The 72089-nt window shown below is 36.1% G+C and overlaps 3 protein-coding genes across 5 annotated transcripts in view; 1 reads left to right on the forward strand and 2 right to left on the reverse strand.

Moving 5' to 3' along the window:
- The first annotated feature begins 4044 nt into the window (after positions 1-4044).
- On the forward strand, positions 4045-36416 carry LOC137959787 (ATP-dependent Clp protease proteolytic subunit-related protein 3, chloroplastic-like). Its single transcript, XM_068807141.1, has 9 exons — positions 4045-4403; positions 4951-5052; positions 5884-6006; positions 26000-26059; positions 34481-34577; positions 34686-34759; positions 35511-35564; positions 35648-35731; positions 36050-36416. Exons 1-9 carry the CDS (start codon positions 4161-4163, stop codon positions 36140-36142), a joined length of 930 nt encoding a protein of 309 aa, XP_068663242.1. The 5' UTR covers positions 4045-4160; the 3' UTR covers positions 36143-36416.
- A 613-nt stretch (positions 36417-37029) lies between these two features.
- Positions 37030-42054, reverse strand: LOC137958846 (translocase of chloroplast 101, chloroplastic-like). Its single transcript, XM_068806023.1, has 3 exons — positions 40370-42054; positions 40134-40280; positions 37030-40013 (listed from the first exon to the last, which is right to left on the reverse strand). Exons 1-3 carry the CDS (start codon positions 41908-41910, stop codon positions 37277-37279), a joined length of 4425 nt encoding a protein of 1474 aa, XP_068662124.1. The 5' UTR covers positions 41911-42054; the 3' UTR covers positions 37030-37276.
- Positions 42055-60984: 18930 nt separating this feature from the next.
- The window catches only part of LOC137960519 (uncharacterized), a 21501-nt gene continuing 10396 nt past the window's right edge, over positions 60985-72089 (reverse strand). For all 3 annotated transcript variants that reach the window (XM_068808166.1, XM_068808164.1, XM_068808165.1), the window contains exons 12-26: positions 68046-68219; positions 67799-67870; positions 67557-67658; positions 67341-67430; positions 67191-67266; positions 66992-67091; positions 66812-66881; positions 65103-65282; positions 64709-64831; positions 64528-64611; positions 64242-64426; positions 64000-64138; positions 63852-63911; positions 62419-62523; positions 60985-61343 (exon numbers count right to left, since the gene is read on the reverse strand). In XM_068808166.1, the coding sequence (XP_068664267.1) occupies positions 61230-61343; positions 62419-62523; positions 63852-63911; positions 64000-64138; positions 64242-64426; positions 64528-64611; positions 64709-64831; positions 65103-65282; positions 66812-66881; positions 66992-67091; positions 67191-67266; positions 67341-67430; positions 67557-67658; positions 67799-67870; positions 68046-68219 (1674 nt within the window). In that variant the 3' untranslated portion in view covers positions 60985-61229. The remainder of the gene's footprint in view (positions 61344-62418; positions 62524-63851; positions 63912-63999; positions 64139-64241; positions 64427-64527; positions 64612-64708; positions 64832-65102; positions 65283-66811; positions 66882-66991; positions 67092-67190; positions 67267-67340; positions 67431-67556; positions 67659-67798; positions 67871-68045; positions 68220-72089) is intronic.

Here is a 72089-nt window from a genome sequence, read left to right on the forward strand (position 1 = left end):
TCAAGAGACATTAGCCCCAATTGCCAAGTTGGTTACTGTACGTGTTCTACTGAGTGTTTCTACTATTCAAGGATGGCATCTTCATCAAATCGATGTCAACAATGCATTTTTACATGGTGATCTTGATGAATTCATATCCCTACCTCAGGGTTTTGGACAAAAGGAGGATACTTGAGTGTGCAAACTCAACAAGTCACTATACGGCTTGAAACAAGCTTCTAAACAGTGGTTTTTGAAGTTTTCCACAACCCTAAAGATTGTTGGGTTTCATCAGTTAAAGGCATATTATTCTTTATTCGTCCAATCCCACAATGGACTTTTAGAATATACTTGTATATGTTGATGACGTGGTTTTGATAGGTAACAATCTGCAACAAATTGAAGACGTAAAAATGTTATTATCCAAACAGTTCAAACCTAAGGATCTTGGTCAGCTTAAATACTTCTTGGGCATAGAAGTAGCAAGGTCTTCAAAGGGGATTTTCCTTTCTCAAAAGAAATATGCCTTGGAGATATTATAAGATGTTAGATTTCTAGGAGAAAAACCTACAAGATTCTCAGTGGATCAAAACTTGGCTCTTACACAATCTGATGGAGAACTCCTAAATGTTCCTTCATTATACATACGTCTTGTGGGAAGATTGATCTATTTGACCATTATTAAACCAATCTGGTCTACATCGTCCATGTTCTAAGACAATTTATGGAAAAACCACTTACACCACTCTTTAAGGCAACACATAGAGTCCTTCGATACTTGAAACAAATTTCAGAACATGGTATTCTATTATTATCCACAAGTACACTCTAATTAAATGCATTTTGTGATGTAGATTGGGCTCGCTACAGGGACACAAGAAGGTCAAGGTATTGTATATTTTTTGGACAATCACCCATTTCTTGAAAAACAAAGATGCAAACAATGGTGGCTCGATCAACTGCTGAGGCAGAGTATCATTCTATGGCTACTACATATTGCGAAATTATCATGTTGTATTGTGACAACCAAACTGATCTACACATCGCCTCAAATCAGATCTTTTATAAGCGAACTAAGCACATCGGAATTGATTGTCACTTAGTTCGTGAAAAGATTCAAGCAGGGATGATTAAGATAACCCATATACAAACCAATGACCAAATTGCAGACTTATTCACTAAGGTGTTGAGTTAGTCCCAATTTGAGGAATTACTCGTCAAGTTGGGTATTATTAACATACACTCCAACTTGAGGGGGAGTGTTAAAGATAAGATTTGAAGAAATCTGAAGATAAGGAGATAAGATTAGATTTGTAATTTGAACAGGATAAACTCCCTTACAAATATGTAACATGACTTGTATCAAACTTTCAATGAATAAAAGTTTTAATAGTATGAGAAGCCTTTTAGATTGATGGGTTACCTCCATTGCAAATACTTAAATATCACTGTTCAACTGCTTTTGATCCCTGATTTCAAGGAGGTACTTTTAAGAAGCCATTCAGTGAGTTAGAAGTTCTTCATAGACATGTCTTTGAAGGATATGATATCGCATAACATTTCATTTGAAAAATATTTTTGTAGCTTGAAGGCATATGATGTGTTTGACTTTGACTAGGTGATCACCCTATTATTTAGAATGATTTTAATTAGTGCAGGCAATAAGTTGGACTCTACAACTAACCAAAGAGTGAGTTTAGACCATGGAAATGAGATGTGGATGCGATGTAGTCATTGTAGGGAACACGACAATAACTTCTCCTATAATGCCTAAAAAACATTAGAACCAATAATAGTGGATTTCCTTGAATCTAGACAGGCCATAATGGTCATTCCAAGTTTCTTCTTTTGTTATCCTCCAAGATAATTTATCAGATCTATATGTTGTTTTTAATGTTATTTGAAGTTTTTTACACAATAAAATGTTAAATATAGCATTAAAACCTATCCAGGATCTTGATTCTAATTAGTCATCAATTAGTGGTTCTTACTGCCACCTCATATTTAGAGAAGGGACAAAATGAAGCAATTTTTTTGTTCATAATAATGAGTCTTTCTAGTTGCAATTCTGATACATGAGTGTGCTAAATGTGATTTAGGGTCTCCTTGTGTGAGAATACATCAAATTACCAGACCAATCATCCTTGACCAGTTTCTCTGGTGGGGAGGATTCTATGGTTGTTTGTTCAAGTAGCTGCTTATCAATAGGAAGAGAAGCAAAAAGAGGAGCTGCAAAATGCCTTTCCTGAGTGAATGACTAGAGTGATCATCATATAATTCCAAGACTGGGTGGTCATATTTGGTGGGTTTTCAAGACTAGGGAATCTTTCTCTACATTTGTTTGGAGACTCAGATCAAAACAAGAGTTGAAGAAGATTTCCCTCCAATTTGGATTCTCCAGTGGCCAGTTGTAAAATAGTCTGGTTCAGAGCCAAATCAGCAAAAGACCATGCATGATTTTGGGAGATGATTGAAGTGGCCACCTAGTCGTATGAGCTGCAGAAGTTATAAAGCTTTCTGCCATGATTGGAATTTGTTGAAGCTTGGGAGACTGTTCAAAGGCAACAGTCTTGACAAGAGTTCCCTTTTAATTTATGGTTTTAAGAAAAGGGCTTCTCGGTCGACATGATATGTAGTAAAATAGTTGTAAAAGAAGGTATTGTTGTTATTTTATGTTATATGGTGTTCGATAAGAATTAAAGAGGAAAGACTATTCTCATTAATTTAAAATAATGAAGGTGCGTACTTTTAATTCTCAAGAGTTCGAATACGTTAACTGGATCAGGGCCATCTTAAACTTTAAAGCCACTTATGTGGACCCATCCTATAATGATTAGCCAAGTTAAGAAACTTCTTTTCCAACTAATAAATTTAAAATATTTGTACTCAGTAATCTATGTGAGACTATTCTTTAACACTCCCCCTCACATGCAAGCTTCTTTTGTGGCTCCATATATAGATTATTTGGGTGAAGGTCTATGCATGAGTACCTACTTCGATACCATGTGAAGTTGGGTCCAAGGACTATCCCGAATTAATTAGTAAAATTAGAAAATCTTTTTCCTAAGTAATAAACATAAAATCTTTGTACTCACCAATCCATGTAGGACATGTACATAGTTTACTCTTCTTTATCTTCAGTTTCTTGCATGATCACACATTTTATTGTTAATATATAATGATAATTATCAATGGGTAATAGTTATATTTTGCTATGCAACACATATCAACCAAATTAGGCTATTATTATACTTGTTACCTAATTTTTTTTAATCAAATTTAAAAAAAAACATTATACTTGTTTTTGGTTTGGATTAATAACTAAATAATTTAAAAAAATATAAAACACCCTTTTATAATTTTTTTATATCTAAAAATCATTTATTGAATCTCATTTGAATAAATCCCACTAATGGTACACTCTATTTCTTTTAGGCCCTTCTTTAACTAAATCCACTACCATATCTTTAGCTAGTAATTAAAACACATAAAATGACCAATTAATTAAAATATCTAGATACTAATGAATTGACTATATTGACCAATTTTATCATATGATCCCTCTAATGAATGAAAATATTCATTATCCACTTTCTTCTAACTTTTATTGATAACTTTATATTTTTTTTTCGTTGATGTTAAAGATTGTCATAAAATTTATGTTTAATTAAATCAAAAAATTATTTAAAAAGATTTAAATCTATAAATTATAGTTAACAACAATCTTGTTTTTCATATGTATGTATAAAGGCTATTTCAGTATTTAGTTATTTATTAGATGATTATTTATTACAAGTGAGAAAGAAATACACATTATGTATTCAAGTCTAGCTTGATACTCCAACCCCACCTCTCACCCCTCCTTAAAATCTAAGATGGCGAGTATTTAGGATTTACTTAGCAATGAACCTGAAATTTGTCAAAAGATAGACTTGGATATACTTTGTAATGGTCAAGATTGACGGGTGGGACGTGCCGTGACCAGACGACTCAGATTTGGGCACCCCAGATGTGATACCAAATTCGAGTTGGACAACCATGTCGCGAAATACCCGTTTTATCCATTCAAGCTAGCTGATGCTATTGCAGGTATCTGAGCTTGGTTTCCTCTGGCTATCAGGAAACAAGAGAAACAAGAAAGGGGAGGGAGAAGAGAAAGAAGAGGAGGAAAGAGGAGAAGCATGGCTTCTATTCGCAGTCCTTGCATGAGAATGCCAATTGCCTCTTCTACTTCGTCCCCTAGAAGGACGGTTTCTGCTTCAATCCCTATGCCTCCTATCGATCCTCGCGACCCTTTTCTTCGGAAGCTTGCCTCTGTAGCCGCCTCGTCACCAGAAACTCTTCTTCAACCTTCTAAGAATTCGGACATTCCCCCGTATCTTGACCTCTTCGACACTCCGAAGCTCATGGCAACCCCCGCTCAGGTCTGTTATGTATTTATAGATGATTGAAGTTGGCTATGTTTTTCTTGGGAGTGGAAGTTTCACTTTTCAAAATGAAGACGAAAGTCTCCTTCTATTTCGTTTAATCATTTGTGGAATTTCTTGTCTGTTCATCTGTTTGTCTGTAAACACGTTGGACCGCTGATGTATGTTCAACAGGAACCGTACGCTAATTATGTTTTCCGTTCTTCGCACAGTCTACGGTAATGATTTTTACTTTTTTCTAATGTAATCAGTAAGCTGTTGCATCCTGTCGTGGGTTGCTTTCCTTGCTGATTGAGAGTTGTCTACGTCATTTTAGTAACTGGAAGTCTCTCTTTCACTACTACTTTTTTTTTTTTTAACCCGCTTTTTCTATTGGTGTACGTTTTCTACAAGTCAATATTATAAGCTTTGCCTTTTTTTTCTTCCCGAAAACATTTAGAGCTGCCTGTGTCTTGGATTGTCCGGAGCAATGTACTGTTAGGATTTATGTTGTGAGTTTTTTTTTTTTTTTTTGTGTGTTAGTTGATTATTTTCTCTGAAACAGGTGGAACGTTCAGTTTCCTACAGTGAACATAGGCCACGAAAACCTCCTCCAGATTTGCCCTCGCTACTTCTCCATGGTCGGATTGTCTATATTGGCATGCCAGTAAGTGATGTAACTCCATTGTTGTTTAGAAAGAGAGACAAGAAAGATGAAGAAGATCTAAAGTTGCTTTGTGCTTGAAATGGGATCATAAAAATCCTAATAGATATCCAATAAATGGAGTTAGTGTTGGTTTACTTTGAAAAGAAAAAAAAATGTGCGACTTGACTACCAATATTTTAGAAAATTATAAGAAGTTGGACCAAGATAAAGTTGTATTAAGGAGAAAAACTATAAACAACTAGATGCATGCCATTTAAAGAGCCAAAACTTGGTCATAGTCTTGGTGAAAGCACATTATAAGCTCATTTTACCTTCTTAGTTGTCTGTGATAAATTTCTGAATTAGACTTTAGCAAAATTGTTCTTTAAGGAGAAAGGTGTTAGTGTATCAGAACTTCACTATGAAAGATATGCTCTGGAATTCTACAATCAAAATGTGGATTTATAGTCTTCTTCTCCAGAACGTAGAATCCCACACCTGCTTACTGGTGTTGTTATTCAGACTTGTAGAGAAGAAAAAAAGAGAGAAATGCAGGTAAAACAGGGAGTCAGGAGAGAAGAGTTTGTTCAGTCTTCCAGTCTCCCGAAATGGAAATTGGATAGTCCAAGATTGGTAAAAATGTTTCCCTTAAACTGCTATCTAATTCTACCCACACTAACACTGAAATTAACCTTTGACAGATATTAGTAATCTAAGATTTCCATTTCTAAATATATGCCTTGAAAACTGTCCACTTTTTGCTGTCTGTAACTCTTTATAGCATCACTAGCATCTTATGTTACTTTTTTTGTTTAATAACAACTCTCTACCTAATGCTTTCTGCTTGATTAGTTGGTTCCAGCTGTCACAGAGCTAGTAATTGCAGAATTGATGTACTTGCAATGGATGGATCCAAAAGATACAATTTATCTCTATATCAACTCTACAGGAACCACCCGTGATGATGGAGAAACGGTATTGTCTATCTTGCCTTCTTTTAGATCACCGAAATTGTTCTTAACTGGCATTCAATTGGATCTCCCCTGAATGTTACTCACTAAATGTCGAACTTATTGTTCTCTATTGCTTTCTCTGGCTTGCTGTTTGATCTTAAATTAGATGTAGAAAATATAAATGGAATTAAGGGCCTTAACTCCTTGGGTTGTTCACTTATCCTGTTCTAGTTGAGTAATTGTATTGATATTCTTATCAAGGCCTCTCAAATTACAAGAGGGTTATTGTTACCATGACATGTAATAGGACTTATATCTCTTAGCTTGCCAGTCAGGTTTTTTCCCTTTGAAGACAAAGTTGATTGTTGCTTGATTATAGAATAATTATGACAACAAAAGTAGGTCGGAAAGGGAGGAAAATAGGAGAATAGGCTCTCTGTTACAAGGAGGACCTACTGGAGTCATGGACCTCAACTGGGATTACATTCTTATTTACCCATAGAATATCCTTCCTCTAAGCAAAACATGCATGCATGTACCTTAACACAACATATATGGTTTGGTAAATAGGGACTAATTCATTACTGAACTCAATCTCGTTTCTTTTCTTTCTCTCTCTCTCTCCCTCTTTTTTTTTTTTTTGTTGAGAAAGAATTAAATCTCTTTTCTTAAACCATCTTTGAGATAAAATAAATCTTTAAGCTGTGCAAGCTATCTAATCGACTCTGGAACTTAATTTGCTGCCTGTTCCATGGAAGAAAAGAAAATATAATTATGAATATCTGGTATCCCTGCCCAGAAGTTCAGGGATATGAATGGAATAAGATGAAAAGGGAAGGGCATTTTAGTAATTGTACAAAAAAGAAAACAAAGAAATGAGAAAGGAAGAGGAGTTTTAGGAATGTTGAGGAAAAGAGAGAGATACTGAGCAGTGAAGAGGGAGGAGCAACGAAGAGAAAGGGGAAATAAGAGAGAGAGGGAGCGGCGAAGGGAAGGGATAGCGAAGAAGAGAAGAGAGAAGCTTAGATGGTAAGGGAGGAAGAAGAAAAGGAAAAGAGGTAAGTTTGAAACTGTGTCATCCCCCCTCTCCCTCCTCTTCAACCCCTTTTGATTTCGTGTTCCTCCTTTTTTTATTTTCGGAATGAAAAGCCTTAGCTTTCCTTAGGTTAGATGATACTTGGTTCTTTTGCTGGATTTGAAGTTTTGAAATTTTGTATTTGGTAAGTTCGAAGCCTAGTTCCCGTTCTCATTTATTCATCTCTCTTGTTGATTTTCCTAATTTAGGTTATATTTTCCCTTCTCATAGCTCATCACATAATCGTTTTTAGTTTTAACTTGAGCCAAAGTGTTTTGTATTTGGATTTTAGACCGTTAGGATTCTGGAATTGTGTTTTGTTCGATTTGAGGGTGTTCAGTGGTGTGTCAAGTTTTGGATATCTGAATTGATGATTTTGATTTGGAATAAAACTAATTGGGTTCTTAAATTTTGTATTTTGGATTTGATAAAGCATGAAAAGAAGCGTAAATTGCGTTAAGCATCTGAAATTGATGTTTTTGATTCAGATTTAGGGTAAATGAGTTCTGAAATTTCGTGTTTATCTCGATTTAAGCTTGATTAGAGGTAGATTAAGTTGAGAGTTTCGAAGTTGAAGTTCCTGAATTGGTTTAGGGTTAAAATTGGTTCTGAAATGTCATGTTTCGTTTGATTTAAGCATGATTAGAAATAGGATGGGTTTTAAAAATTCTTAAATTGAGATTCATGAGTTGGATTAGGGTTAATTTGGGTTCTGAGATGCCATAGTCTGTTTGGTTCAAATGTGATTAGAACTAGATTGAGTTCGGAACTATGAAATTGAAGTTCCTAAATTTGGATTAAGGTTGAATTGGTTAATATCATGCTCTGATTTGATTGAAGTATGATGAGAAATATATAAAGTTTACAATCCTGAAATTGATATTCTTGAAGTGGATTAGGGGTAATTGGGTTCTGAACCTTCATATTATTTCATATTATATTTTGATCCAAGCATTCCGGAAGGTATAATTGGCTTAAGATCTGAAATTGAAGTCCTAATTTTGGATTTAGACTAATAGGTTTCTGAAATTTCATGTCTTGTCTTGTTATAAGTATGGTTAGAAGTGTATTGATTTGGATTTCTGAAACTGATATCTCTGATTTGAATTAAGGCTAAATTGTGTTTTTTTCGAAATTTTCATATTGTGTTTTGGGGAAAAGCATGACTAGGGCAGCGATTGGAATAGGGTCTGGAATTTAATGTCTTAAATCTGATTTTAGGCCAATAGGACTCTGAAGTTTCATAGCTTGTTTCAATTAAGCATGCTTAGAGGAATATTGGAATTTAAGTTTCAAAATTGAGTGTGTGTGATTTGGATTCAAGGATATTAAGATTTGCAACTTCATTTATCATAACTGTAGCTCTATATTGTTTCAAACTGGAGATAAAATAGAGGAGTGATGGGATTTTCTATATGAGGGATGGAAAGACTCTTCGTGAGGTTAAATTTTGTCTGTTCCACTCTTATATACTTGCTGATGATCATAACCTTCAGTAAGCAAATTTTATTTGCATACATGATTAGACTTAACCTTTCAGACATTGTTAGTCTAAGGGTGGATTTGAGATTGTGGGAATTTTCTGTTAATGCTTAATCCTATTTTGAATTCTTGATAAGTTCATCTTTTAATTTATCATGAACCAGTGAGAATTCTACAGCCATTTGATATGCAGATATGAATTAAGATTTGAATTAAATTAGAAGCATTTCAAGTTCTGAAATTGTGTGTTTCCTCACAATTTATGTATGATTAGTTGAAGGTAAACTTGGGATATTGAAATTGAAGATTCTGATTTAGGTTGGAGTTGTTTAAGTTCCTGAAATTCCATATACTCCTTCAGTTCAGGCATAATTAATTGGGTATTGAGCAGGATTATTGAAATTGAGGGCTTGCAATAAATTATACATGGTTAAGTTTTGTGAAATTTCAGGTTCTATTTAGTGTATTGCTTGGTTAGCTGGGCACTAACTTTAGGTTGCTGAAAATCTAGAGTTTGAAATTGGTTTAGGATTCTTAGGGTTCAAAAATCTCATGTCTTGTTCATTTTAGGCATAAGTGGGTGTATATTGAGTTTAAAACTTAGAAATTAACGGTTTGATTTTTTATTAGGGTTAATAAGTTCTAAAACTGAAAAAAAAAAAAGTTCTAAAACTCATGTTTCATTTTGTTCCAAGCATGATTAAAGTATACCGAATCAAATTCCTGAAATTGATAGTTCTGATTTAAACTAGGAATGGTTGAGCTCTGTAAATCCATGTTTCATTTTGGGTGAGGAGTAGAAGTATAATAGTTCAGGGTTTTGAAAATGTTGTTTTATAGGATAATGAGTTGGAGAATCCATCAGGAACACCTCGAGGGCTTGATATCATACCAAGGCAGTATGTTGCAAAGCCAAGCTGCCTTCTTGTGAAATAACCTTTTTAGGATGAGTCCAAAAGGTTTCGTTGACATGGGCAGTGTGTGTTAGAGTGCAAGGGTTTATTCTATCTTCAGATTTTCCCAAGGGGGGTTTATCATTTAAAATTGATGTCTCAACCATTATGATAGTCAAACCAGGCCTACTGTGGACTTTCTTATTGACAACCAGAAAGTGGACCATCTTAATCTTATGGATTAAACTAAAGGCCAAGAAATGCTGAAAAATCTTAAGGTGAAGATTTTTTATATAAATACTAAATTGCAAGATTGTGGGATTGAGTGAAGGACTCTATAATGAGCAATTGTGAGTTTCTTGTTTTCTCATTTTAACAATATGGTCTTCCTTTTCTGTTTGCTACCTTCCTCGTTCATATATATGGTCTTCCTTCCTCGTTCATATATAAACATATTTGAGAGATGGTTGTTCTATTGTCAAAATTGTTACTTGTGTACAATCTACAAATCTAAGTATCCGGTTATTCATGTTGATTTACCTTAAAAGAGAGAAATGGGAATGGGGATGGTGAGCCTGTAACTCGTGAAGTGACTGTATGTGAGTATTTTACAAGGCAGATAATTTGCCTTGTATTAACATGGGGAAGTCTAAGAAGCAAACTTATATCCTAAATGAGCCATGCTTCCTGGTATCTTGTATTAATACAAGGGTGTTGATGAAATCTCAGAGTTTTCTTTTGTTGAAAAATCTCGGCAAAAGCCTCAAGAAAGAATGTATGTTTTGAAAGGTTATGAATGAAGTCCTAGAGAATTAGCTTTTATGCCTTCTCTAGATATGAGACCTTACTTGGTAGAAATAATGCTCATCCAAAAGGGAGTTTTATGGTTGTGTGGATCTCAATACGGTTATACTAAATTTATTAGCTTGTTCTGATAGGCCATTGAAAATCTTGCAAATCGACCTCCTAGATTTTTATTTTAGGTTACTGTTCATGTGAGTCAACAAATGATGGAGTGAGTAATTTTAGTGGATGGATAAGTTGCGGAAATAGCCTATGCCATATACTATTAGGAGGCCTCCCAACGGAGATGGAAATTAAGCCTATTGCACACTGGTTGTTTGTGAATCATGTGGTTTATGTGTTTTTCAGTACTGCCCTTAATTTCAGGTGTATGCTTGAAATAGAGCTAAAGTGAATGTTGCTACTGTAATTTACTTTATTGAGTTAGAGATTACTTTGGAAACTGATAAAATGATTTTTTTTTTTATGCTGTTAAAATTATGCATATATCCCTTGTGGTAGACCACTCCTTAAGAGGGGTTAAATGTGACATAGTAATGCTAATAGTCTTACTTTGATATTCTTGTATTTATGATAGTCAGATAAATGAGTTGGTCCCATCGATGTTAAATGTATGTGCAGTTACATGGCCAAATTGATGAGTGCCATCATTGAGGTCCTTTACATGTTATAATTACTATAATGAGTTCCTTCTGTAGTAGGTTTGGTTAAGAATGATTGAATTTTTTTAATTAGGATGAGAATGAATAATTAGACAAAAACTGGTTTCTTCCAATTGCTGTTGTTAAATCAATTATTATCTATTGCAGTTATGAGTTTCTTTATATACTATTCCTTTATCAAGAAAGATTATCGAGTCCTGGTTATAATCTCCATATTAGGAGAATATGTATGTATACCCAAAAGTGTTAATGATAGTGTGTAAAAGAAATTGGAAATGTGGAATGATTAGGTTGTTCTTCTTGTGTTGGATGACCTTTGACGAATGTTTTATAATAAGAATTGAGAGCCATGGACTAGTAGTAACTTTTATGTCGCTGAATATATGTCTCAGGTAACTGTTATCTGCAATATTGCAAACTATGTGTATACATGTAATGCTCTCTTTTAGTATATTTAATAATAGTCAGTAAAACATTTGGGACTTGGACTAAGAGTCTTATAATAGACTTGTGTGAATTGTCATAATTAGGTCTAAAACCCATCCCAAAATTACTAGCCAACTTAGGAAGCCTCTTTCCCAACTAATAAACTTAAGATCTTTGTACTCATTAATCCATGTGGGACTATTCCTTAACACTCTCCCTCACGTGTAGGCCCTCTTTTGTAACTCTACAAGTGGATAATTGAGGTGTAGGCCCTCTCTTGTGGCTCTACAAGTGGATAATTTAGGTGTAGGCCCACATATGAGTACCTACTCTGATACCATGTTAAGTTGGGTTTAAAGGCCATCCCAAAATGACTAGCCAACGTAGGAAACCTCTTTCCCAACTAGTAAACTCAAGATCTTTGTACTCACTAATCCATGTGGGACTATTCCTTAACAATAAGAGTGTGGAACAGTGGACTCCTTTTAAAAAAAAAAAAACAAATCTAGCTTTAAAATTTTGACCCTTGGCATATGGTGTTAAATATGCTTATAAGAAAATGTGTGCCCCAACTACAGTGGCGAATCTGGGCCTTAGCTGGATGACCAAGAGAGGAAAAATATTATGCCTTTGGGCCTCAACTAGGTGACTAGAGGAAGAAAAATAATTGTGCTTCATTTGTAGTGGGGAGTCTGGGCTTCGCCTGATTGTCCAAAGGAGGATTATATGGACCTTGTCAGGATACTGACAAGATGATGTGGACTTCACTTGGGACACCAAGTGGGGAATCAGGACCTCTTTCGGGACGCTGATTGAGGGTTGTAGATTGGCCAATATTATGATTATGGACATTGAAAGTTTATCTTTGGAAATGTTGTGCTTCATCTGCAATGAGAAATAAGGACCTTGTTGGGAGGCCAACAAGGGTATGTGTATTTGTAAGGCAATAATAATGACCTTGTTAGGGAGACCAACAAGGGTATGTGTATGTGTTAGGCAACTATAAGGACCTTGTTGAGAGACCAACAAGGGTATGTGTATGTGTAAGACAACCATAAGGACCTTGTTGGGAGACCAATAAGGGTATGTGCATGTTTAAGGAAACCATAAGGACCTCGTTGGTTGACCAACAAGGGCATGTGTATAAGTAAGGTAGCCATAAAGGCCTTGTTGGAAAATTAATAGGGATATGTGTGTGAGTAGAACAACTACAATATAAACTTTAAAAATATTGCACCTCATCTATATTGAGGAGTAAGGACCTTGTTGGGAAGTCAACAAGGATATGTGTGTGAGTAGAGCAACTGCAATATAAACTCGGGGAGGGGAGGGGGAGTTAGTCAACAAACTAGAAATTTGATCTTCATCTTCATATCATGCATCTACATGATCTTCATCTTCGAAATGGGTGTTAGTGTGGACAAGTTCATGTTCGAAAATGGTGTTAGTGTGGACAAGTTCATCTTCATCTTTGAAATTTAAAACCATTGATTTTATTAATTATAAAAATGAGTTAATTAAACCAAATGCTTGAGTTAACAATATTTTAATTACCACTATTAAATCACTAATACAATAGAGTAAATAAAAAATAAATATGATTAATAAATAAAAAAGTATTATGTTAATAACAGAAGATATATTTTTTACATGGTATTAATTACTAATATATTTTCACAAAATTAAAAGTAATTAATTAATCAAATTCATACTTTAATTATATTTTATTTCCCGGAACAATAAATATGAAGTTTAATATAGTAATAAAATTAAAAAAATAATAAATAAATACATATACAACTTTATTAATAACCCAAAAGAAAGATTATTCAAATAACGAGTTCGTGCCTTTAATATTAAAATCATCAAGTTACAAGTTTAGTACATATGAACGACACATGTTCAAAAGTAATAAGATACATCATTTATTGTTCCACATGGAAGTCGATATGGCATCTTGAAATTGTGCGGCTCTTGTGGATTCTAATGCACTCTGCCTCCGAAAGCATGTTACTTGGCTACCCACATCCTCAAGACCATCGCAATCGTCATTGTCTGTATCATCCATTGCACCTAATTGGACCGCATCACCTCCTCTACCGAGCTCGCCACCCGAATCATGCTTCCAAACCCCGTTAGGCAACTTGTTCCCTAGATTGACCTACTCGACCAAGAGATTGAGCATTTTGCTATCATCATCGAATGTCCAAATGTCATATGGTCGACCAGTTGGTTGTCTTCTTGCAGCCATGTATAATCTAAATCCGAGACGGTCTTCTTGAAAAAAACTTTATCAGACAACCTTTACCCGTCACGGAAACACAAACCATAAAAAATAGAATACCATGTGGTGGATATGTATAACACCCAAATCTCTTCTCCACATGGCAAAAACATTCCATAACACTTCAAAATTTTTTAACAACATTCTAAAATAGAATACCATGTGGTGGATATGTATAACACCCGAATCTCCTCACCACATGGCAAAAACATTCCATAGCACTTAAAAAATGAGAAAACACACACATCAAGTCCAAATTCACTGAACACCCCTAGTAGAGCCCCATATAACTTCGTAGTCACTACGAACTGTACCACGTCAGTGATGGGGGTCGGGTTTCGTTGGCTAATGGACGCCCGTGTAGGCGACTCAGCCTTGTTTGAATTGGACTAAACCCTAGACTCCTTAAACCTTAAAAGCACTAAACCCTAAACCCTACACCATAATTCTAGACCCTAAACCCAAAACCCAAAACCCCCAAAACCTTAAAAACCCTAAACCCTATCACCTACTAAACTCTAAACCCTAAACACTAATTCCTGAACTTAATACCTTAAAAGCCCTAAACCCTAAACCCTACAGACCCTAAACCCAAAAAACCCTAGAGCTTAAAAACACAAAACCCCCAAAACCTTAAAAACCCTAATCCCTAAAATACCCTATATCCTTAACCATAAACCCTAAATCCTAATTCCAGGTCCCTTTTAAATACCGAGCACCAAACCCTAAAAATAATCCCTAACACAAATCAAGAATTTAGACCCTAAACCGTAACCCTAAATCCCACAATTATGCACAAATAACCCCCAATTAGGCACTAAAAATAAAATTAAATCAAATAAAACACTATTTTAATGAAAAAAATTAAGGTTTAGTCATACCTTCTGAAATTTGGGGAAAATCGAAGCCGAAGGGTGAAATTGATGCCGAATGGGGAAATCGATGCCTAATCGAAGTAGAAATTAAGCAATCGATGCCCAAATGTCAAAATCGAAGAAAATTGAAATCGAAATGGGGAAATCGAACGAAATCGGAAGGTATTTTGGGGGAAAGGAGAATAGCCAGAGAGAGAAGGAAGTGGGAGGCTGAAAGGGAGAAGAGAGGGAGAAGAGAGAGAAGAAAGGGAGGTCGAGAGGGATAAGAGAGAGAGAAGTGAGAGAGAAAAACGGAGAGCGAGTCCGAGAGAAGAGAGGGAGGCATGGAGATGAGAGAGGGGGTGCGAGAGAGAGGGTGAGTCCGAGAGAAGACCGAGAGACAGAGGCCAGAGACGAGAGGGAGCAGAGATGGAGGCCGGAGACGAGAATCCGAGAGAAGAGAGGTAGCAGCGACGTCGGGGGTGCAGGGAGACAAGAGAGGGAGGAAAAAAAAGAAATGAGGATGCGCGAGAGAGGGGAAAACCAAGCCGCGCGCGTCCTTCATCTCAAAGAAGATAAAAAATGGTCTTTAACGAGATGAAGGATTTTAAACCGTAGAGATGAAGGACCACTTCATCCCCTGCATCCAGATGAAATGTCATCTACGCTCCACTAACGACTTCAACTGTTGAAGGGCGTCATGCGGTTGAAGATCATCTCGGACTTCAAGTTGACTAACCCCCCCCCTGGGGAAATGTTGTGCCTCATCTATACTAACGAGTAAGGACCTTGCTGACAAATCAACAGGGATATGTATGCGTGAGTAGAACAACTACAATATAAACTTTGGAAATATTCAAGTAGAGGGCAAGGAGCCTCAAATTAGTGAGGAGTATGAACCTGGTTGAGTATTCAATTTGGACATATCATGAGAAAGTGTTATGAAAAAAGAAAATTTCTTATGTTTCACAAGTTCTAGTAGCATGTATATCTGTACAATTGAAAAGTTGGGGATGAATAGGATTCACGTTTATGCTAAATAATCTTCATGAAATATCTATGTTGGATTGATGTTATTATTAGATAGTACATGGTGTTAATGGAGTGATACTTACATGAGTGTATATATAGAATTGTCTGATGGTTGAGGTATGCAAGAATTCTGAGGTGGGTTAAATGGTAAATTTTTTATAGAAGCATTTATAAGTTTTTGACTTGAATTTGTGCCATCTTCTTTTTTGATAACTAATGTTTTTGATTTTTTTGGAATTCCTATTTGGTTTTGAAGTTTTCTGTGACCAAGAGTAGGACATATTGGGCAATAGCTCACCCACCTATGTGGATAATTTTTCAGGGAAATAAGGAAGTAGGTTAGCTTGTTTCACACACAGGCAGAAACACTTAAGGAGTCATAAGTAGGAGAATGGATAGGTGTAAGAATTTGAGTTTGTTAAATAGTTATATGCTTTTAAATTACAGTTGGAGAGTTTGTACGCAGGATATCTGGTGCATGTATAAGTATGTAAGGCAAAGTAAGGAGTCTGACACAAGGCCTTTCAAAGTGTGTATATTTTGTTGTAAACATGGGAGTATTTCTTGGAGAATATGATTATATACAACTTTTTACTAAAAAAAGGGATAGATATCAGATGTTAAAATGATGTAAGCAGTAAAATTTATTTTTTACCACTAAAAGAAGGAGCGTCATGTCTGATGTTCTATGAGTTAAAATTCAGGCATGGCAGAAGTAATATCCTCACTCTTCAAATTTTGTTTATGTTTTTCTCTATTATTTTATTCTGCAGACCTTCGACTTTTCTTTTTGTAAAAGGAAGACCTTTGAGGTACATATGATATGAATTTGGCCTCATTTCCTTTGTCAGCATTATGTTGGCACATCTAAGGCCTTCTAATAAGCAAAAAAACCAAGACCTAATGAAGATAGAAAAGGGTAAACTTAAAAAAAAAATAGATAAAAAAGGATAAGAAAGAGTAAAAAATCCTCACTGAGGTCTTTGCTAGTTGTATATCTCGTTTCAGCTCAAGTTCAGTTTAAAGTCCTAATCCTATAATAGTTGAAGGAAAAGAGAAAGAACCTCATGGACTTCTGTTGGATGATCAAGTGGTGTATTACAGAATTATTTACTATGATCTCACATGGAGTAGCCAAAATAACGAGTATCTAGGAGTCAATGGTGCATTGAGGAGTCCGAACCATTACCAGGTAAGATCCTAATCTAACTTGTTTGCTTCCTGGTTTTCCTCTGCTCCTAAGGTGTCTCAATAGACTGTTTGTGAAGCTCTTGACAAGTTGCAAGGGGGGGGGGGGGGGGGGGGGGGGGGGGGGGAGGGTGGAGTCTGATGTTTGTTGAATTTGAAATCCTTGAAACTGTCTTAACTTTGGCTAATTGTCTAAGATGCTCTAAATTTTATCAAATTTTTAGATATGCTACTCTCTAGTTTCCAACATTGTGCATTTATCTTCATCTATTATACTTTCAAAGAAAAAGAAAATGAAAAAAAAATCAAGGAAAGAATACTATGCTTGAGTGTGCTATTGAACCAACCTAAGGTTGTTGTGACTGCTTATATGTTCTTTTTTTGAGGTCGGAAAAATCAAGTTTGAATAAGTTAGTCTAATTAGAGTTGAACTTGGAACTTTTGTAATAAACTTCTAAGAAAGCAGAACTTAGACATGAAGAAGTGCATGCTTTGCTTGATTTATTTCATTATATCGAACCTTCAATTTTTTAATTTTTTTTAATTTTTAATTTGGATTGTTGTTTACATATGCACACAACCCCTTATCCTTTGATGAGACTTGAAGCCAAGACCTCACTCACCCATGTGACCATGGAGGCATAGGCCGAAGCCACAAAGCCTTCAAAATTATATCTTGTTATTCTAGAATCTATTTGTATGAGTTGACCAATTCAAGTTTAATAGGTTGCAAGCGCGTCTAAGTTTTGAATCAAAAAAAAAACCAGATTGCCCAATGGTTTTTCTCTTTATCTAAGGATACTTCGTATTGGTTGATCTCCTTGATCAAACCTGCCCTTACCTCTTTTATTTTTTTCTTTTGAACTATTGTTTTCTTTTATTTTACCGATAAAAACCTTTTAAAAGGAAAAGAACCCCTGACCCAAATGTTTTTTTTTTCTCTTTATGTTTCAAATAATGTCTGCTCTCATATACTTTTCTATTGATATTTTCTTTTTTGGGTTAATTGTGTTAAATTATATGTAACAAGGGCATTTGGGTCATTGTATCCCTAATAAGTTTACCTGTCTAGGAGTAGGAAAGTGTTCTGAATTACTTAATATTTAGTTTGTTAAATTTACAGTTTTTATGCCTTTTAATTAGAGAGTTATGGATAGATTAGTATAGAGGGGTAATTATGTTATTGTACTTGTTAAAATACAAGTCCAGGGGTAATTTGATCATTTCTCATATTTTCCACATTACATTTTTCTCTTATAGTATGGCTATTAGATAGAGAATGTCATATTTTATCTCTAGTTAAATTTTTATTCAATTTAGACATGTATTTTAGGAGACATGTAATTTTGAGTATTGAAGGGCATTTTTGTTTTTTTGTAAAATTTCACTTAAACCATGATTATAAAGAAGCTGGAAAGGCCTTTTTGGCTCAGATTCCAAGACAGAAAAGTTGCTCCTCTCCCATACCTCTTTTTCCTCTTCTATTTTCTCCCCAAATCACATATTTTTCATGGTATCAAAGCAAGGTTACTGAACAGTTTAAGGATTTAGTTATATGACTCACATACAAGAGATTAACTGGAAACTTTGGTATAAATAAAACAGAATCTAAGGATATTTGTGAAGTGGTGTGAACTGTACCCTCCCCATGAATGGGAGAGGTGGATCCATCAGCTAAAGTAACTCCACGATATGAATGAGATGGACTAATGGATTGAAATAGGGAAGGCGTACTTGACATGTGTGTAGAGGCTCCTGAATCAATGATCCAAGAGGGAGAATGAGACACATTCAGTGCATTCATACATGTACTAACATTGTGGCACTTGTTGCGGAAGGAGTCTCATTAGTCTAAGAATCAGTAGATGAAGCAGTCAGTTGATCCAAACATTGTAATAACTACTGAATTTCCTCATAGGATCTAGTGTGTGAGGAGGCGTCTTTATCTGTGACTATAGAGTTGGCCTAGGAAGGCTTACCAAATTTTTCCCAACATTTCTCAGAAATATGATTAATCCTACTACAATGAACACATTTCCGACCCCCCCCCCTCTCCGATCATTCTGGCCACTACCACGGGTAGAGTAAGAGTGATCTCTACCTCTATTATTACCACCGTGAAACTGACCATCAGGCTTACCAGTAGAAGATTGTAAGTTAAGAGCAACTGCTTCTGAGAGAGCTTCATTTGACTCATTCTCATTCTTATTTACAACTGCACCTTCAACTCGAAAAACTCTGTTAAAGGAATGCTCAAGGGTTTTCACATCCTCATTGACCAACAATTGGGCTCTAATATCATTATACTCAGGCCCCAAACCATCCAAAAATCGGGCTACTTGAATATGATTTTCTTTCTTATGATTGTCTTCAACATTCGTAGTAAAAGGATGGAATGTACTAATCTCCTGTAGTACTCCCCTCATCTCAGTGAAATAATCTATCATTGATCTACCTCCACGCTTCATATTAAAGAACTTCACATATAATTCATAGATCCTTGACAAATTACTTTCTTGAGACAATAGAAGTCAATGTAGTCCACATTGCCTTAGCAGTACTGCAACTCAAAATTTGGTCATTAAATCTGGATTCCATACTGTTGACCAACCAGGTCATTACTAAATTATTTTTTGCCACCCAATCATCTGTAACAAGCACCGGGGGATCATCGGTTATATATTTTTCCATTCTTCTAGCCCTCAAATACATCAAAACTGATTTGGACCAATTTACATAATTCAATCCATTCAATTGGGTCGTAGTTATCTGAATAGACTGAGAGAATTTCACATCTGAGCTCTCAGCAATCCTCTGGACAGGAACCCGTGTGTTGGAATCAACCATCAAATATCACAAAACAACACAATTCAGTACACTAGAGTGTCAATTAACCAAAGGGAAACACTTTCCCCAAATTTCTATGCTTGCGTAGTCAAGTGCACCCCACACTGAATTCAATTAGGGCAATTCAACACCTAATTCACTCAATTTCGAACTAATAATGATCAATTTCAGCCATTGAGACCATAAATTGATGAAAGAATGACCTAATTGCAAGAAACCCGAATGATGCAAGCTATATGGATGATGATGCAAACATTGGATTGATGATGCAGGCAAATTTGAGATTTTTCCTCAAATTGGGATCATCAAACATTTCTAAATCCGAACAATCAATTAGATAGAAGCAATAATCATTAGCCAATAGGCTAAGATAGGCAGAAAAAGGAAAAATATCCCTACGAGTCCAGAAATCTGGGAAAAACCTTCAAGGAGATTGCTGAAAATGGAGAGAAGATACACAAAATTGAAAGAAACCTACCCAAGATTGCGTTACTGCTTTGATACCATAAAAAATATGTGATTTGGAGAGAAAATAGAACAGCAAAAGAGTTTTGGAAGAGGAGCAACTCGACCGTTTCCGAGTTGTGTCAATCGATTCTCCTCGAATTGGCCTTTTTGCCGCCGAGAAGAAAGTTCCCACTTTCTAGCACACACTTGCGATGTTATAAAACTGCAAATGGGCCTGCCAAAAACAAAAGATGCCATCTCGGCGCTTCACTAGATTTATGCAGATGAAGACGATGAGAACGTGAAACAACTCTAGGAATGTTCTAAACTCTATCTATCTTTACAGGATTGTTTGGCTGAAAATGACAGAAATTTGAAAAAGTGTCAACACGGTGGTACTCCACAGTAATTTTTGGGGAATCGGGCTAATTCTGTCTTCTAGTACCCAACTCTATTTGGATAATTTAGATGTTAGAGTCCATCCACCATGGAACTACTTTGTTCTAGTTCTGTCGATGCACACCGAACTCTAGTCCCTTGTTAGGTCTCATGGCGAACCCATCAATCCAAGAATTTGCTAATCTCTTTTTCATTGATTCGATGTCTTTGATATGTCATTGGGTTTATACTATCAAATATAATGTTGATGGCTCTATTGAACGGTAAAAAGCTCGGTTGGTGGCAAAGGGGTATACGCAGACTCTTGGAGTGATGTCTTTGAGACATTCCCTCTCGTGGCCCGACTTACTTCGGTACATATCTTAATATCTGTGGCTGTTAATAAGAGTTGGCTTCGCTTTCAACTCGATGTGAAGAATGTCTTTCTATATGGTGATCTACATGAGGAAGTGTATATGGAGCAACCTCCAAGGTATGTTGCTTAGGGGGAGACAAGAAATGTGTGTAAGGTGCAAAAGGCTATTTATGGACTTAAACAGAGTCCACGAGCCTGGTTTGAAAATTTTAGTGATGCGATACTATAGTTTGGATTCTATAGGAGCCATTGTGATTATTCTATGTTCCTACTTAAAAGGAAGACTGTTATGGTGGTTTTGGTTGTCTATGTAGATACTATTATGTTATATGGTGATGATCTTGATGGTATTACAGAAGTTAAATAATATCTGGCCACACATTTTCAGACAAAGAATTTGGGCTCTCTCAAGTACTTCCTTGGCATTGAAGTTGCTCGTAGCAAGCAAGGTATTGTTCTTTCTCATTTGCTTTGGGAATTGTAAGCCAGTTCATGGAAAATCCTCAAAAAGTCAATTTAGAAGCTGCTCAGAGGATTTTGAAGTACTTGAAGGGTGCACCTGGAAAAAAGGTCTTTTGTATACTAAGAATGGGATAGTTGATGTACTTGGGTATTTTGATGTCGATTATGTTGGGTGTATGATGAATAAACGTTCTACGTCAAGCTACTGTTGTTTTGTTGGAGGCAACCCGATAAGCTGTAAAAGTAAGAAATATACAATTGTGGCTAGGTCCTGCACAGAGGCCGAGTATTGAGCAATGATTCATATAATTAGTGAGCTTATGTTGATTATGTCTGTGCTTCTTGAGTTTAGTTTTACATTACCTGACCCTACGGTTATGAATTGTGATAACTAGGTAACCATTTTTATTGCCAGTAATCCTGTATTCCATGAGAGAACAAAACATATAGAGGTTGACTGCCACTTTATTAGAGATGTAGTTATGCAGGGGATGGTGGTAACTCCTTATGTAAAGTCTTCAGACTAGTTGGGAGATATATTTACCAAGCCTTTGGGAAGACGTGAATATCCATTAGTGACAAACTGGGATTGTTTGATATCTACTCTCCAGTTTGAAGGGGAGTATTAAAATACAAGTCCATGGGTAGTTTGGTCATTTCTCATATTTTCTAAATTACATTTTTTTCTTATAGTATAGCTATTAGATAGAGAATGTCTTATTTTATCTCTAATTAAATTTTCATTCAATTTAGACATGTATTTTAGGAGATATGTAATTTTGAGTATTGAGGGGCATTTTTGTCCTTTTGTAATTTTTCACTTAAACTCTGATTATAAAGAAGCTGGAAGGGCCTTTTTGGCTCGGATTCCAAGGGAGCAAAGCTGCTGCTCTTCCAAAGTTCTTTTTCTTCTTCTATTTTCTCCCCAAATCACATATTTTCAGTACTTAAATTAAGCGATATTTAAGAAGGTTGGAGGTCGATTTCTAACCTCTAACCCAGTGCTACATATTGCAGCACTTCAGTTTCACACTCGCCTTTTTCTCTCATCTCTCTCCTCCTCTCTCCTCTTAATTTCTCACTTCTGAAAATTGTGTACCTATCCTTGAAATATGCATAATTAGTGTCTACATGTGCTTTTTGTATCTCCAAAATTGCCTAGATATCTCTATTGTTGAACAACTCTTACTTTTGTTTGTGAGAAGGCATTAGTACTCTTATAATAATGATATTATGCCTCATCCTTATGGTCTTCTTATAAGCTTGTTCAATGTGGGCCCATACTAGTAAAGTGAGACCAATTTAATGGGGCTCTGAAAAATGAAATGTTATCCACGTATAGGTTTTTTTATGTATGGCCCACATTGCTCACTTGAGAAGAGTTGTAATTTTATCTTAATGAGTGTTTTGTCTATACATAAACCAAAGTTGGTATTAATTTTTTAAGCTACTGATGGGGGTATATAGGCAACTTTTATGATATTACAAGGATATGTAAGAATTAATTTAAAACCATGTCTGCAGCCAACCAACCTTTTTTTTTTTTTTAAAGTTTTGTAATTTCCATGCCTTGTGGTAAATTTTGTGCCTTTTGCCAAATGGTACCAAATGTCCATATTTTTATGCTAAAAAAGATTTAGCATACATAAAGCAGTTATAGGATTCTCTTGGTGTTAAAGAGATGGTTATGGCAGTTACTAAAGTTAGACGACTGTTCATGCTGTCCTTATGTGAGTTGGTTTTGTTCTCATACTGGTTCGTATTGAATAAGTGTTAAAGAGCAGATATGGAAGAGTCTTACATGACTTTTATAGTAAAAAGTCTCAAAAAGCCAGAATTAATATGGTGGAGTCTTACAGGAGGAGGTCTCACAGAAGAGTCTTAGTTAAAGGTGTTTTAGTTATTTAGTCTTCTATATGTTTAGTTATTCAATTGTTCTAGGACTTATCTTTTAGTGTTTAACTTTGGGTGTAATTGGGAAAAAGATAGTTTAACTGTAATTGGATTATACTTGTTTCCTCTATTATAAATAGAGACTCATTGTACTCAGTTAGCAACAAGTGAGTAATGTATTTCTTTTTTCCAGAAATTCAACATAGTATTAAAGCAGGTTTTGTGAGTTGATTCGGTCAACCCACAAAGATAATTCATTTTCTGATCTATCATCTCTAGTAGTTTATGTTCGTATTTTATCTTTTTTTCCTTCTTTCCTGTCCTAATACCCATTGTTTTCTTGGCATTCTCACCTCCATAATGAACTTTTCATATTGCAAATTATATATCGACGGAAAGATCTTCGAGTCTACTTTCCAACAGAAAAAGAAGTTTGACAATCAGAGTTATCTATAGAGAAAAATCGATATTTGAAGCAACAAAGGTCAAACTACAAGAGAGGTTCGAGCAGTAGTAGAAAGTTTCAACTTTTGAGGCATTTTATGCCATCAAGAATGAGACTTTAAATAGAGAATTATATATCAAAAGAAAGATCTGTAAGTCTATGTTCTTACCTATTCATCCAATTCTCAATTCGAGTTTCCTAGAGGGAGATATCGATTTCGAAAGAGTCAATGGTCATTTTAGCCAAAGAAGCATGAGTACTTAGTTTGGCCAGATTATAGAGTCCAAAATCCATCAGATTCTTTCTCTCAAAAGAAGAATATTTTATGAAGAAATATTATACTTTTATGAAAGTTATCAAAGTCTAGTTTCAGAAGGAGAAAATTTTGTATCAATCCGATCTATATGTGAGGAGATATTCACATTGGAGTCGGCAACTGTCAAGCTATAGAATGAAGAAAATAAAAAGGTCATTACAGATTCAAGAACGAAGTTTTTTTTTTGTCAAATTGGGTATCAAATTAAAGCTATTTGAGTCTAGTTTCTAAAGAAATAAATGGTTTGTGATTCTGACCTGTATTGTGGGAGATATTGATATCAGAAGTATTGAAGGTTAGATTCTGCCAAAAATTGCTCATTTTTTCTATTTTCTCTCCTATTATCTCTCCATGCATTGGCGTGAATTGAGTTTCCTTTTCTCCAAGAATCCTATTTTTTTAGCCAAACTTTGCTTCTAATTGGCAAGTTTTGGTCAGAATTAATCACTTCATGATGTATTCGTTCAAGGTATGCAAAAATTTCTTGCGACGATGTTGTTTTCAAGTTTTGCGTTTCTAGTACTTTGTTGTGTATCTTACACATCGTGAATTCCGAAAATCGTGGTCACCCCCCCCCCCACAAAAAAAAAATTTATACTTAGTCGTCATATTTATTAAGTTCTACCGTTATAACCTCCCCTAATTTTTTTTAAAAAAAGGTCATATTATAGATTCGTTTGGAATTATGAGTGTTGCATAGTCATCTTCTTCCAGTTAAAGTTGTTTTTCTCTAGTATTTCTTTAATTTATCTTTTTGTGTTTTTATCGCTTCAGAGCAATGGCTAGATCCACTACCTAAAAAGTATAGGAGTGTGTCCAACATCCAGCTAGAGTCAAATATTTTATTCTTCACCCAAAAGGCGATTTGTGTTTGAGCTACCCTTAAAAAGTGAGCCTTAAAGTTGGGCTGTTTTTCTGCCTTTAAAATTGAGCAGAGTGTGTTTCAAACTATGACCATTTTGATTGGTATGAGCTTTGTCATACGGCTAAGAGTGATTTTCTTCTCCAACATTGTGTTTTGCCCAAGCTGGGTTTCTTTCTTTTTTATCCCTAGCTTGAAGGGGAGATGTAGAAGAAGAAGTACAAGAAAGAAGTATTTTGTTCCACATTCTGTGGTAATTTTTATGTGACCAAAATATTCAAGAAAGGGGGAGAACAAATGATGAAGATATAACATCTATGAAAATTTTTTAGCCAAAGAAGATTGAAGACCAAGAATCCTCTTCATTGCAAGCAGAAGTTATAAACTCCAGCTTGAGGGAGAGTGTTGAAGAACAGATATTTAAGAGTCTTACATGACTGTCATAGAGTCAAATTTATATGGTGAAGTTTTACAGGAATCTCACAGGAGGAGGTCTCGTAGAAGAGTCTCAGTTAAAGGTGTTTTAGTTATATTAGTCTTCTATTTATGTTTAGTTGTTCAATTGTTTTAGGACTTATCTTTTAGCGTTTAACTTTGGGTGTAACTGGGATAAGGGTAGTTTAATTGTAATTGGATTATACTTGTTTTCTCTATTATAAATAGAGACTCATTGTACTCAGTTAAAAACAAGTGAGTGAAGTATTTTTCTTTTCCATAAATTCAACAATAAGATTGCACTAAGGCATTGTTTAGTTTTTCAAGATGTGATTCTTATGGAAAATTCTCTGTTTTGAATATGTCAAACATGTTTTAGCCATCTAGTAGAGATAATGGAAATCCTTACACAAGAATAAAAAAGCCACGCATGTATATGTTTCCTCTTGACTTGTGTCAAAACTGCATATAGGCAGATGGATGAATTTCTCTTGCTGTGATTTATGATCGTTTTATCCTGTGAAAATGTACTTGCTGTCCTATAGAGCCAAAAGAAAGGTCATCCTTTTGATACCCCGTAGTTTGAATTAAAGTCCCAACCCTTTATGTTAGAATTTTATATTTTAGAATTTTATTCAAATGCACTTTTTCATTTTAAGCAACTTAGGATGTGCATGTGATTTGCATTATGTTCAAAGCTTTTTTTGTGCTTTTGTGAAAAATCCCATTTCTTCCTTTATATTGTGATTGATCAAAATTTTGTCTACTGTCTGCAGTTCTTTACTGTCTTCATGCTTTAGTGAGTTGTTATACTTCTATTGACCTTCATGCACAAAATTGCTTGTGTAACACAGGTTGGAATGGAAACCGAAGGTTTTGCTATCTATGATGCAATGATGCAGTTAAAAAATGAGGTCAGGCATTCTTTCTTATTTATTTTTCTTTTAAATTTTCGAACATGACACATATTAGCAACTAGAATGAGGTTTCTGCTGTTTATTGCCAGCTGGAGTGGTAGATGTAGCTTGCAACACTAAGCAGATTCATGTTGTTTGTTGTTTTTCAAATCATTAGATTCGTTTTGTGGCATTCTATTTTTTATTCTTTTGGTTATTTTCATGCTCCCATATAAGCGTTAAAGTTGGTGCAGTCCATGGTATGTGTGGTTTTAACAAATTCATGATGTTAGTCCGAGGCTGCATTTGACTAATCTTTTTGAAGATGGTTGAAGTTGGCCCAAAATGATTAATTGCAGTTAGGAGATCTCGTGGCATGTATTAAGTACAAGAATTTTACAATCCTAGATCCATTTAGGACTATTTTTAACACTTTCCCTCACATGTGGGCCACTTTATGACTGTAGAATTGCAAGATTGAGAGGATTAAAGAGGAAAAAAGGGGAAAATTAGAGAGGAAAAGAAAAAGAGAGAAGCAGCCTTGAAGAGCTGCGTTGAATAAAGGCTAAAAAAGTTGAGCCCTTATTATAAAATATTTATAGCTCCAAAATACATGTTGGAATTAAATGAAACTTGAAACATAAAGTTCTGGTATGTACTCTAGCTTGCTGTAACCATATGAGATCCATACAAGAATGTGAAATGATCAAAATACCCTTATATCAGTATTCTAATACTCCCCTTCAAGTTGGAGAGTAAATGTCAAACAGTTTCAGCCTGTTACAAACATCAAATGTTAATGCCTTCCAATAGGTTTTGTAAACATATCTCCAAGTTGATCTAAGGACTTCACATATGGAGTAACTACCTTCCCTTACATAACAATATCTCTAATAAAGTGACAATCATCCTCTATGTGTTTAATTCTCTCATGGAATATTGGGTTACTCGCTATGAATATGGCAGCCTCGTTATCACACTTCTTAACCGTGGCCTCTGGAATATGAAATCCAAACTGAACGAGAACTGGTTTCACCCTATATTGTACCCTGTCGCTAAATCTAACCACTACAACTTGTTTTTTTACTCTTCCTACTCAGTAAGCAACAGTAACTAGTGGTGGACCTCCTTCCATCTTGTGTCCAGCATAGTCTGCATTAGAATATCCCAATACATCAATTTTTGTCATTTTGAGTATACTCTAGACCTTTTCTAGGAGTACCTTTCAAATACTTTAGAATCCTTTAAGCAACTTCTAAATGTGTTTTTTTTGGGCTCCAAGACCTGACTCACTACTCCCACTAAAAATGATATATCGGGCCTACTAATTATAGTATAAATCAATTTACCCAATAGGCATCTATACTGTGTCTTGTCCTTAAGTAAGGACTCTGAGTGTCGTGAAGGCTAGCATTGATTTCCATGGTAGTATTGACTGGTCTTTCACCCAAGAAACCATACTCTTGTAACATATCTAAAATATACTTTTTCTGAGAAAGAACAACACCTTGCTTTCTTCGAGCTACTTCAATTCCAAGGAAATATTTCAATTGTCCTAAATCTTTTGTTTTGAAAATGTGTAGCCAAATATGTTTTTACTTACTCAATTCCTTCAAGTTCACTTCTAGATAAAACAATGTCATCAACATACACAACTAAAACAACAATACTGGTCTTCCTTTTCAGCACAACATACAATGATCACAATGCCTTCTTTAGAAGCCAAACTTTATCACCACATTGCTGAAATTTTCAAACTATGTTCTAGGATTTTGTTAAAGTCCATAAATAACCTTCTTTAATTGACACACCTTCCTTGTCTCCCCCTAATTAATATACCCAGGAGGTTGTTTCATATACACCTCCTTTAAGTCATTATACAAGAAAACATTTTAACATCTAGTTGAAAAAGTGGTCATCCATTGTTAATTGCAACAAAAACCAAAATATGGACTGAGGCGAGTCGAGCAATTGCAAAAACCGTTTCAAATGCATCAATTCCAAAGGTTTGTGTATATCCCTTGGCCACTAATCTGGTCTTGTATCGATCAATAGTCCAATCAACTTTGTACTTAATTGTGTACACCCAACGACATCTTACAATAGCTGCCCCAAAAGGTGGATCATAGAGACTCTATGTCTCCCTAGACACCAAAGCATCTACCTCCTCATCCGTAGCTCAATGCCACCCAAGTGAAGCCATAACATCTTGCATTGAACAAGATATGGTAGACAGATAATAACATAGCAAATGATATGTAGGATGGAGACAAGGGAAACATATTGCAATATGGGAAGAGAAGTACTTCATATTTTACCTTTCCAAAGGTTAATGGGCAAATCCAAATAAGAAGGAACTCGACCTGTAGGCAAAGAGGAAGACGGTTGGTCCTGAGGAGAGGATTCATGAGCTAGAATGTCAAGAGGCACTAGGTGCTGACAATAGATGATTAGAATGCCTACTGTACACCTAAAGTGGTGAAGAGGGACTTGTAGTTGGTGCATCTTTAACAGTAGTAAGCACTGGGTTATCCATAGAAAGACCAAGTGATGACTGAGACTCATCATAGTATGCAAAGTAGGGAGTCTACTAAAAAAATGTATCATCAGTAGACACGTGTCTTTCCTCTTAGAAGATCAAAACACTTGTATCCTTTGTTATGATGTGAATATTGTTAAGTTGTGGAGTCTAATTAATGCCTTATGCAGAGTTAGCACGCGGATCGACCTTCGCGGTAAGGTTGCCGTGGGGGTTGGAAAGGGGGCGGGGAGCCCGTGAAAGGTCCACGATATATTGACTGCTGTTACATTAAGGGTAGTTTGGGGATTTCACACTTGTATTTCGGATGCCCTAGTTTTCTCTTTATATTTGGGGGCACTATTATTAGGGTGATCATCGATTGACTATCATGAGTTGCGGGAGAGAGGTTAGAGAACAACACTTGAGTGTGTGCGATTTCTCTTGTAAACTACTTCATCATCATAGTGAATTATTGCAGCGGCGGAAGATATGACATAGTCTCACCTTAAGGCGAACCTGTATAAATATTGTGTTTTTGTGCTTGATTATTTCTTCTTTTGCGATTATTATTGCTCTCGTTTGTATTGAATTAAGGTGTCTAATTCCTAACAAATATCCCAACTAAACACATTTAACGGTGTGAGGAAACAATTTCGGTACAAAATTATTAAATAAATGAACGAAACATGTGGATCCGAAGATACGATGAAGAACATCAAACAATTTACATTGGGGAATTAAAACTTGCATCCAAACTTGTCCTTGCATAACAAATGACGATATACAATTGATTAAGAAGCAAGATGTTAACATCACATCCTCACAAAAAGATTGTTGGACATTCATGTGGAACAGTAAAGTGTGAGTAACCTTAAAAAAATGTCTGTTTTTGCTTCAACAACCTCATTTTGCTGGGGAGAATACATGCAGGAAGTTTGACAAGTAATGCTATGTAGAGCATAAAATGAAGTAAATTTGTGATTGAGAAACCCAAAATATTTTGTTAGTATGAAAAATATGAACATTGGTGCCAAACTGATTGATTATTTCATAGAAAAATGTCACAAATACATCAAAGACTTCAAATTTCTCTCACAGGAGATATATCCAAGTGACTCTTGTGAAATCATCTATAAAAGAAACAAAGTACTTAGACCCAAATCGGTTGGGGAGTCAATATAGACCCCACATATCTGAATGTATGAGTTCAAAAACTCGAGAGCTACAACTAGAACTAGCAGGGAGGCTAGTCTGACAATGTTTCTCTAGTTGACATGACTCACAATCAAAGGAAATATCAGCTCAAAGATGGAAAGGACTGACGAAGCTTAGCTGGTGATGGATGTCCCAAATGCAAGTGCCTTAGATATGGAGAATCTTTTAGTTGTAAACGCTACAACCTTTGGAATAGATACATCGTCTAACAAGTAGAAACTCCCCCTTCTCATGTTTAGGACCAATCGTTTTCTTCCTCTGCAAGTCCTGAAAGACACAAGAAGTAGAAGAAAAAGTTACAAAACAATTTAGAGTCTTAGTTATATGACTCATAGACAAGACGGGAAAGTTTGGAACAAAGAGAACAAAAACTCAAGGATATTTGAGGTGTGGTATTCATAGTGTGCTCCCCTTGAATCGCAGAGGTAGACCCATCAGCTAAAGTAGCTTGACGATAGGACTAAGAAGGATTAATATACTAAAACAAAGAAGTCCTACTTAACATAGGGGTGAATGCTCTTGAATCATTGATCCAGAAAGAAGAAAGAGACATTCAGTGCTGGTATACTAGTGTTGGCCATTGTGGCACTTTGAGGAAGAGGAATCCAGCTAAATGGTTGGAGTGGTAGGTGTGGTGGTCAATTGACCAAGCCTCTTGAGCAATTGTTGAATCTCTTCTCGAGGACAAGGATATGAAGCAATGTCTTTCCCTGTCATAGTGGAGTTCACTCATGCCGGCTTGCCAAATTTCTCCTTGCATTTATTAGAGAAGTGGTTTGTTCGGCTATAGTCAATACATTTCGTTTCTCCTCTATCACTCCACAACCTTAAGTAGAGGAATCTTTGCCACGACCTCTACTATTGCTCCCATAGCCCCAGACCTTAGACTTACTAAATGATGAGTGGAGGTTGAAAGCAATTGCATCAGAGAGTCTTGTATCCTTATCACTTTTACCTGCCACTGTTCCTTCTGCCTGAATGTCTCGGTTAAAAGCTTGTCCAAGAATAGTCACATCATCATTGGCTAACGGATGTGCCCGAGTAACATCATATTTAGATCCTAGATCATCTACAAGTCTTGCCACCTGATTTCTCGTTTCGAATATCATTTGCATTCGTATTAAAAGGATGGAAGGTGCTGATTTCCTGCAAAACATCCCTCATCTTTGTGAAGTAATTAGTGACTGATCTATCACCCCTTTGTATGTTAAAATATCGAACATACAATTCATAGGTGCGAGACAAATTGCTCTCCTGAGACAATTAAAACCAGTGTAGTCCACATTTTCTTGGAAGTCCCACAACTCAAGATCTGATTACTAAATCGTGGCTCCATACTGTTTACCAACCAAGTCGTAACTTACCTCTCAATCTTCAATGATGGGACTAGGAGGATCATCCCAAATGTATTTTGCATTCCTTTTGACCTTCAAAATCATGAGAACAGACCTGGACAGATTCACATAATTGGACCCATTCAACTGTATTGAAGTAATCTGGATGAAATGAGAGTCTTTACTGTCTTAACTCTCAATGGGCTTAAGTACAACAACATGTTTGCTGGATTTTGCCATTTAGTCCTTTGGATACACCACAAGAGGACCCAAGAAAATGCTTTTAATCCAAAGAATCAACCAACACAAAATCCACCCAGCGCAGGTCAAGTGGGCCCCACACTTCAAAATTAGGGACAACCACAATACCACAAGGAACAATAGCACTCTCAACCTTCAATTCAGTTACTAATCACCATAACATGCAGTCTAAACATCAACAAAAATGATGAGGTAGGCAGAGAAGAGATGATCCAGGCACAGTAAGGGTTGTGCAGGTAGGGATAAAGCAAAACCTTCAAATGGGAATCCTTTTAAGGGCACTAAGGCATAATAACTGCTCAATTAGTGATAGAAGCCATCGTGCAAATGGTTATGGCAGAAAAAAAGGGAAAAAAATCTGGCCTTTACCCTACTGGTAAAGACATTGTTTGAAGGACTTTTTGTAGGGATGACCAAATTAGGAAGAAAGCTCATGAACTATAGAGGATCTGCTCTAGGTCTTCTTCTATCGCTTTGATACCATGTAGAATTGCAAGATTAAGAGGATTAAAGAGGAAGAAAAGGGAAAAATAGAGAGACGAAGAAAGAGGGAGAAGCAGCTTGAAGAGCTGCGTTGAATAAAGGCTGAAAAATTTGAACCCTCCTCTTATCCATTCACTTAAGTGAGTTTAACATAAAAAAACCATTCTGCCCTTATTAAAAAAATACTTATAACTCCAGAAATACATGTCAGAATTAAATGAAACTTGAAGCATGAAGGCCTGATATGTAGTCTAGCTTGCTGTAACCATATGAGATCCATATGAGAATGTGAAGTCACCAAATACCACTATATCAGTTTTTTAACAATGTCTCGTACACATAAATGATTTTGGGGAAAGGCCCATGTACAAGTACCCTCTGATACTATCGTAAAGTTGGATTCAGGTTCATCTCAAAATGACTAGCCGAAGATAGGAGACCTTTTCCCAAGTAATAAGAACATTATCTTGCCACTCTTGAATCCATGTGGGGCTATTACAGAGACAAATAGTAGTTGTGCAAAAGAGTTTCTTCTCCATTAGAAAGTCCATTTAGATACACTTCGTTCTTCATAGTGCTGCCTTCCTAAGAAAAAAATCACCGCTTTGGTGAAGCAATAAAATGATAAAAAAGAAGCTTTTTTTTTTCCTTCTGGGAAGGACTCAAATTTTTTGGTGAACAATTACAGAATTTTACCTAATATGCCTCATATAAATGGAAATAGAATAGTTACACTAGGAGCCCCATCTTTAACATGGCTCTATGTATTTGATGTGGGAGCTGCCAAGCTCATCTATGTTGCAATAATGGGTTTGTTAGGCATGTTCTTTATTAAATATGTAATCCACCTAAATTTTACCTACTTAAAATGAACAATTATGTGTTCTATTCACTGACAGTGCTTCCTCCTAGTAGGGCATGCATTAAACTAGCAGGACCTGACAGATCCTGCATAAAACTGGTGACCCACTTGTATTTGATATTGGACAACCTAATAAGCAGTAGACAAACGCCAAAATATTCACCTTTTAGTATGCTCCTAATCTGATTCCGGAGCCACCTAAAAGGTGCTATGAAGCAGAGGGGCTACCTTCAGTAGTTTTTACTAAAAGATGTAGCTTTCATGTGATTCTATTATGTTCTAAGAAATTGACCTAATATTGGGCAAGCAATCTAGCTTTAAAGTTGGTAATATAGTTTGACATATTGTTTTTGTTAATAAATTCCAGCTAATGAATAAGAGAAAATTGTTCTGAATGGAAAAAATTAATAAAAAATAGAAGGGGCAAAGAAAATTCAGAGAAAGAAGGCCAGTAAAATAAGCCAAAACAGCCAAGACCATAGAAGATAAATAAAAGTAAAAGTATGGTCTATTTGAAAAAAAGAAAAAAAGTGAAAGGTATGGTGTTCCTCACAACTAGATGTTGTTCACACCCTCCCTAGCAAGACGATCAGCAATAAAATTGGTTGATCTCAAAGTGTGGGACCAAGAGGTTATGAGAGAGTTAGCAATGTCCTGCACTTCATCATAAAGCGGCTGAAGTCTTCACTGAGGATCCATCATCCTGCTCATCCAGTAAATAATAACTTTAGAATCTTTATCAGTTATTGGAGATCTGAAAAATCCTCAGTCCATGCATCAAAGCTTTATAGCTTCCATAGTACTCTTATGTCATGAAGACCTGTGTGGCTGAAGTCTCCATGGTGGATTCGTCATCCTGCTCGTCCAGTAAATAACTATAGAATCTTGGTCAGTTATGGGAGATCTTAAAAATCCTCAGTGCATGCATCAAAGCTTTATAGCTTCCATAGAATCCTTTTGCCATGAAGACTTATGTCAAAAAGGATATGTCTGGCATGATTCGACAGCACGCCATCAAAGCTGAACTCTCATCATGTCCTTCATAAGCTTGGCCACAAAGTTTACAAGGGATAACACACCTGCCGCCAATTTGGCCTTCCCTGAGAATATGCTCTCATTTCTTGCTACCCAAATGTTTAACTGATAGCAGCAAGGGTGAATTTTCAGAAACCTCTTCCCATTTTAGACAACACATGAGGATTTAATAATTTATATTTAACATTTACATCTTATAAATATATAGCCGAATATAATGTATGACTATGGCACATATAAAGCTTCTTAATAAAGGCTTTCTCGGTAAAGGCCACATAGAAGAGGAAGGAAAACACAGGTGAAGTGCTGGGAGTGTAAACAATGATCAACAGGTTTACCAATGTAGCATGTATTGTTCTGGTAGTCTGTTTTTGTTATATGGACCATTGTTGTCTGCTAGTTGTTAACTACAAAGTAATTGACTCCACAAGATTATGATAGAATTAAGGTTTCAGTAAATTATGGTTTGTCATATAGCTGATATGCATATTGCATATCTGGGAACTTCATGTGGTTTTCTAGGAGGCCAATATGGGTTGTATCAGCTGGTACATGGCTCTCTGTCAGCCATACTGGCCGATACATGTGGGAATTTCATGCATCTATTGGCTTATACGTGGCTATCAGGTATCTGAGATTGAGCCTGATACCAACACTGAACCTTGTTGAAAACAAAAGAGTAACTGCTAGTGGCATCCTTTTGATAGTGATGATATCCATGCCTGTAGATTCAAACAGTTGCTGTTGGAGCTTCCATAGGACAGGCTTGCCTTCTTCTTGCTGCTGGAAAAAAGGGTAAACGGTTTATGATGCCTCATGCCAAAGGTTAGCAACAACATCGTTGATTGAAATTCTGTTTTTTTTTTTTTTTTTTTTCATTCTTTCCTTAGATGATTATATGACACTAGCTACAACTTCTGATTTTTCCTACAGCCATGATTCAGCAACCCCGTGTTCCTTCATCTGGGTTGATGCCAGCAAGTGATGTTTTGATTCGTGCTAATGAGGTTAGCTTAGCACCTATGGGCTCCTCTTTTTTTGTTTTTCATAAGATAGTGCTAATACAAGTTTTTGATTTAGCTGTCACTGTATTTGATGTTTACTAGTTATTATATCATCCTGTCTAATTAAACACCTCTTGTTGTCTTGTTAAGAGCACGAGTAGAATAGTTTCTCTGATCTTTTTGGCACTTGCTGCTTACAAGTTCTTTACCCCAAAATTCATTTGGTCTATGCAAACCAACTGTCTCTGTATGGTTTATTTATGGAAGTCTTGCTATTGATCCAGATGATCAAGCACAAGTGAGCAACTGGCTAACATAATTTATATTTTTGTCATAAATTTAGTTGCTGATATTATAGCTTCTAATTCTCTTCTGATCTGTCCTTTCATTTTGTGAAACCTTGACTACTTAGCGCTGAAAAGTACATGCTGATGAGCAGGGGCCTAGCTTACACAGGTTGCCAACCTGATGGAGAGAGCATTAGGTCAATATTTAACTACTAGTTAACTGAAAAACTCGGTGCTTGTAAATATATTGAGCAAGAGAGAATGATTTCCTCCTTTTTTCAGATAATAAAATTCCAAATTTCTTTATCTGTCGGTTACCAACCTGAGCATCCATTCTGTTTAAGGGTGCACCGTACCAGACGTAAAGCTTAAGCTTTCCCACAGTTTGCATGCTGACCTTGTAAGTTTACTTGATGCTAATTCGAGAAATAACTACACAATTTTGATGTTATTGAATTGGTTTGCAGGTTATAAAGAACAGGGACATACTGGTTAAACTATTAGCTAGGCACACAGGCAATGTGAGTATTGGGATCTGTTCCTTGCAATCTGAATCTATTATCTACAATCCTCCTGAAACTGACAAGTCAAATCTGTTCATTAGTCAATTGAAACTGTGGCAAAAGCAATGAGGAGGCCGTTCTATATGGATTCAACAAAAGCTCAAGAGTTTGGTGTCATTGACAAGGTACGTAGTATCATTTATGAAGGGTATTTTAAAATTTACATTTTAGTCTTGATGGAGAAGAGAATTCCATCAACTTAAAAAGAAGCTTCTGATTAAAAAGAAAAAACTTAAATGAGCGACCTGATTTTTTTTCTTGAAAATTAATGGATTATGTCATCCAAAAAAAAAAAAAAAAAAGAGTTGATTTGAGCTGCTAATCGAAGCAAAGCCTGGAATTGCTAGCACATGATAGGGATAACCCAATACTAGTGAGAATTGTGGATTGTTATTTGTAGTAGTTGATGGCTGTTGCTGAGTCTCTGTTATGTGCTTTTGCAGATTCTTTGGCGTGGTCAAGAAAATATAATGGCAGAAGCAGCCTCTCCAGAAGAATGGGACCGGAGAGCCGGGATCAAGGTTGTTGATGGATAAATGTCATCCCCGGAGACCTCATACTGTAATAATGCTCTTGTTAATGTAACATTTTTTTTTCAGTACAGCTTCTTCAGAAATCATAGTGAACTCAACAATATTATATGAAATGACGAATTAAAGTCGATTTCTGCCATTTCAAAGGGTGAGGAGTGTGTTATGGAAAAGCCAGTGATGGGCAGTCTCCAAGTTTTGACATGTCCTCTGTTACATGCAATCCGAGAAACTGATATATTGAACATTAGTTGAAAGATTATCGTATTAAATGTTTAGTGCAAAGAAGAATAATTGAGTTACACATTTGTCGCACCCGATGGAAACATTGCCTCGCTGCTGCGCTTAACTCGGGGATGGAAAAGCTGTTGAGAGACTCTACGTATGGCATAACTCCAATAGCTTAGAACGATGGGAGAATGCTCAGCTTCCCCCCCCCCCAATATTTTTGGCATCAGAGATGTCCCTATCTTCTGTAAATGCAGATATCCTATCCTTTTCTCTGTATGCAGAGAAAGAGGGGAGTCTTCTAGAAAAGCAGGTAGGCTCCTCTCAACAAAAGCAAAGGACAGGGGAGGATCTTCCCACAACTCTGCATGAGCAGAAAGGATCAGAGAGGAGCATAGAGAAGGAAGAGCTTTGGTGGAGACAGTAGAGGACAGCAACTGGGACAAGATGCATTGCTGGCTTATCGGGTATGGTTTGTATTTAAAACCCAACCTGTTTGCCATCCCTAATCCCTATTACTGCTCCAAACTACTAATAAGAAAAAAGCGAGAGGACCATCTGCAACAAGTACATGGTTGTTCCATGGTGATCAAATATACTGATGAACTGAAAACCCTTTCAATCATATGATAGAAACAGAGACAGGCAACAAACAGAGAACTCCATTACAGCAATATATAATATAATGAACTAATATTGATGAATCATTAAGAATACCCTCTTGGTTCCACCTCGATTCTACAGCTCAACAAAATGAGTTTAAAGCTATTGCAGTACTGATTGGGACTTTATAAGACATTATTCAGGATGCCAAGAAAAAGAAACTGGTAGTGCGATACAGACATGCTCAGGAAGTCTAATTGTTGATCTCTTCGAACCTAAATTTTTATGACTCTTCAAAGGAAACAAAATCTAGTGCACATAATAAGCTTCACCTGGCCAAATGGTCTTCAAGATAGTGGATGCAATTGGGAGAAGACCTACAAGTGCAATCTGAAGCTGCTCTGAGCTGCTTGTCCGAATAGTAATTTGCCCGCTGAGTTTATTGTTCAACCCGACCCGGACAGCCATCTTAGAGTTTCGGCCAATCGAGAACTGAGACTGCAAGTTGGCACCCAAAGCCAAATCTCCTCTCCATCTCATAAGAGAAAGACCAAGGGTGGATTGGTCCTGGCCAATTGGATAATCCTTCTCTCTAAGGCGTGCTTCCAAATTGGCCCCATACGCCACATCACCTTGGGCTCGCACAGCTCCGGTGCTACCAACCAGACTCAAACGCTTTCCAATTGAAATCTGATCTTCAATCTTGAGGCCAGTGGCCACATTCTCCCCCAAGAAAGTCACTGACGCCCCTGCAGTAGTCACATTTCTCTTCAAAATTTTGAATTTGGTTTCACCCCTAAGAATGTAAGCAAGTTGTTTTCCAACACTCTGGATATCAAATCCAGCCAATGAGGAACCTTTGTCTCCATGTTTGGCAGAAACAGAGGAATCCAAATGAATGTTGAATTCCTTCTTGTCCTTTGTGATTTGTACTGAGACAGCAGCAGGGAACTGGCTAGCGATGGCAAGACTTTCTTCAAGGCTGACTCCATCATAACCACAGTCATGATCCCAACCATGGGAGTCTAACACAGGTCGTGCAAGTAGGCCTGATGTTGGCTCCAGGAAACGGTACCGATAACCAGGATTATCCCCATCAAAAGAAGGTGGTAACACCATATCGGGTAATGGAACAGGCACAGCTGCTGGAGCTCCATTTTCCTGATCAAAATCTTCTCCTGTGTCACCATATCCAAAGTCAGCCTGACCTTCTTTTCCTCTTTTCTTGAGCTCCTTCAATCTTTTAAGTTCCTCCTTCCACTGCTTCTTCTGTAGAAGTTTCACCCGATAGTCATACTCATCAAAGTAAGCTTTTCTTTGCTCTCTGCTAAGCTTTTCAATTTGAGCTTTACGCAAAGGCTTAAAGGGTGGAAGCTGGTCATATTCATCCTCAATCTCTTCTTGGTCAGAATCTGACAGGTCAGCCAGATCAATATCAGAATCTTCATTGTCACCACTCTGATCGCTTGCGAGTTTCGGGTGTGCCCTTGACTGTAGAAGTGATGACAGCAAGAAGGGCAAAGGCGGTGAACGGACACGAAACCCAAATAATTTTCCAGCAGATGAGTCCTGGAGTTTCAGTAAAGAATTTGCTTCAGATAAGATCTTGGAAGAGTAGCACAAGAGTAGTAACTGAGGGCGCCACATTTGGCCATTTGGAAGCACACTTTGGCCCCGGCTCTTTCTACATGAAGAGTGGTTCTCAACAAGAGCCACAGGATTCATCAGACGCATATCACCAGCTGCTTGCCTAATGGAGTGCTGGACAATGTGCGAACGCTGTGCCACAAACACATCATAGCTCAAGGGGGATCCGTTGGGGCCATCTGGAGGTGCTGAAGCAGCATGGGTTAGGGCAACGATCGCGTTAAGCCAGATTGATGAGCCCAATACACTACTGATTGATCTTAAAAGTGGAATATCATTAAAATCTCGTGTCTGAGTGTCAAGGCGATCCACATAAAGGACAATATCAGGTGGGAATTTTTTTGTGAACTTTTTAATAGATGATAAGATCTTTCTGTTCGAACCTTGGTCCATCACTGAGGACTTCAGACCTGGGGTGTCAACAACCCGGACATTAACCCCATCAACAACTCCTGTAATCTCTTTAACACCCGTAGTTGTTGGTTCAAATGCACTAATCCTAGTCTTTTCTTCACCGAAAATAGAATTGATGGTGGCACTCTTACCGACGCCAGTTTTACCTAGTATTAGAACATTGAAAGAGAAGTCCAAATCATCCTTTCCAGCAGATTCTAACTGTGCTGCAGCCTTTTTCGCACTTTCAAGGCTAAAAGCTCGGTTAGTATGCCTTCCCCTTCTAATCCCTTCAGCTAGGTTAAGCCGATATAGAACCTGTGCAGCCACTGTATCTTCGGGTGTATGGCCAAGCCTTTGAACTAGACGTAAGAATTTCACTCTTACTAGATGAATCTTCTCTTGCAATTTTTTTTCCTCCTCGTCCATGTTACTGTCGTCCTCACCGACAACTGCAAGGTCAGAAGGACTAAATATACTTGGACGGTTTGGCCGGGCAGTGGGTTTAAGAGATGGTGCTGTGGAACCCAGACCAGCTGGGCGTTCAACAGAGAAAATCCGACTTGGACCATCTCCAGAGGAGACTGTGACACTTCCATCAGGTCCTGCACCAGTTGCTGCTTTCAGTAGAGCTACCAATGCAGCTGAGTCAAACAACTCCTTTCCATCACCTTCCTCATCTGTATCGGCTTCTTCATCCGAGTCTGAAATAATCTGTCCATCCATCTTGTGAGAGTACTCTTGTGAACTGGTTGACCCCTGCTCCATATCTTTAATTAGCAGCTCAGCAGTTTCAGAGAGACTTATCTTTACATGCTTGTCAATGACTGAACCATCCTTATCCACATGCACATCAGTTTTGTCCTCATTTCTGGCTTCTGAAACTTTTGATTCAGGTAGCTGGGAGTCGCTTGAAATTTCATCAACAGATATAGTGTTGTCTCCAGATGATGTAAGATTGATGTTTTCTGCAATCTCATGATCTTTATCCAAAGATTCAGACTCCCTGGAAACAATTGAATTTGATGAAATTATTTTATAGAAAAGCTATGCGGATGTTATTTTTGCCCTGGAGAAGAAGAGCCGAACAGGTCTATCAAAAAGGTTAGCCGGGTATGCTTTTTACCTTTTCTTTCCATCTTCAGGTGCCGAACGGAAATCATCAGATCCTTCGTCTTTTAAACGCTCAACATTGAAATGTGTGATGGCATCTCCATTTGATTGAGCATTGTCGCTCTCTAAACCATTATCACCTTTCTCCATCGACAGATCCCTGAAAGAAACAGAATTGGAAGTGCAGCTTTTCGTATAAATTCAAATACAACCTAGCTATCAGTAAAACTAATGGTTTGTGCTTCGTACCTGCTCTCTTCATCACCTGGTGAAATGGGCATAGGCTTCTCTTCAAGGTCGACCGCAGCAGGCACAAGTTGCACTCCTTTGTCTTCAACATTAAGTGAATTGAGTGAATCACTACGATAAGTAGTCTCATGACTGCTTTGAATGTTGCTAATAGTCTCATCTACAATGTCAACTGGCTCAGTTTTTGAATTCAGCGAGTCCAGCTCAGGCACTTTCATCACATCAGTTTCCGCTGGTTCAATGTAGTCCGGTTTGCCATCGAGGAGACCCTCATTTTCCTGTGCACTAGAGCTTGAATCCGCTGGATTGTCTGTAACAGAAATTGCTCCATCAGAACTACTAGAAATTTCAGGTTTTTCAACCACAGAAGCATCCCTTGCCTCTAAACCAACTTCATTGTCTGCTTCTGATGTTGCCAAATAAGAGTTGGCTTCAACCTGTGGACTGACCTCTAATGCCGAATTTTGATGAGCAACAGATTGAACAGCCGAAACTTCATTATTTTCGGTAGCGAACTCCTTCAGTCGCCCTTCCCCTTCAGAAACCGTACTTTCGGTCGACCTCATTACTCCTGATGGCTCAGTTTCGAAAGCCGATTCGCCTTCAACCACATGATTTTGCTCAACAGCAGCGTCTCCACTGGCAAAATCAACCTTATTTTCCCTTCCAGTGGCATCACCAGGCTCCATGGTTTCCACTTCAGGTTTCTCTAGTACAGGGTTTCCATGGACTTCCCGGTTTGTATTCTCCTCTGCTACAGTTATCGGCAACTTGGTAACCTTATCCCTTTCTGGTGAATGGTCTTTGTTGTCATCGTCGAAGACCCCACTTTCAGGCTTTTCAGAAAGGGTGGATATTTGAGGTTCAGGGCTCAGCGCTTCCGGGGACACACCAGATTCATCTCCCTCAACTGCCTTGGGTTCCAAAACAGGGCTTTCGACCAATTCGGTGGAGTTGACAGACTCACTGAGAGGAGATCCGTCTGAAGCAGGCGAGGGCTCGGGGACCTTCTCCTTGTCACCTAGAACACCAATTTCAGACTTTTCTGTCTCCAAAATCTCAGCAACTGGCGGCACTCTAGCCACACCGGAGAACCCATCATCTTCCCCTTCACTGGCCAAAACCTCGTCGAACACTTCATCATCGTCGTCCCTTGATGGCTGCGCAATAGGCATAGTCTTATTCAGCTGCGAAAACCGCACAGAATCCTCCGAGATGTCGCTGTTCCTAACCAAGGGAGGAACCGCCGTTCCGTCCTCAACCGCTATATATAACTCATCTGGATCAGGCACAAAAGGCCTCTCCGAGGCCGTTTCGAAGTCTTCCTCGCCGCTGAGATAGTTTTCCGCGATCTCAGAGCCGTGTTCTGACCCGCTAATCGAATCCTGCGTTTCGTCGTCTATTATATCCTTGTCATCATCGCTGGCATCGACGGAAGGGGGAGCACGGATGAGGAAAGAACCTGAATTAGATAAAGGAACTCTAGGCGATTGGGAGGCCCCTTGTGTTGTAGAAAGAGAGGCAGAGACGTTGGAATCCATGACTTTAAGCTTTTGTTTTTAGAGAACAGCACATGCAATCCGGGGCAAAAGGAGAACAGGAGTACTGGAAATGATGGGGGGTTTAGGGTTTATCTCCTTGGTCTATTTGGGTTATAGCTTTTCTCCTTCTTGCGCTCGGGGCTGGATATGGGGAGGGCTGCGCCTGCGCCACAACCACAGAAACACTGCAAACCAGTGAGATAAGATAGGATTTTACTTCCCCGAGGGATCCTTCTTGCATGGAAACGACAGAATAGGCAATTGGACAGATATATTTTACACAGGCCACACAAAAAAATAGTTTTCATTTCTTTCTTTTGATGTCACAAATTATGTTTTGACTGATTTCACAACTGAATAATTGCAAAATGGATTTGAAGCAGTTTCATCTCTCCAACACCATGATGGGTCCAAATTTGAGGAGATTTTGTAGCAGAGTGGCCAAGTGCTTTTGGTCCAAATTTGAGTTGCATTCCTGAACAAGTTACTCATAAAAGTAGGTTAATGGTTGTTGAGTGAGAAGACTACAATCATAATATTTTTTAGCTATTCTCTGAAGATGCATTTTCATGAATTTGCCAATCTTTATATGATCTAAAATTACAGAATAATGTTTGCTTATTTAGTATTTTAAGTCAAAGTGGGTGTGTCTTCTTCCCCACTAAAAGTATTTAATATTAAGATTTAAAGAAAAAATAAACTAATTAAAAATGTGAAGTACTAATCCTTGTATAACCCCATGAGTTTACATTTAATGGTATATTAAGAAAAGTAAATTAAAATTCAATCAAAACACTAAAGGTAAATTAGGATTCCTATGCTAATGTTTACATAATGCTGTGAAGTTAAACCACAGGTACCTCGAATATTTTTCATCTTTAGTGATTTGTCCCCTTGAATAAAACCCATCCCAGGCTTTGTGTTTTCCCTCTTGTCTACTTGCTTTCATGTAAAGAGGATTGGTTTGAACTGTTAGCACCTTTAATGGATTCTTCAAGTTAATTGAAACTCTTCAGGATTGTCCAAAAACCAGGAAAACAAAAAAGGATTCCTTGTTTTTTAAGCTGTTAGCCGGATGGTGCTGTAAACCGAAGTATCAAACGGCCCTTTTGTTTTGTTTTGTTTTGTTTGTTTTTCCTCTTCTTTGAGTTTGTGTTTGTCTTCGTAATATAAGGAATAAGGTTGAAGGGTAGAGCAGTAGAGCCAGGGACCGGGTTGCTTTTGTTTGATTGTGTTTGCACGATACTGTGTGGTCGAACCTGTTTTCTTGGCTTCCTCGGGGAGTACCTGTTGTCATCGTTGCCCTATCTTCCTTACCCATCGTTCATAGTTGAGATTCAATATCCTTTGGGCAAAAACAAAGTTAGCTGCAGGTTGTTTTTACATTAAATTATCAGCAAAAAATCTAAATGCAGCTCTAAAAACTTAATTAAAAATAAAAAAGAGGAATCAGGGCACTTTCAATCTTTCATTATCCTATTTGCTCTTGGTTCTTGCCTTGGAAAGTTGAGAGTGCTTGTGTTTTAGTGCATTGGTAATTAGAAAAGAAAAGAGAGTTTTTCTCCTAAAAAGATAACTAAGAGCTTTTCATCCAAAAAACCAAAGGGCGGTAATGGAACATGTTACAAGGTGGGACCCACCATGACCACGTGAGCTGGCATGATGAGCCATCACACGAGCTGGAATCCTTATCACATGAGTTGGAAGATTTGGCAAATCTTCCTCCCTTGATTTACGTAGATTTGGATAATAATGATTGATGTAATTAGAGATATTAGAGATCCTAACTTATCTTTGAAGTTTATCTAAATATATAATGGAAATAGTATAAATATGGGTCTTGGTTGAAGGGTTCAATCAAGCTCTCCACTTTTCAACTGGTGGAAGAATCTCTCTCTAGCCTAAAATCTTTTTCTCTATTTTCTCCTCTCTTCTCTACCCGAGCTCTCTCTCTCTCTCTCTCTCTCTCTTTGCTCTTTTTTTCCCTCTCTCATCTTGCTTGAGGTTTCAATCATGGGATCCTAAATTCAACATGGTATCAGAACATCAAATTTAGGATCCCCACGTCAAAAGAATACTCTAAGAAGTTATGATCAAAACTACTCATAGAAAGCTCTTTGTGAAACAAGATTGAAGGTTGTCAGATCAAATTTTCATTCACGTTATTATTACTTCATGTTCTTGGTTTTTTATCTTTAGAAGATGGTTCAGAGGTGATTTTATTGTTGTCTTCACCTTATGAAATTATTTAGATTTATGCATCTCGGATTAGAAGACGTTTACCAAGGTAGTTTTGTCGGTTTGCAAGTTCTAGGTTGAAAATCAGTTTATGTTGAGATTTTCTACATAAAAAATTATAATTTTGTGGGAACAAGATTTTTTTTTATGAAGAAAAATGTTCTTGAGCCTATTATGAGTAGTTTTTTATCCACTGGATTTCAGAAATCTAATTACTTGCTTCTATGCTAAGCTTCTCCATTAACCGAGTAGTTTGAATAATTCTATTCAATTTTGTGATTTTTTGGAGAATTTTTTGAGAGCCACAAGTTTGCTGATTGTTCTTGGAAAATCAAGAATAGAAAGTGTATTTTACACAAAAGGAATCAAGCAAAAAATAAGTAAGAAGTGATCTTAGAAATATCTAATTCGGAATTGCTACCTTACCTTACTTGATCTCATGCTTATTGATTGATATTTGTTATTCTCCACAAGGAAGACTAGAGAATTAATTATAAAATTTTTTTACCAGCAAGTTGACTAGCCTAAGAGGGTTCCCTCCTTGCCTAAAGACTTGATAAGCTTGAGTCCTCCTCCCATCTACCCGAGCTAGACTTGGCTGCACTTGAATTTCCAAGCCACTTACTAAGGCTAGTTCAAATTTGAGTACATTATTATCCTTGAATTGCCTCTTATGGCTGAAGAATACATGGGTAGCAAAAATGATTTTCTCAAGATTACTATCATACCCTTACGAGGGATTTCAAATTTCTTGAGTTGGTCTACATTGATTCGATGGTTCCTTCTAACAAGGGACCTACTTGGTCACCTCACCAAACTTGGGCCACCCGTTGATGAAGAAGATGTTGCTTATGCTAAGTTGTTAAAAAATAACACTTTGGTAATTAGTTGGTTCATCAACAACATGGAAGAATTTGTCTCCAACAATGTTATTCATCTCGACACCACCAAACAAATTTCTAGCTCCGACAACTTATACAGGCCATATGATATTCTCCAAAGAATGTCCAACACTAAACAAGAAGAAAATATCCATGAATATTTGGCTCGGTTTAGAGGCCTTCTTCAAGAATAGAAGATAGCTTAGTCTACCTCCACCGATGTCACTTATTCTCAACAAGCATTAGAATCTTGTACCAAGATTTGAGCAAAAATGAAAGTTGCAATACAACATATGCAAACCAAAATAAACTTCATGTATGATTCAAGTAGACACGAAGAAATTTTAAAATGTCAAAAAATTATAGACACAGTTCTAGAAAAAAATAGATGAAGGAAAGAGTCATGTTTTCTTTAAAGAACTAACATAACTCAAACAGGGTTTAGAGAATCTAAACAAAGATCAAATTCAAAATTCTTAGATGAAATATTAGATATAAAAGAACATGTAGTTCCTGAAACAACAATTTCAAGGTATAAAAATCTTTTTACCACTTGGATTTCGAAACATGAATGAGTTTTTTTACTTAACTGAGTTAGAAACTTCATTACCTTTGGGTCTTCCTGACATAAAAAGTTGGCTTAAAAAACTCATGTAAAGCACCACGAAAAACACCTTTTGAAACATCAAATTACATATTGGTGTTAAGTATAATCTCCACATCTAAGGAAGAAGTTGATTATTCAGAATATAATACATTTGGTAAAAAAAAACTAATCTATTATATTCAAGAGGAAAAACGATCCTCTAGCAAAGAAAAAATTAAGCAACAAGAAAGTGATCTAGAGCCATGGGACTCTAAAGACAATGTTGCTAATGGAATTGCCAAAAAAGGACATTATTCTACAAAAGATAAACTTCCACATGACATTGGCAAAAGATTTAATATGCTGCAAGCAAACTCAAAAGCAAAATCTTCTAGAGAAAAAGACTATGTTGTTGAGGATAACATTCATAACCAATATTCTCATAACAAAGTCTCCCTAGGAAGACAAAGATACTCAACAAACTACTCTTTTGTTGACCCGAATCATGCTAACAAAGGGTATCACCCGATAGATAACATCAACCCTTTTGAATTTTATCTCAATTTAGATTGTCCAAAAGATGGAGAAAAAATCCTTAAAGATTAGGAAAGAAGCATGAGTAATGCTGCCAATAGGCATAAATCATGAGATAAGGATTCAACATATAATTTCTTTACCCATATTTTACAAGGTAATGTTGCCAACAGGTGGAATAATCTTCCCGGAGACCAAATGGCAAAACAAGATGGAAGCACTTCCATTGCTCCAATCTTTAAAAAAACATTGAAGCAAAAATTTTCAAAAGAATTTTTAGGCCTTCATCCTTCCCTCGAATCAATAAATGAAAATCTCAAATTTAGAACAAGACTAGAAACAATACAAAAACTAAGCAAATTACAAATTTGTAATATTTGTTTCTATGAAAAATATTATTGTGAGTTTGTTAGTTATTTCTAAAAACTCAAAATAGAAGATAAAAACCTTATCTTTCTATCTTCTATTCAAAATTACTAAAATCATTTGCTACACACTGTGAAAAAAAATATGTACCAAAATATTGGCAAAACAACCTAGAATTTTCAGAAAATTTTATGGAAATCTTTCTAAGAATAGACACTCTTGGAAGAGACAGAGATTTATCCAAGACAATCTTGCTAATCTATACGAAATGCAATGACCTCAAAAGAAAATTAGTCATGCATACAAACAAACCCTTTGTTGTCCACAACAAAATAAAATAGTAGGAGCACATGGTCGCAAAAACCATTCTTCCAAACAAAGAAAACCTCACAAAAAGTTTTCTAAAAAGAAGTACAAAATACAAAGAACTTTTCACAAAAAATATTCTCCAAAAAAAGAGATATTTTAGAAAGAAACCTTTCCAAAAAAGCAAATCCCTATTGCCCAAAAGGAAACCTCCTACTAAATGCAAATGCTAGATTTTTCAAAAAGAATGACATTTTGCAAGAGATTGTCCCAATGAAAAAACAAAAACAGCAATACAACACCTCTATGGTACTTGGAAAAAATGAAGGATTAGAAATTTGTCATTACAATGACATCCAATCCGAAGATGAAGTTTACAAACTTCAATTAATAACTGAATCTTTCGATTCCGAAAATTCAGAAAATATGTCTAACTCATGTGTAATTAACGAATGAGTCTTCAGATTGAAGTTGAGCATGTTTCATCAAGAAATTTTATATCACTGTAGTCTTAAAACTACCTGGATATAACAAATTTCATATCCATGCTTTGGTAGATACAAGAAGTACCTACTATCTGGCCCGACATACACTACTTCCATAAAATCTATGGAAACCTCTCCATGACCCACATCGTATCACTATCGGCTCAGGAGAAATAATGTAGCTCCAACATGAAGCTTGGAAAATTCACCTCGACATTAGAGGCAAAAATTTTTAATTCCCTTTTTATTAAGCCTTGGGAACATTGTAACCACAAGACCCGACTTAGTTTTAAGAAATTATTGGTTAATGTTTCACGCACTTGTTGAACAAACACCGGAATATTATTGTCTAAAATGCTATACTAGACAAGAAATCAATGGAGACACAATATTTGCTTATGCCTATAAACCCTCCCAAGCTTAAGCAATAGCTGGCAATGCTCACATTCTCCATCAACATTTCCAAAAGCGCAGCAAATGTGGTGAGATTCCACCTTTAGAACCACTACTCGTTGCACAAACCACTGACAAAGAAGTCCAAAAACTTCTTGAATCCACTTGCTCCGATAAACCTTTGGAATGGTGGACAAAACAAAAACCATTCACCGATCTCAAACTTATTGATCTCAATAAGCTCATTCGAGTAAAACATATAGTTTACACCCCCTTTAGATGTTGAGGAATTCTCCCAAAAAATAAACGATTTGCTTAACCAAGGCCTTATACGACCAAGTCACTCTCTGCATACCTCCCTTGCATTTTTTGTCAGAAATCATGCAGAGATAAAACACGGAAAGGCTAGGATGGTCATTATACTTGGATGAAAGATATTCAAGTCTAGTTTCATAAGGAGAAAATTTTATGTCAATCTGATCTATATTTAAGGATATATTTTATGAAGAGAAATTATACTTGAATGAAAGTTATTTAAGTCTAGTTTCATAAGGAAATTTTTTTATCTCAATCTGATCTATATTTAAGGATATATTTGCATTGGAAGAATCAAAGGTGATGATGGTATTCTGTTTTATTGAAAAATCCGAATTTAAAGCCAAATTTTTTGCGTCACTTTTTGAGTTGTTGTTATTGTTCAAAAATATCAGGAAAATATCTCACTTATTTTTTGCCTCAATTATACATGTTCGGGTCCCGAGTTTTATACATATTTTGTCTGCGACTCAGCTATATTGGTATGATATCTTACTCGATTACTCAATTCTACTCGGTTCTCTATCTTCGGCTGAATTATTATCTTGGATTATTACTCGGTTCCAACATATCATTTGGTGCAACTTTCTTATTTACTGATGGATTTGCTACGAATTATTTCATGTGTCCTTATTACTCTTAAGGACTTTCATTATTTACTAGTTATCTACTACTATACTATTGCAAATTTGGTACATGTTATTTGGGCATTGGCCCATTTCCGTTAATGCTATTGTGTCTCTTTGATTGAGACATTATTTCTGAAGAAGAACTCCTCGGTTGCTTGCCTTGGGTTCTTTATTTGCTGACTTTTGTCGGCATTGGTTCGTTTGATGTGAAATTTGAATTTCTTAGAAAAATAAAGCACATGGTGGCCTCATCATCTTATCATCCTCTTTACCCATTACCCATTGGTTATTTGGCAGCCTTCTCCTACCATCCTTTATTTGACTCTCAGATACCCCTTTGGACCAACCTCTTGTGTGTTGCTTCGTTTGGTTTACCTTTATATATGTGTGTGTGTGTGTGTGTGTGTGTATGTGTGTTTTAAGTCCACTGAGACTTTTTATATGTATTCGTGAGTCTTTTATCGCCGTCTTGTGAATGATAGGCATTACCCACTTATCACCCATTTCTGCCTTTGAGAGTCGGTGCCCGAGTTGGGACACCGTGTTGGAGGATCTTATTACTACATATATGTTATTTGGTTCAAGGTGGGATCACTGTCATTACCTCCCAGCTTGAGGGGGAGAAGTAGAAGAATAAGTACAAAAAATAGGTATTTTATTCCATTCGTTGTGACAAAGATATTCAAGAAAGGGGGAACACCAAAGATGAAGATTTTGCATCTAATAAGAAATATTTGTAACAAAGAAAATTGAAGACCAAGGATCATTTTCATTGCAAGCTAAAGTTATAAACTCCAGCTTGAGGGGGAGTGTTGAAGAACATATATGGAAGAGTCTTACATGACTCTCACAATAAGAAGTCTTACAAAGGCAAAATTAATATGGAAGGAGGTTTCAAAGAAGAGTTTTAGTTTAAAAATATTTTAGTTATGTTGAGTTATTTAATTATGCTAAGATTTATCTTTAAGTGTTATAGTTTAGGTGTAATGGGGATAAGAATAGTTTAATTTATTTGGACTCTACTACTTTCCTCTATTATAAATAGGGTTTCATGTACTCTGATTACATCAAGTCAATGAAGTATTTTTATTTTTCATAAATTCAACAAAGCCACGAAAATGGATGGATATTATATCCCTAATAAGGAAAGATTAATTTCATTCATTCGAGGAAAACAATGGTTTTTCAAATTTGATTGTAAATCAGGATTTTTGAAAATTCGTATTACTGAATGCGCCATTCTTGTTAATACATTCAGTTGTCCTTCTGGATATATGAATGGCTTGTTATGCCCTTTGGGCTAAAACAAGTTCCTAATATTTTCCAAAGAAGAATGGACGGTATTTTTAGACCATTCTTTAGATTCTATATAGTGTATGTTGATGACATCTTAGTTTTTTTTTTTAAACAAAAGAAAAACATACAAAATAGTTAATACAAGTCTTTGAAGCTTTAAAAATTGCAGGAATTGCCCTCGGTAAAAAGAAAACTAAAATATTTTGTAATAAGATAAATTTCTTAGGATTAAAAATTTCCTTAAGAGAAATAATTCTCCAAATCATATTTTTTTTAAAATCTTCATTTCCAAATGACATTGAAGATATAAAACAACTTCAAAGGTTCTTAGGTTGTTTCACATATGCTGAGCAATTTATCGAAAATCATGCAAAAATTCAAAAATCAATTTAACAGAAGTTAAAAAAAAGATTGTTAAATGGGAATGGATACCTAAAAACAGTAAAAGAATAATTCAGATCAAACAAATGTTAACAAAACTTCCAATATTAACATTACCATATCCAAATGTTTTTCTCATTTTAGAAACAGATGTTTCAGATCACACTTGGGCAGTTGTATTAAAAAGTAAAGAAAATAATTCAAAAAAAATATGCAGATATACTTCTGGAATTGCCTCTTATGGCTGAAGAATACATGGGTAGCAAGAATGATATTCTCAAGATTACTATCATACCCTTACGAGGGATTTCAAATTTCTTGAGCTGGTCCACATTGATTCGATGGTTCCTTATAACAAGGGACCTACTTGGTCACCTCACCAAACTTGGGCCACCCGTTGATGAAGAAGATGTTGCTTATGCTAAGTTGTTAAAAAATAACACTTTGGTAATTAGTTGGTTCATCAACAACATGGAAGAACTTGTCTCCAACAATGTTATTCATCTCGACACCGCCAAACAAATTTCTAGCTCCGACAATTTACACAGGCCATATGATATTCTCCAAAGAATGTCCAACACTAAACAAGGAGAAAATATCCATGAATATTTGGCTAGGTTTAGAGGTCTTCTTCAAGAATGGAAGATAGCTTAGTCTACCTCCACCAATGTCACTTATTCTCAACAAGCATTAGAATCTTGTACCAAGATTTGAGCAAAAATGAAAGTTGCAATACAACATATGCAAACCTAATTAAACTTCATGTATGATTCCAGCAGACACGAAGAAATTTTTAAATGTCAAAAAATTCTAGACACAGTTCTAGAAAAAAATAGATGAAGGAAAGAGACATGTTTTCTTTAAAGTGTCAGAGTGGTTCTGTCCACTCTTGTAGGTTGTAGCTTTCCGCAACTAATAGATTGTTCTGTTGGGTGGTATTGGTTAGCTGTTGTCATGGTATCAGAGCTAGGCACGCCACGTCCTGCGTTTGAATCCTATGAGAAGCGGTCAAGAATGGGCGGGGTGGGTGTCAGAGTGGTTCCTTCCACTCTTGTAGGTAGTAGCATTTCTGCACCTGACAGATCGGTTTGTTTGGTAGTATTGACTAGCCATTGTCATATAGAACTAACATAACTCAAACAGGGTTTAGAGAATCTAAACAAAGATCAAATTAAAATTTCTTAGATGAAATATTAGATATAAAAGAACATGTAGTTCTTGAAACAACAATTTTAAGGTATAAAAATCCTTTTACCCTTTGGATTTCAAAACATGAATGAGTTTTTTTACTTAACTGAGTTAGAAACATCATTACCCTTGGGTCTTCTTGACATAAGAAGTTGGCTTAAAAAACTCGTGTATAGCACCATAAAAAACACCTTCTGAAACATCAAATTACATATTGGTGTTAAGTATAATCTCCACTTCTAAGGAAGAAGTTGATTATTCAGAATATAATACATTTGGTAAAAAAAACTAATCTATTATATTCAAGAGGAAAAACGATCCTCTAGCAAAGAAAAAATTAAGCAACAAAAAAGTGATCTAGAGCCATGGGACTCTGAAGACAATGTTGCTAATGGAATTGTCAAAAAAGGACATTATTCTACAAAAGATAAACTTCCACTTGACTTTGGCAAAAGATTTAATATGCTGCAACCAAACTCAGAATCAAAATCTTCTAGAGAAAAAGTCTATGTTGTTGAGGATAAAATTCATAACCGATATTCACATAACAAAGTCTTCCTAGGAGGACAAAGATACTCAACAAAATACTCTTTTGTTGACCTGAATCAGGCTTACAAAGGGTATCACCCAATAGATAACATCAACCCTTTTGAATTTATCTCAATTTAGATTGTCCAAAAGATGGAGAAAAAATCCTTAAAGATTAGAGAAGAAGCATGAGTAATGCTGCTAATATGCATGAATCATGGGATAAGGATTCAACATATAATTTCTTTGCCCATGTTTTACAAGGTAAGGTTGCCAATTGGTGGAATAATCTTCTCGGAGACCAAAAGGCAAAACCAGATGGAAGCACTTCCATTGCAGCAATCTTTAAAAAAACATTGTAGCAAAATTTTCAAAAGAATTTTTAGGCCTTCATCCTTCCCTCGAATCAATAAATGAAAATCTCAAATTTAGAACAAGACTAGAAACAATACAAAAACTAAGCAAATTACAAATTTTTAATATTTTTTTCTATGAAAAATATTATTGCGAGTTTGTTAGTTATTTCTACAAACTCAAAATAAAATATAAAAACCTTATCTTTCTATCTTCTATTCAAAATTACCAAAATCATTTGCTAAACATTGTGAAAAAAAATATGTACCAAAATATTGGCAAAACAACCTAGAATTTCCATAAAATTTTATGGAAATCTCTCTAAGAATAGACACTCTTGGAAGAGACAGAGATTTATGCAAGACAATCTTGCTAATCTATACGAAATACAATGACTTCAAAAGAAAAGTAGTCATGCATACAAACAAACCCTTTGTTGTCCACAAGAAAATAAAATAGTAGGAGCACATGGTTGCAAAAACCATTCTTCCAAACAAAGAAAACCTCACAAAAAGTTTTTAAAAAAGAAGTACAAAATACAAAGAACTTTTCACAAAAAATATTCTCCAAAAAAAGAGATATTTTAGCAAGAAACCTTTCCAAAAAAAAAATCCCTATTGCCCAAAAGGAAACCTCCTACTAAATGCAAATGCTAGATTTTTCAAAAAGAATGACATTTTGCAAGAGATTGTCCCAATGAAAAAACAAACACAGCAATACAACACCTCTATGGTACTTGGCAAAAATGAAGGATTAGAAATTTGTCATTACAATGACATCCAATTCGAAGATGAAGTTTACAAACTTCAATTAATAACTAAATCTTGCGAGCATGTTTCATCAAGAAATTTTTATATCACTGTAGTCTTAAAACTACCTGGATATAACAAATTTCATATCCATGCTCTGGTAGGTACAGGAAGTACCTACTATCTGGCCCAACATACACTACTTCCAGAAAATCTATGGAAACCTCTCCATGACCCACATCGTATCACTATCGGCTCAGGAGAAATAATGCAGTTCCAACATGAAGCTTGGAAAATTCACCTCGACATTAGAGGCGAAATTTTTTAATTCCCTCTTTATTTAACCTTGGGAACATTGTAACCCCAAGACCCGACTTAGTTTTAAGAAATTATTGGTTAATGTTCCACGCACTTGTTGAACAAACACCAGAATATTATTGTCTAAAATGCTATACCAGAGAGGAAATCAATGGAGACACAATATTTGCCTATGCCTATAAACCCTCCCAAGCCTATGCAATAGCTGGCAATGCTCACATTCTCCATCAACATTTCCAAAAGCGCAGCAAATGTGGTGAGATTCCACCTTTAGAACCACTACTCGTTGCACAAACCACTGACAAAGAAGTCCAAAAACTTCTTGAATCCACTTGCTTCAATAAACCTTAGGAATGGTGGACAAAACAAAAACCATTCGCCGATCTCAAACTTATTGATCTCAATAAGCTCATTCGAGTAAAACATATAGTTTACACCCCTTTAGATGTTGAGGAATTCTCCCAACAAATAAACGATTTGCTTACACAAGGCCTTATACAAGCAAGTCACTCTCCGCATACCTCCCTTGTATTTTTTATCAAAAATCATGCAAAGATAAAACACGGAAAGGCTAGGATGGTCATTATACTTGGATGAAACGTATTTAAGTCTAGTTTCATAAGGAGAAAATTTTATGTCAATCTGATCTATATTTAAGGATATATTTGCATTGGAAGAATCAAAGGTCATGATGGTATTCTGTTGCAATGAAAAATCGGAATTTAAAGCCGAATTTTTTGCGTCACTTTTTGAGTTGCTGTTATTGATCAAAAATATCAGAAAAATATCTCACTTATTTTTTGCCTCGATTATACATGTTCGGGTCCTGTGTTCTATACATATTTTTTCTGCGACTCAATTATATTGGTATGATATCTTACTCGGTTTTCTATCTTCGATTGAATTATTATCTTGGATTATTACTCGGTTCCAACATATTATTTGGTGCAACTTCCTTATTTACTGATGGACTCGCTGCGGATTATTTCATGTGTCCTTATTACTCTTAAGGACTTTCATTATTTACTAATTATCTACTACTATACTATTGCAAATTTGGTACATGTTATTTGGGCATTGGCCCATTTCTGCTAATGTTATTGTCTCTTTGATTGAGACATTATTTTTTAAGAAGAACTCCTCAGTTGCTTGCCTTGGGCTCATTATTTGCTGATTGTTGTCGGCATTAGTTCGTTTGATGTGGAATTTGAATTTCTTAGAAAAATAAAGCACCTGGTGGCCTCAACATCTTATCTTCCTCTTTACCCATTACCCATTGGTTATTTGGCAGCCATTTCCTACCATCCTTTATTTGACTCTCACATACCCCTTTGGGCCAACCTCTTGTGTGTTGCTTCGTTTAGTTTACCTTTATATATATATAGGTGTGTGTGCGTGTGTGTGTTTTAAATCCATTGAGACTTTTTATATGTATTTGTGGGTCTTTTGACAGGTATTAGCCACTTATCACCCATTTTTGCCTTTGAGAGTCGGTGCCTGGGTTGGGACACCGTGATGGAGGATCTTATTACTACATATATATTATTTGGTTCAAGTTGAGATCACTGTCATTACCTCCCAGCTTGAAGGGGAGAAGTAGAAGAATAAGTACAAAAAAGAGGTATTTTATTCCATATGTTGTGGTAATTTTAATGTGACAAAAATATTCAAGAAAGGGGGAGCACAAAAGATGAAGATTTTGCATATAATAAGAAATATTTGCAGCAAAGAAAATTGAAGGCCAAGGATCATTTTCATTGCAAGCTAAAGTTATAAACTCCAACTTGATGGGGAGTGTTGAAGAACATATATGGAAGAGTCTTACATGACTCTCACAATAAGAAATCTTACAAAGGAAAAATTAATATGGAAGGAGGTCTCACATAAGTGTTTTAGTTTAAAGGTGTTTTAGTTATGTTGAGTTATTTAATTATGCTAAGATTTATTTTTAAGTGTTATAGTTTAGGTGTAATGGGGACAAGAATAGTTTAATTGTATTTGGACTCTACTAATTTCCTCTATTATAAATAGGGTTTCATATACTCTGATTACATCAAGTCAATGAAGTATTTTTCTTTTTCATAAATTCAACAAAGCCATGGATATTATATTCCTAATAAGGAAAGATTAATTTCATTCATTCGAGGAAAACAATGGTTTTCCAAATTTGATTGTAAATTAGGATTTTTGAAAATTCGTATTACTGAATGCGCCATTCTTGTTAGTGCATTCAGTTGTCCTTCTGGATATATGAATTTATGCCCTTTGGGCTAAAACAAGTTCCTAATATTTTCCCAAGAAGAATGGATGGTATTATTAAATCATTCTTTAGATTCTATGTAGTGTATGTTGATGACATCTTAGTTTTTTTTTTCAAAAAAAAAGAAAAACAAACAAAATAGTTAATACAAGTCTTTGAAGCTTCAAAAATTACATGAATTGCCCTCGGTAAAAAGAAAACTGAAATATTTTGTAATAAGATAGATTTCTTCGGATTAAAAATTTCCTTAAGAGAAATAATTCTCCAAATCATATTTTTTTTAAAAATTCTTCATTTCCAAATGACATTGAAGATATAAAACAACTTCAAAGGTTCTTAGGTTGTCTCACATATGTTGAGCAATTTATCGAAAACCCTGCAAAAATTCAAAAACCTTTTCAACAGAAGTTAAAAAAAAAAGACTGTTAAATGGGAATGGATACCTAAAAACAGTAAAAGAATAATTTGGATCAAACAAATATTAAAAAAACTTCCAATAATAACATTACCATATCCAAATGTTTTTCTCATTTTAGAAACAAATGTTTCAGATCACGCTTGGGCAATTGTATTAAAATATAAAGAAAATGATTCAGAAAAAATATGCAGATATACTTCCGGAATATTTAAAGCGGCTGAATTAAATTATCATTCTTATGAAAAAAAGATTTTACTTGTTAAAAATGGTATTAATCCTCATATATCTTGCTCCTAAGGAATATTTAGTATGTACCGATTGCAAAAACTTTGTAGGTTTCATGAAAAGAAACATCAAAGATTCAATCGAAGAACCTATTAAAAGAGAAAATAATTATTTACCTAATACTTTTACTCGAAATTTTTCTTGTGTTCTAGACAGAAAAGATGACAATTGATCCACTCACGGTGGGTTAGTCCACAACTTGAATTGAAGTGAAGAATTGAATTGAAGTGAAATGAATTGATTCAACTTCAACTCATATTTGGCCGTTAGAGTAGACGAGTTCAAGTAGCTGGAAAACAAATTCCAGTGTAAGTGCCCCCAAATGAAAAATTTGATATAAAAAAGAGAATGAGTAACCTTTTATAATATACTTAAATAGAACATATACCTAAACATATAATTAACTAAAATAAACATGGTTACTACACTTATAAGTGATTTAACGGTAGTATTAGAATATATTAATATCCTAATCAATGAAAAACTATATCATATTACTTAATGATTATAGTTTATTATAAATTAAAACAATAATTACGTGTGACTAGAATAAATTATACAAAATTAATAAAAAAAATAAAAAATAACATAAGTGAATATAATAAATAAACCTAATGGTTTAATTAATTATATCAATTGGATAATTAAACCAATTAATGATTACAGTTTATTATTAATTAATATACTAATTACTTGTGACTAGAATAGATTTTTTAAATAAATAAAAAAGTTAAAAATAACATAAGTGAATATAATATAAAAATAAATTATTTTTTAATAACATAAGATATAGTTTAAAATTAAAACTCACTATTTTAAGACAAAATAAAAAATACATAATAAATAAATAAATATATTAATTTATCAATAACATAATATATATTTTACATATTATTAATTAATAATATATTCACACAAAATGTAAAACCATTTGTTTAATTAATTATAGCAATTGAATAATTAAACCAATTAATGATTATAGTATTATAAATTAATATACTAATTACGTGTGACTAAAGTAAATTGTAAACAAGTGAAAAAAGTATAAAATAACAAAAACGAATATAATTAACGTAAACTATTTTTAACAACAAGTTCGTGCGTTTAACATCATCAACTTACTAGTTTAGTACATACGAACAACAACATACATGTTCAAAAGCAATAAAGTACAACCACTAATAATCACTCAATATGCTAATCGCTATGGCATCTCGAATTTGTGCAGCTCTAGTGGATTCTAATGCACAACCCCTCCGCATGGTTGTTGATAAGTTGCCTTCATCCCCAAGATTGTCGCTATCATCGCTATCTTCATCCGAATTTTCACCTGCTAATCGGACCTCATCACCTCCTCCACCAACCTCATAATCTGAATCATCATCTTCAAATTCAAACATATCATTGTAATCCTCTTTACGAGAATCCTAACAAATTAAAATAAGCCCCAAAAGTCCCAAACCCCAACTCTAATCCCGAAATTAAACCCTATCAAGACGAAATTGAACCCTAAATCCCACGATTATGCCACAATCAAGATAAATTACGCACATAAATTAAAATTAAATAAAATACAACACTAAATTAGTTGAAAAAAAAATTAGGGTTTTGGCTTACTTTCTGAAACTTGGGGAAAACCACCGCTGAATGGGGCAATCTAAGCCCAATCGAAGAAATCGACACCTAAATGTCGAAAATCGAAGAAAATTGAAGGATATCGAAATCGGAATAGGTTAAATCGAAGGAAATACGGGGGGAGGGGGGGAGAAGCAACGCGCGTCGCGTGAGGAAAGTTGATTCGCAAAATAGGTATGAATAAACTTTCCCCCGTTTTTGCCTAAGCGAATGAAATAGTGTAATCTCACTTCAATTCAATTATTTCTACACTAACGCCATTATTTGATGAACTAGGTAATGCGAGGGGAATTCATTCCACTTCATTGTAGACTAACCCCCCCTCAGCGAATGCCCACATGATTTAGTGGCACAAATTACTACACTAACGGTATTGTTCTCCACTCTACAATCTTTATTCGATAATCACGTAGTTTTTTTAAATAGGATATATTGATGAGAGTTGTGCCTGATACGAGTTTAATGTTGAAGATTTAAAGCTCAAGGTTAAGCATTTAACTTTTGAGTTACAAAAACTTCAAAATCGGTGCAAAAGGCCAAGTCCTTCTGGGACCTCTACCAGATCTCCGTTGCGAGAAAAGGAAGCCATAACGAGTGTTTTAACCAAGCAGACGGATGATTGTATTACTCAACTAAATAAAGGTCGACCCGGGATTTCTGCCGGTCATGCTAGGCATGAAAAGGAAATCATAACTCAATCTTCTTGCAAGACAAAGGAATTAGGGGTTTCTACCTACCAGTCTTGAGCTGGAATGGAAGTGGTAAAAACGGGAGAAAACGGAGATGCTTGCCCAAAGAGAAATCTTTCAAAAGGCTTTTGGTTACTCCTATTGAGTTTACTCAATTGAAAAGCCTGACCAAACCAGTAAGTAGTGAGCCAAGTGAGTTTAACTATCTTCCGAAAATAAAACCACTTAAACTCGCTGATATAATTTCTGAGGAAATTTCATTAATGCCCAAGGTGCCTGCCAATGTTAGTCCTCAAGAAACTATTGACCATCAAACCCAAATCCCTATGGAAACAAAGGATTGGTGAAGGGATTCATACTCCCTTTATGACTATTAACTCCAACGGACTCTGGAACAAGACAGTCATATATCCTAAGATTGAATCTAATTATATTCGGATCTTATTCGAATATGGCTTCATCAATCAAATTCTCTTCCAAGTAAATGACTAGACAACTTTGGAGTTATTACCAAAGGAAAGTACTGATGCCTGCAAGGTGTTCAATACAGTGGTAAAATGAAAGTCAATTTGATTAAAGTCGTATCGTAGAAATCAATGGGCCCAATAAGTTCTTACCGAGTATTTCGGTAATCTCTCAAAGTCTTAGAAAAGGATGGTGAACTCCCATAATTCAACCCAAAAACAAAGCAAAAACCGAAGGAATGCCCTGAATCCAAGTGTTGTTACCGTCGTGACCCAAAAACAAAGTAAAAAAACGAAGGAATGCCTTGAATCCAAGTAGTGTTACCGACATACCATTGACATAAGGATCATGGTGCAATATCTTCAACAACTAATCTTGAAAAATAAAGTGTTTGTCTACAAGACATCTGTCCCTCGTACAATCGTGTCAAAAAGTTTCAAAGAGACCAACTCCTATACAAAAAGCATTAGAAGAGGTCGAAAGGAAAATGAGACTTGGAAATTTTCCCAGTACCAAAAGCACAAAGAAAAATATTGCAACATTGCTCAAGAAGCATTGGAAGCAAAACACTCGAACTCTACGAAAAGAAGTCTTTGACGAAAGATTTCCAGTTGGGATAAGAAGACACATCAGCAAATGACGTTTGTCACCATCAAAGAAGACATGTAAGCAAACAACATATGTCCCTGTCAAAACTCACATCAGCATAACAAAAAAGCAAAGAAGATACTCCTAAGTCAATGAAGATGATGTCATAATATGAAAATACAAATTTAGCCCTACTTTCGACTTCGACGCCGTCGCCAATAGTGCAAGGGTAATTTTAGAATTAAAGAAAATATCAAGAATGCCCTTGTGGTTTTCCTTACAACCATTCATTTTAGGGATAAAATCGAAAAAAATGAAAAAGCAAAAATATATAAATTAGACTATTTGCTATTCAAACGGTCATAAAAAAAACAATCGAGAAATCAAAGAAGAGTTCAAAGACAAGTTCCGACAAAGAGTTTTCCGACGAAATGCAATTTCTAGGAAGGTAATTTTCAACAACAAAACACAGTATATGCCTTTTAAGCCGTAATGGCTAATTAAAAACATGGAATCAACCGGTAACCCAAGGAGTAATGTAGTAATTATATTATTTTAATTTTCTCAATATATATGAACAGAATGTATAAACACTGTTAACATATTTAGTTATGTACAAATTTTAATTCTAAACAATGTTTTTGAATAGCATTTTTAAATAGTATAAAATTTAAATCAAACAACGAATCTGTCTATAACTTAAAAAATTCAACTCTGAAGTATAAAACGACATAGAATTATGCTCTACCTTGTTTAAACAACTAAGAAACCACATCAGAGTTAACATGTATGATTTGTTGACCTCTGAAAACATTGAAACTAATTCATATTTATCATAAGAATCCTAACATACTCGTACTCCAAAAGCAGCTTTGAAATTGCAAAAACTATACAAGCACCACGCATAACAATGAAGGCCAATAAAGTTTTTTGGGAAGAGACCGCAACAGACGCAACCATAATAATAAATGCAGCAAAATGAAAATTATGGACCGCCACGGCCTCCAAAAGAAAAAAAAATACCTTTTTTGTTTTGGGAAGATGTTCACTGTTAGCTTGTCATACAACCTAGACCACCAAAGATTGCAAAATGCAATGTTATAATGCTATATGTTGCTGTTCTCAATTTGTTTATACAAGCATATAAGCCATTGTAAAGCAGAAAGGTCACTTACAAAAAGAGAGGCTTTGCTGAAAGCGGTTTAACATGTATTATTAAAATATAAGTTAACTTGCATATAAATATTTTTAGGTAGAGATAACACTGAAAATATATAATACAACGGCACTTATGATGGAATACCCACCGAATTCAAATGGCTGACCTTACCAAATACCTCATGTGAAGAGAGAAGCGAGAAGGAAGAAGGACAAAAGTGAAAAAGGAATTTTAAAAAGAAAAGAGATTGGACTGTACAAGTAGATTACATCCCTACATAAAGTAGCTAAGAGCTTTCTTCTTCCTTGATCCTCCTTCCCCATAGAGTTCATTCCATTGGAGAAGCTCATTCATATTTGCAGACTCTGAAGAGACGCTTGCACAAACCTATCCAAAGAGGTTGTAATCTCAGCTTCAAAATACATCAAATAATAAAGTACACATCCATTTTCCTAATACAAATAACAAAATCACAAGGGAACCATTCTTGATTATCAAGGGCTTTAATAGAGGAAACTACCACAGATTCAAAGGCACTGGTTACTAGCCTAACAATATCTCAACCAAAACCTCCTCAAGCAGTAGCTCATGCAAAGAATAAATTTGATGTGGTAGAGTTAGTACATCAGCTGGATGAAGGAAATATCCTTAGGTATGCGCGCTACGATGGGGTGAGAGAATAGTTAATGCAAATGTGCTTAAGTGAAGGATCACCAAGACAATAGAAGGTAACTGGAGAAGAACAATATCCTTCCACCCACAAAAGAGTGATTAAGAACTAATATTATCTTCAAAGGTGTTATTGAGAGAAGGGAATGAAACTTGTTGCTACGAGGACATCATTCAGGGTAATGTCGTTCAACTAGTTGTACTATCAAATTCTATTTGGCAACCTTCGCCTTCTTATTTGGATATAACCAGTTAAAGATGGTCATACACGTAACCTTCTATGAGAAGTAAAAAATAAAAGTTCACCCTTCCCAACCTGAGGAAAGCAAAAGAACCCATTAAAAGAAGCCAATAGATCTGGGCAACAAAACTTTGCACTCTGATGCGATTTCAAACATCCATTACCATTCTAAAACAAGCCACTTTGCTCTCTCACACCAGATACGGCCAAAAACAAACTCAAAAGATTTAACTTCATATTGGATTTAACTAGAATTAACCTTTTTCCTAGTATCAAGCAAGTTCACAAATCCTACTCATAGAAGTGATTCAGTCACCAACTAAACAACTTTATAAGTAGGTTCACTTGGTGGATTGGGCATTTGACTCATGACTACATGAAAAGTTTTCTAGTTATGACGTCTTAGATTCAAGCCCCAACAGGGAAAAGGACAGTAGTGTGCATCTGTAATCAACATTTAAAATATAAAAAAACAGTAGGTTCACTTGTCTGCCTCACACAATAAATCATAACATCTTTGTCCTGTTAACAGAAAGAAGATGATAAACATACCTGCTCGTGAGCATACTTTAAGTCATCCATGTTAAGTGGCCGAACATCTACACTGCCATATAAACAAGGTGGGGATCTGTTCTCTGTCAATGCCAGAGCTCTCTCCTGTAAATAGAAAACAAAACCTAGATGAACAAGGAAATGAAGAGGGAAAGTAGAAAAAAACTGAGACGGGTAAATTGCTCCCTAAATAGAAACATACATCATATATAAGAGTATGTTAATGTTACACATAAAATGATTTATCTTTTCTTCTAAAATATAACTTCCTTGGATACCAACTCAGAAAAGAGACTAAGACTAAGAGTAAGGCGCTTGAAATGCAACTCTCAAAAGAATACCAATAAAAAACACCAAAGAACCAATAACTTGTAGATGATTTCCCTGAAAGCCAAAAAAAGAAACCCTATATTTTGACTTATTCAACCTAAAATGCCCTGAACTTCGAGGACAGTCCTGAGACGCAAAATGTAATTGTTATCAAGCAACCAAACAAAGCTGACTTGCACCAGTCATCTCTTACGAAAATAGTAGTAGAAACATGTTAAGCACCTAACCAATACTACCCAAAAGACCAACCTGTTAGGAGCGGAAGACATAGGTACTTAACCCAAGCCCATAACCAGGATGTCCCATAACATCACACCCCGCCTTCGCAAGCCGACGACCACGGCAGCGCAACGACACATGCCCGACCCGGGTTTTTATCCTACGACCTACCTGTATTTTAATCCAGCCTTTGTGCGCGACGCGGCGACACTGGCCCGACCCGGGTTTTTATCCTACGGCCTACCAGTATTTAAATCCAGCCTTTGCACCGTTGCCGGGAATTGAACTCGCGACCAAGGGTCGGCTCTGATACCAAATGTTAAACACCTAGCCAATACTACCCAAAAGACCGGCCTGTTAAGAGCGGAAGACATAGGTACTTAACCCAGGCCCATAACTAGGATGTCCCATAACAAAACAGTCCAGTTCTCTTTCGCACATGCATGCCACCCCCTAAATTGCAGCCACCATCGCAAAAGCCATAGTAAAGGATATCCTATTAATAGGCAACTATCGATCAAAGTATGACTATCTCCAAAATCAACAGCAATTCTAAAAGGGTCAGCCTCTCTATCATTCCCACAGATCTGGGATGGAAAGATGGAATAAGCAAGTAATGGTACCCATCATACACTGCGTTTATATACTATACCAATTTAAACTGCCAGCACCTCAGAATATCATGGTGATATGTATAAGATGAAAGCCTAGTCTGTTTTAATAAGCATACCTACAATGATATTCGACAAATTGGAAAGAATCATGGATACAAGTTCATAAAATTTATTTGTCCTCACAAATTAAAATCTCATAGGATGATAGTCTGGCAGACAGCCAGAATATGAGATGCAGACAAATTTTAAGGAATATGAGATAACACTAACCTTCTTTTCCTTTTCTAAAATTTCTCTGATAGGACAGTGTGCAGCAGTAACACAGAGATTCTGCACCAGTCAATTTACAAAGGGCAACCATTTTAGAAAAACTAACATACTCTACGAAATAAAAGCACACATTCATCATTATACAAACCTTCAAATCACTGCCTGAATAACCATCAGTCATGTTTGCCAATGCTTCTAAATCAACATCAGGAGCCATATCCTCTTTAGCTAATATTACTCTCAAAATTTTCTCTCGGTTTGTGACATCTGGCAAGTTGACCATCAACCTACAAGGAATTGTGTTTGTCTAAATGAGGCCTCAAGTTATATAAGTAAATGGAAGCTAAACATATAAATTGCTAGGATGAACAGAAGTATCATATCAATTACCTTCGAGGAAGCCTCCTGATGACAGCCTCATCAAGGTCAAAAGGCCTATTTGTAGCAGCAAGTACCAGTACACGCTCTTTATCTTTTGTTCGCAAACCATCCCAGTTCACCATGAATTCATTCTTCATCTTACGCATAGCTTCATGTTCCCCTGGGTTTTCCCTCCTACCTAGCATGCTATCAACCTATAAGATAGCAACTTTTCAGAATGATCAAATTTTAAGCATGAAAAAACAACCAACCTATTAAAAATGGTAAAGCATTTCCTAAAGAAACAGTAACCAACCTCATCAACAAAAACAACACTAGGGGCAATTTTACTGGCAAGTGAGAAAACAGCTTTGACATACTTTTCCCCTTCACCAAACCACTGCAAGCAACAGCAGACAGTTTAAGTTAGAAAAATAAGAAGCCACAATGTATAATAAAGAAAAGGGCTAAGTAATGTGATCAGTATAAGAACAGACCTTCGAAGTGATGCTTGACATGGAAATATTGATAAAATTTGCACCCGCTTCTGTTGCAACAGCTTTAGCAAGCATTGTTTTCCCTGTCCCTGGGGGTCCAAATAGCAGTATTCCCTTGCAAGGCTACATAAAATGTCCTTATTTAGGTGATATAACTCATAATACAATAAATAATAATAACGACAATAATAATCGCACGAAAAACAACAAAAATAACAACAGAAACAGCAGCAACAAACAACAATATAGTAAGTAGATAAGGCAGAAGAAGAAGAAGAAGAGAAAATGATGACAATGATGATGATAATCACAACTGTAGTGCAAATTGGTTCCATCCCTGACCAATATTTAAAGAAAATGATAATGTAAGGTCCTGAAAAGAAAAGGGGAGAACCTTTGTGAGCTGCCCTCGACAGAATAACTCTGGCCTTTGCAAAGGAAGCATCACCAGCTCCTTCAGTGTCTCTTTTACATTTTCCAATGCTCCAATATCATCAAAAGTTACCCCAATATCACTAGGTGGAATTACATCAGCCAGGAGACGCTTCTCAAATTCGTTCTCAGTGACCACATCCTGAGAGAATCAAAACCCATAAATGAATTTTATAATCTTAAAAGAAAAAAAAAATACAGTTCTACCTCTAAGAATGCCTGATAGTTGAAAGCTGAGAGATGGAAATGTAAGGCACTAGCCTCTGTAAGTACTCTCCACAACATCCTTCTTCAGCAACATATTTAGCAAACCAAAATCACTCAATTTAAATGCAACTACAAGCTGGGTTTCTTTCCCACAAGGCTTACAAGAAGTTTAGTACTATGAATGTTCCACGTGCACTCAATTGTTTTCTGATTTTCACAGTGATAATTAAACTCTGGGATAAAAATTATAACTGTACAGGTGTTTTTCAGTAGCAGCAGGACTTAGGCTCTCCTCCATTGACTTAAAGCTCAGTAAAACATCATCATCCAGTCGTCTCATAGCTGTAGGAGACCCCCCTTTCATGACAGCTGACAGCAAGATCTGCTGCTCCTTGAAAGCTAGACACCTTAGAAATAATAATTTCTCTTTATGGAAACATGTGTATCGCTAAAGGCTTCATAACAAGGCTTATGTTGAAATCTCCAACCAATTCTAAAGGTGATCAAGGGATTCACTACAGTCCTTGTCATTCTTTTCAAAAGAAGGTTTTTGCACTTTTTGGGAAAATTAAAAATAAAAAATAGATATTTCTCAAGCAGATCTTGCTTAGGGAAAAAGATATTTGACAGCATAAATGATCTTTGACTAGCTACAACTTCAGAGATAAGACTGCCTGGGTTTTAAGGACATTTACAAGAGTCACCAAATCTCATGTACTCCTGGGGTCTCCAGTACGACTTTTTAGTTCAAGGAATATAATCGGATCCTGCAGCACAGTTTCTTTAGGAATTTATTCCCTAATTTAGCAGATGTAAAAAAATTTCGACATAGAAACAACAAAACACAAGTTTGTCTTGAATTGTTTTTTAACTAATTCCTAAAAAAGCAGTGAAGTCTCAGCTGGAATACACATGCCAGGTGGAAAGATCCACCATTATGTGTTTTAAATCAGCATAAATGCTAAACAATGAGATCATCATGATTAAAATCAAAAATATAATTTGAGAATCACATCCTAAAAGAGGTTTCTTCAGTCACACTGCCAACTCAACAAGGCTCCCTGGCAGGAGATGGCCTTCAACATCTGCAGGATAAATGAATCACAGCTCCCAAGAGAATTAGAGAGAAAAAATAATCAAGGAGGGATAGGCGGCCTTGTTAGCCAAACACTGTGGCTTGCAGGTTTAGCCTTTTGTGGAATGAAGCTTAAACTGAAGGCCAGCTGGGCCAGTCATGCAAAACTTTCATATACAGAATAAAGTCTGTATTTTTACTATTTTCAAACCCAATCCTAACAGTTGATATAACTGACTTACAGCTTAAGCAACCAGACTTCTTTTACAAATAAAATAAAATAAAATAAAAATAAAAGGTAAAAGACTCAAATTACATATAAGAAATAACAAAAGCACTCAATATATCCAATTTAAAAGAGTTTAAAATGTCTCCTATTTTATACACACCTTCAGGGATTTCTTCAAACTCCTGGAGTCATTTTGAATAGCCTGTAGAACACTGAGCCCATACATAATGCTGCCATATTAACCACCAAAATCAACAAACATTGCATTCAGCATTACGGCATCAAGCTTTAAAAAGTTTAATAATAACTTCTTAAAAAATGATTAGAAAGAAAACAAAACCTGTCACTTGAAATCACTATTTTTGCGTCTTTGCCAGTTGACGTGCCTTTATGATTCATAAGATGATGACTTAGAGCCCAACCAACTATCTTATCCACATCTAGAGCATCAATACGTCAAAAAGAAGCATGAAACATTCAGTAACATAAATTAGGGGATAGGTATTCACATATCACTACAAAGACAAAAAGTTACTGACTTTCAATTGACAATGCTTGATCTTTTATGCATATTGTTTCAATGTCAGCACACTCCAATCCATTGCGGTTAAGAACCTGTTAAAGTAAAGTCAGACTAGTGCCTCAGCCTCCTTGCTTATAAGCCGAAGAAAATTTCAAAATACACTTACAGAGCGAATGTTGAGAATATTTGACTTTGCTTTGAGAGTCTCAACATCACGATCCAGTTGCAGTTTCCAGTCAGAAAGTAAAGCTTCATCCTGTGCCAGTTTCACAATATTAACAACATGTTTTCCAGAACAAAGATGAAACAAAAAAAAAAATGCCACATTTGTCTCAGTGAAAAAATATAGGAAGTTAAGAGTCAAGCTACTGTTAATCGGTACCTGAGGTATTTGTACAGTGACTTTATTTGGAAAGAGCTTGCTCAATTGCTTCATAGCTTTTGGGATTTCTTTGCTTCTCTCATGCAATCTACTGAAGCCATCCTGTGATTCACAGAAAAATGGCTATTTATTTTGACTCCTACCAGAGTGATAACTCTAGGATCACATTTGAACATATTGTTTTCTTACTAATGGCTAAAAATAGCAATCAGAGTATGCCAAGATAAAGCATTTGACCATACCGGAAAAGCAAAGTCTAGCAATGCAGTTTGGTTGCTACCAAACTTCGTGAAGAGGAGACCCCCAGGATGTGACTACAGAAGCATTCACATCAATGTTAAATGAAAGTTGCATGATTTACTTCAGAAAAACAAAAATACTTGAGAAGGCTAGTTGATACTGGCTATGTTTTTCTTTACGATTATCAATTTGAATCTGTTGATACTTGATATATGGAAAATGAAAGTAAAACAAAAGCACATCCCTTACCTTCTCTTTACGGTTATCAATTTGAGTATGAGATCCAATCACAACAACACCATCTGGCAGATTTTCAAGTTTAAACTTGAATGCATTATGTGCCTCTTGATTACCCGCCATAGACTTCTCAATGTCTTTCAAAAATATGATCATGGGACCGCTTTTGCTTTCACTAGATGCAACCTGACATTAAAAGTGAACCATCAGTTAGAAATTCAAAGCCAGAACTGCAAAATTTTCAAATGAAAACTATGAAATGAAATACTCAGCAAAAAAGCACTAATCTACAAATAATTGTAACACTTTTAATCCCCATATATGCCTAATACAGTGCTTCAATCTAATGTAAAAGGACATCACACTTGTGAGTGTCATACAAATGAATCAACAAAGAATGGGATTAAGTTCTGCAACTCTCACCCTTTTTTCTCTCCCCCTCTCTCAATCCTGTTCTCCTTCTCTCCCTCCTCTTCATCATCACGTCTCTCTTCTTTAGTCTTTGCCTACATAGGCCTCTGAAGCTTCACTCTCTTGACTGTCTCTCTTTTTTTGTCTCTCTCTTGTTTGTCTCTCTTTACTCATCACTTGTTCTGTATTTCTTCAATTAAGTTTGGAAATCTACTGGAAGTATCATGGCATTAAAGGAGAAGACATATACCAGAAATGCCGTCATAGGTGATTTCTCTACCTTTTGGATGCCTATGTTCATTGTTCACTTAATTGTCACTTCAAGGGTTCTTCAGCTTTTGGCAGCTGAAAGGGGATAGAGTTCAAGTTCAATTCCAACAGCTTTTTCTTCATACTAAACCAGTACAACCATCATCCTGACTTCTTCCTGAGCAGGATCCTAAACCAGCACAACCATAATCCTGATTTCTTCCTTAGCAGGATCCTTTGTTCTCTTTTCTTATTGGGTTCTTTTCCACCCAATAACATTACATTTTCTCAAACCACAATGGAATTTTACCCTCTACTTTGGACAGCCAGACACTCTGTCCGATAGATTCCCTCTTTAGTACCTCTCTTTAACACCACAGATATTTGGCTTTTTTTTCTTCATCCATGATTTTATCTCCTGACGATAGCAAGTCAATTACATACATCACACCATCTTGGCATAAGGTTATATAGGCATAACAAGTCATTCATGATGATAATAACTATCTTCTCTACACTTTTGCAGGCCCTTTGGAGATCTCTGACTCTACTACCATAGAACTCAACGGATTGCTTCTAGGGCTTATCGTCTTCCAAGACCATCTTGTTGGGCCCCTCATCATTGAAGGGGACTCTAAGGTTGTCATCGATTGGTGTGCAAAAGGAATTCACCCCCTTGGAGACATTGGGACATTTATTTCAAAATTCGTAACATAACTTCTCATTTAAATTGTACATGGACCCACACCCCAAGATCTGCCAATCGTTTGGCAGACTTACACGCTAAACGGAGATCTTCCCTCCAACACCTTGTTGTGGACGTCGCCCACCCCAATAGGTTGTATTTCTCTCACTCTTTCATTGAATATTTCTCTTTCCTTCGAAAAAAAATAAAAAAAAAATAGAACCAGCTAAAAACTTGTTTACTCGGCAAAATAATTCTAATATAATACATATTTTCAATTCCTATATTAAATTTATTCCAGTCGTCCTCATCTCTCTTGCAAATGTCTTTAGTGAACACACTATCATGATACACCTACTTTTTTTCTTTTGAAAAAGATGTATTAATAAAACAGAAGAAAATTACAAAGTTTGAGGGAGCATTTCCCTTACAACCAGTGATTGTAGGGTAGTTCCCTACCTAGCAAGTACATCTACCGCTGAATTTGTGGATCTCAGAATGTGGGTCCAACAACAAGAAACAATTGAGGTAATATCTAAAATTTCCTTGAAAGGATCCCAATGTCTCCACGGAGGAAAAGACACTCTCTCACACCAACCAATCACGACTTTTGAATCCCCTTCAACTTGGAGGGGCCCACTGCATCTTTCTTTGAAAACACAAAGATGATGATACACCTACTACTCTATCACTAGATGTGTATATGCAAAACTAGCAACAGGATTCCATAGCTACATGTGACTAAGGGTGGCATCGAACCGAGTTGGTTCACGAGCAGCTCGAGCTCGGCTTGGTTCCAGCTCAGTTCAATTCGGTTTTATCTGGATCTCGAACCAAGTTTGAGATCCAAATCGGGCTCATTTAAGTTAACAAGCCGAGCTCGAGCGAACCATGGTTCGGTTCAAAAGCTCGCGAGCCAGTTCATTAACTTACCGAGGGCCCGAGCGACTTCATCAGGTTTAGGGTTTAGGGGTGTCGGGATTCTACAGCAACGACTTCGTGAGCGAGAGGAAATGGCCCATTTCCGATTTCTTCCTTTCAAATTTATTCCTCTCCGATTTCTTCTTCTCCAATTTCTTCCTCTTCAATTTCTTCCTCTCCGATCCTCAAGAATTCGAAGACACAAACTATCTACACACAGACAGTGCGGTCCTTGCAAAACTCATGGAGCAGTGACTCAAAAGAGAAGCAAGGTTCCTCGGTACAAACGTAGGAAACCGAACCCTAGCAAACGCTCTTCCAAGACCTGCTAAAAACTCTCAATCTCCGCCAACACCGAGTTACACACGTCCAACACCTTCACTCGGTTGTCCAAATAGGCCGCGAGGAACTTCTCCGATCCGGCCAGTTTCAGATCAGATAGCAGAAGCTTCCGTCAGTGTCTTGGGTGGCGATTTCATCGATGGGTGGGGGAGTTTAAAAGAAAAGAGGAAGCGGGAGACTCTCTAGCTTTGGTTTCTAAGCAGATTTGCAGCTGGAGCAGAGTTACAAGAATGAAGAAGAGAAGCCAACAAAGTGAGAAAAGTTATTAAAGTTGCCAGGGACGATAGGGGGTTTCATCTTCAATGATGGAAAAAGACGAAGAAGATAATGGAATATAAAATATTTGAAATGTTATATGCTTAAATTATAGTATAAAATCTTAAAAAATATAAAAAATGTATAATATGAATTAAAATACAACCAAATTATTTTAAGTAAATATTTTAATAAGTTATTCTCCTTTAGAATATAAAAAAGACCCTCTACTTACGCATGTAGTCTTAAAACTTGCAAAAATTACCCCTCACTTTATCAAATTATCAAGTAACCGTATAATAAGATACAAAATAATATTCACTCATATTTATTTGACTTGATAATTTATATGTAAATAATCAAGTAAATACTTAACGAGGCAAAAGATTTTATGCAAAGTGTATAGATAATTTTATGCAGGGTTAATATACAGAGGTTATGCCCATTTTTAGGTAGAGGTCATGCCCAATTTTAGGTAAAATGTATGCATAATTTTATTTACAGTTTATTTGACATGTGTTTTATGCAAACTTTTAAATGTAGGTTAGAGTTCGAACTCGATTAAAATTATTGGGCTTAAGTTCGATTACAATTTTAGGCTCAAGGTTGGGCTCAGCCCAAGCTCAAGTTCAAAATATTTAAATCAAACCAAGCTCGAACATAGGCAGGCTCGGGCTCGACTCGATTCAATGCCACCCCTATAGGTGATCCATCATTGCTTATGACATTTGACCCTCCCATTTTAAATTTGTTTGTTCCAGAATGTAGCCAATCGAGTAAAGAACAAATTAGCATTATAAAAAATTCACACAAACTCCACCTAGTTGTATGACAACCCATTTCTCATTTGCGTACTTCTGACTCAAGCTGAAAAGTTTGTACAGAGAAGCAATTTCATGCCATGTATCAATAATATATTAAACTCTGAAATTTGCAGGTTTGGAAACAAGCAGTTCCACCATCTCATACAATCCAACTCTTATAGAATTGTTAAAAGGCTCGCAGCTCTCTTTGTTAGAAACCCGCTCAAACATATATATCTATTTGGGAACTTTCTTATTCATGAGAAAGTCAAGTCCATAAGAAACCTTCTCTTTACAGCATTGTAGCATAAAGATTCAAAAGATGTACTGTGGATTGTTCTTTGTTTCTTCAGGAAAAATAGAAAGAAGGGATGTGTCGCAACATATCTG

The sequence above is a fragment of the Aristolochia californica genome, unplaced genomic scaffold, assembly GCF_029961685.1.
Source record: "Aristolochia californica isolate CCGP_79_NKW_82.1479 unplaced genomic scaffold, dmAriCali1.0.hap1 SCAF_3, whole genome shotgun sequence".
In the NCBI taxonomy this organism is placed as follows: domain Eukaryota; kingdom Viridiplantae; phylum Streptophyta; class Magnoliopsida; order Piperales; family Aristolochiaceae; genus Aristolochia; species Aristolochia californica.

What these genes read in the sequence shown, in the direction of transcription:
- LOC137959787 (XM_068807141.1), top strand. Translation starts at nt 4,161, where the DNA reads ATGGCTTCTATTCGCAGTCCTTGCATGAGAATGCCAATTGCCTCTTCT. An exon ending in TGATGCAGTTAAAAAATGAG is followed by an intron (nt 26,060 to 34,480) that starts GTCAGGCATTCT and finishes CCATGCCTGTAG; the next exon opens with ATTCAAACAGTTGCTGTTGG. An exon ending in TTTTGATTCGTGCTAATGAG is followed by an intron (nt 34,760 to 35,510) that starts GTTAGCTTAGCA and finishes ATTGGTTTGCAG; the next exon opens with GTTATAAAGAACAGGGACAT.
- LOC137958846 (XM_068806023.1), bottom strand. Translation starts at nt 41,910, where the DNA reads ATGGATTCCAACGTCTCTGCCTCTCTTTCTACAACACAAGGGGCCTCC. An exon ending in CCAGGTGATGAAGAGAGCAG is followed by an intron (nt 40,281 to 40,369) that starts GTACGAAGCACA and finishes TGTTTCTTTCAG; the next exon opens with GGATCTGTCGATGGAGAAAG. An exon ending in CCTGAAGATGGAAAGAAAAG is followed by an intron (nt 40,014 to 40,133) that starts GTAAAAAGCATA and finishes AATTGTTTCCAG; the next exon opens with GGAGTCTGAATCTTTGGATA.